This window comes from Equus przewalskii, chromosome 21 (assembly GCF_037783145.1).
Source record: "Equus przewalskii isolate Varuska chromosome 21, EquPr2, whole genome shotgun sequence".
NCBI classification, from domain to species: domain Eukaryota; kingdom Metazoa; phylum Chordata; class Mammalia; order Perissodactyla; family Equidae; genus Equus; species Equus przewalskii.
This window is the reverse complement of record NC_091851.1, coordinates 27,596,266-27,666,173: the sequence shown is the minus strand read 5'-3', so window position 1 is coordinate 27,666,173 and position 69,908 is coordinate 27,596,266. Positions and strand designations below refer to the sequence as shown.

At 58.4% G+C, this 69,908-nt stretch overlaps 1 protein-coding gene across 6 annotated transcripts; it reads right to left on the bottom strand.

Annotated features, from left to right (window-relative positions):
* Positions 1-17,710: 17,710 nt before the first annotated feature.
* On the bottom strand, positions 17,711-67,492 carry SRC (SRC proto-oncogene, non-receptor tyrosine kinase). Of its 6 annotated transcripts, none has more exons than XM_070589174.1 (16): positions 67,116-67,457; positions 48,555-48,623; positions 37,204-37,370; positions 35,945-36,196; positions 34,730-34,829; positions 33,776-33,793; positions 28,534-28,566; positions 27,575-27,673; positions 27,299-27,402; positions 25,983-26,132; positions 24,448-24,603; positions 22,357-22,536; positions 21,388-21,464; positions 20,489-20,642; positions 20,208-20,339; positions 17,711-19,940 (listed from the first exon to the last, which is right to left on the bottom strand). In XM_070589174.1, the coding sequence occupies exons 4-16, from the start codon at positions 36,186-36,188 to the stop codon at positions 19,732-19,734; spliced, it is 1,656 nt and encodes a 551-aa protein (XP_070445275.1). In that variant the 5' UTR covers positions 36,189-36,196; positions 37,204-37,370; positions 48,555-48,623; positions 67,116-67,457; the 3' UTR covers positions 17,711-19,731. The 6 variants fall into 6 exon arrangements, with proteins under 6 accessions (XP_070445275.1, XP_070445276.1, XP_070445277.1 ...); XM_070589175.1 differs by lacking the exon at positions 67,116-67,457 and adding an exon at positions 57,331-57,506; XM_070589176.1 differs by lacking the exon at positions 28,534-28,566.
* Between the last annotated feature and the right edge of the window lie 2,416 nt (positions 67,493-69,908).

Here is a 69,908-nt window from a genome sequence, read left to right as displayed (position 1 = left end):
TGTCCAGCCCCGGTCTCCAGTCGGGCTCCGGGACGGAGGGTCCTTTTCCCACCCACTCCCCAACTTCTGTCTTCTCTTTCTCATGTGCCTTCTCTGAGCTGAACTCCATTTCCCTCCCGTCCTGCTGGGTCTGGTGTGTGCATGCTCCCGTGTGTGTTCACGTGTTTGTCCGTATGTCCATTGGTCTTCCTGCCTCGGTCAGGTCTGCTCTCCAAGTCACTCTGAGTCACTCCTTCAAATAGCAGGCAGGGAACACCTACTACGCACCAGGAGAGGAGTTGGGGACACTGTGGTGGAAGTGGGAGCCCCGGTAACTGAGGAGGGGGACGACCACAGTGCAGCTGGAGCCAGTGCTCACCGAGCTCTGCCCACGGCCGGGCCCTCCTCTGAGCCCTCCACCGTCCTTCAGTCTCTCCACCACCAGGAGAGAGGGTCTGCTGTAGCCATCTCAGAGACGAGGAAGCTGAGGCTCCGGGGCCGGGGCCCAGGGAGAAGCAGTGACACTGGAGGGGCAGTCCAACGTGCCTGGCTCCAAAATCCACACTCTGAGCCCCTCCCCGATGCCCCCCTCCCTGGAAAGGACAGCTGGGGTCGGGGTTTAAGCTGGGAACCTCAGGAAGAGGGTGAGACCCTCGTAGCCATCCCCTCCCCTGCTCACTGTCCCCACCCCCAGGACCCTGGGCCTGTCAGGTCCCAGCATGGCCCCCTCTGAGCCTCAAAGTCAACTGCAGGCCAGTGGAGGGGACCTAAGAAAGGCCAGGCCTGCACCAAGGCTGGGCCAGGGCGAGGTGGGGGACCTCAGGGAGATGCTCCAGGTGCAAAATGGGCAGGAAGCCGTGAAAGCTGGAGAGTGGGTGTGGGCAGCCAGGAATCCAGCAGATGCCCTGCTGGGTGCCAGGAGCCATGGGGGCCGTGGGCAGGGGACCGTGAGGGCCAGAGAAGACCCCAGATGGAGCCTGGGAAGCAGGACTGGAGGAGGGAGCTGGGCAGAGCCCATCCTGGGAGTCACAGAAACGTTAGCTGCTGTGCACACATGTGTGCACACACCTCGGCCCAGCACAGGGCCTGGGGCCGGGAAGGAAGCTGTGTGTGGAAGGAGGGAGAGAAGAGGGTGGGGGGGCAGGAGCCGATGAGAGATGCTTATAGAGTGAAGTGAGATGTGATGCAGCCAGAGGAGACAGGAGGGCGACACCGTGGCATCCGAGCTCATGAGCATGTGCTGAGTGCTGAGGCACAGTGCTAGGCCATCACATTTGAGCCTCTAAATTCTTATCCCCATTCTGCAGACGAGGACACTTAGGTTCCGAGGAGTGTCACTCGCCCGAGGACCATAGTAAGATGTGAACAGGTGTCAGCGTGCAAGCCCAGAGGCTCGGCTCCTGCGTGACAGTGAGAGGAGAGCCCCAGAGGCGGCAGGGGGAGCCCAGCAGTAAGACGCAGGGGGACCTGGAGAGGGATAGCTGAGGTCTCCAAGCGGGAGGCGATGTCCCACTTCCCAGGCCCCTGCAGGGTAAAGGCAGAGGGAGGCCTCTCCGTGCCCAGGCCCCGCCTGTGCCACCCTCCCACAGCGAAACCTTCCAGAAACTGTCCAGGTTCCTGCTTCCACTCGCTGGTGGGAGCTGTGCCTTCCACCTGCATTATCCACTGCCCGCCCCAGCTCCCCTCCATTCTTAAGGAACCCAAGAACAAAGGGACAGGGGCAGAAAAAGGATCAGAGGGACACAGGCAGCACCCAGTGCAGGGAGAGACAGAGCGAGGGAGGGGATTCCCCCCGTTTCTTTCTGCTCCGTTTCTCTGCCCAACTTCCTCTCTCTCTCACCACACACTCACACACACACACACACACACACACACACACACACACACACACACACGAGTCTGATAAAGCCCCAGAGAAAAAAGGAGAAGACAGACAGACCTTCCGGGACAGAGACACTCAGACCACTCAGAAGGATAGACAAGGACACCCGAGTGGGGACCCCAAGTGCTTTGGAAGGAAGAACAAGTGGGAACAGAGTGAAGAAAGACGCCCACAGAGAGAAAGGTTCACAGACACCGGGGGGACTGCGAAAAGACCCCGAAGACCAACAGTGGCCCTTTCTCTCTGGGGTGGGGGTTACAGGGGATCTTTATCTTATATTCTTCTGCACGTTCTTTCTGGTATTTTCTACATTTTCTGCAGTGAACACATATTACCTCTGAAACCAAAGGAAAACAATAAATGTCATTTCTAAAAGAAAGAAAACATCCACAGAGGGGGAACAAAGCCTGCCAGAGCCGCAGAGAAGCAGCGAGAGGGGGAGGCAAGCGAGAATGTGCATGTGCTCACACACACTCACACTCACACACAAGCTCACACACCGACATGCTCACACCCACACACACAAGCTCACACACTCACATGCTCACACACTCGCATACATCTATACACTTAACACTTACTCCCACACACGGACACACACATAATCCCATTCCTTAGGCACACAGCATGAGCAGCCAGAGTGAAATTCCAGAAATCTCCGAGGAAGGAAGGGAGCGGAGAAGAGGAGAAAGGAGAGGTAGGCAGGGAAGACTGGAGGCGGACGGACAGACACGCACTCACACGGATCCAGCACAGGGCATGACTCAGCGAGGATGCTGACAATGGGCTTCTAACGCCCTCATTATTCTACGGTGCTTGTGGTTATAACTTTAATGGGCTTTTCTTATTTCAAAGGTAATAATGCAATTTGTGTTCCTGGCAGACAATTTAGAAAAAATGATGTTCTATTTTTTGAATGAGCAGAAGAACTTATGAATGGGAGTGACCCACGGAGACAGAGGCAGAGGAAACTGTGAGGGAACCACAGTGAGGAAGCGAGGGAGGCGAGACTGCGTGGAGGGACATGCTCACAGACACACACACACACACACACACACACACACACACACACACGGCAGGGCGAAGAGCGGGATGGCAATTCAAACAGGCTGCAGAGAGAGGGAGGTGACAAGCAGACAGACAGGCAGATGAATGTCCAGGGAGCCAGACACACGGACACATACCCCAGCATGCACCCCCAGGAGCTCACACAGGTTGGGAGCAAAATTCAGTGAGACCTGAATGACAGGAGGGGGTGCACTCTGCCACAGACACACACACTCCCCAGTCGGGCATCTTCAGAATGGGTTTTATGAATGACTGAAAGAGAACGCGGGTGGGAACCACAGCGGGAGAACAGAACCCATGCAGACAGGGATGGGAGCCCAGAGACAGAGGGACCGGCTGAGAGAGACAGAGAGAGGGGCTCAGATAGACCAGAGACGGCAACAGAGAGCAGCAGAGCACCCGAGAGGAACAGAGAGTGCGAGACAGAGAGAAGGGGCAGAAGAGGGTGTGTGAGGGACGGGCATGTGCACGTGTGCTCGCCCTCCAAACAAACCACACTCACACAGGGAGAACAAACTCCTGAGGGAGCCTCAGGGAGCACTTATTGATCACCTACTGTGTACAGACTCCTAGGGTTAGGTTGGGGCTCCAGCCTCAATCTTGAGCAGCAAGCGACCCAGAGGCCGGGGCAGGGGAGGGTCCCAGAGCCTAAGAGCTCAAAGCAGGCCCTGGGGGAAAAGAGGAGTTTGCCAAACAGATGGGAAAGAGGGTATGGGGCGAAGGGGGCTTGCTCACCAGGCAGAGAGCAAAGCTTGCGCACAGGACGAAGGCCTGGAGGAGCGGAAGTGCATGGCAGGAGAGGGAGAGGCAGAGAGACAAAGAGAGAAGAGCAGGAGGCCGAAGGAGCTGGCAGGGCCCGGGCGAGGCCGGAAGACCCGGCGAGGCCGGAAGACCCGCGAACTTGCTTTGTTCTTCTCACGACGGGAAGGTGACACGTTTTTAGGTCTGGGGTGGTTGTTTCTGATCCCTGATGGGAGCAGAAGCAGGGAGACCCCAGAGGAAGCCACCGGACTCCTTCCAAGGAGGGGTGGGGTGGCCCGACCAGGGAGGGCGAGGGGCGGGTGGGCTGGGAGCTGCTTAGAGGACAGCATCTTGCCGCTGGTTCACTATGGACACGGGAGGGGAGAGGGCTGGGCTGACCGGGGCAACGAGGGTGAAGACCGGTGACCCCAACTGGGACCAGGTCTCAGGAGGAGAGGGTGAGTTCAGATTTGTGGCGTCCGCCAGATACAGGGGTGTGAGTTTCCCTCAGGAGAGGGTGAGGTCACCACTGGGGGTACCAGTGGGAAGACAAGACCCCCAGACAGTGCCCCCCTGGGATCCCCGGCAGGCTAGGGGCAGGCAGAGGGAGCAGGGGACCAAGTCGTGGAGACACGCTCACAGACACACACAGAGACACACTCACACACAGACACACCAGAGGCCAGGAGGAAGGGGAGAAGACAGAGCCCAAGAGAGGAGGAGGGAGGGAGACACAGAGTCAGACACGGTCACATCTGGAAAGATCGAGGAGAAGGAGAGGCAGGTCAAGAAACGGAGGGAGAGGGAGAGAGTGGTGGGAGCAGAGAGACAGAGACGGTCATGGCTAGAGGAGGAGAGACCCAGAGAGTCCCACCGAGAGAGGGGCTGCGGGGGCAAGAGTGGAGACGGAGAGCCCACGAGAGGGAAGGGAAGTGGGGAGCAGTGAGCACGGGGTGGGGGCACACCCCACTCCTCTCCCTCCCCTCCCTCTGTAAGCCAGGGCAGATTTCGTTTATGCCTTGGAGACAGACAGAGAAGGGGATAGAAGGAGGGGGAAGAGGCGCAGAGTCACACACACACACGCGCGCGCGCACACACACACGCACACACACACGCACACAGCCCAGCGCAAGGGAGAGATGCAGGGTGCTGACTGCGTATAGGGATGAACGCCAGTGACTCAGAGAGAGGGAGCCACGCACGGGGGTTCTCTCTCTCACTCTGGGTGTGTGAGTGTGTGCATGTGTGTGTGTGACACACTCGAAGAATGACAATGACCCCAGGACTAGAGCAGAGAGAAAGCAAAGAGTACAGCATGGTGGGACAGTCAGATGGACAGACAGACCGACCAGGAGCAGGAAGAGAGTGCGTGCAGCACAGTGAGACACAGACACACACGGCAAAGCATCTGATGCTCACAAGGAGCACATGGTCATCTGATGCTCCAGAGAAGAGGGTGTGACAGACAACCAGAGGGACAAAAGCTACCCTCCCACAGGGTGAGAGAAACCGGGCACGAGGCTCTCAGAGGAGGGGCCAGCCACACGGCCGCTTCTCTGTTGTCCCTCCTTCGTCACCCACAAGTGCCTCTGCACACCTGTCCCGGTGGCAGGTGGCAGGTGGCAGGGGTGGGGAGGCACCATCCTGGGTTCAGGTGATCCAGAGCCTGGACGACAAACAGATGCCACCAGCACACAGTGGGGCAGGAGCTATTCCAGAAGCCCCTTCCTTCCAGAAGCCACAGGAGGAAGACACTGACTCTGCCTGGGGGGGAGGACGGGTGGGTAAGTCAGGGAAGGTGACCTGGACCCGGATGCCAGCACTGAGGTGGGTCAGGAAGGGGAACTTCAGGCGGGGGGGGGAGAGCACCAGGGGAGGGGTCCAGGCGCCCGGCGTGCGGGGGGATGGAGGACAGACAAAGCTTGAGGGGCGATGGGGCCGAGGTCCAGACTTGCCCCGGGCGGGGGGAAGCCGGGGAGGGGCTGCAGCAGGAAGGACAGACGTGGTCATACGTGTGTTTGAGAAGGAGCTGGTGTCTGGAGAGGGTGATCGGGGGGAAGCAGGGATGGCCGACCGGCCAGCTGGCAAAGGGGGATGGCAGCGAGATGGAAGGGGCGGCCGAGGTGGGCAGCCCAGGAGGGAGGGAGAGACGCAGCTTTGGGAGTCAAGTGTATGCAGCCGGCCCAGGGCGGCCCAGATCACCCCGGGAACGGGGGGCCAGAGAAGGGAGAGTCCAGCTGTCCCAAAACAAGAGGCCTTTTGAGACTCAAAAGGAGGCCTGGTGGACAGACAAAGTGTGGTCCACCCACGCAGTGGAATACTACTCAGCCGTGACAAGGAATGACGTCCTGACATGTGCAACAACGTGGATGAACCTGGGAAACATTACGCTAAGTGGACAAAGCCAATCTCAAAAGGTCACTTATCCTACGACTCCGTCTAGATGAGATATCCGGAATAGATCAACCCACAGAGACACAAAGCAGATGGGTGGCTGCCAGGGACCAGAAGGGGCAAGGGAGACGGGCAAGAATCACTTCATGGGTTCGGGATTTTATTTTGGGGTGATAAAAAAAGTTGGGGAACTAGATAGAGGTTGCACAACATTGTGAATGTACTAAATGCCGCTAAACTGTTCACTTTCAAATGGCTAATTTCATGTTATATGAATTTCACCTCAATGAAAGAAATGTTTTTAATTACATTTAAAAAGCAGGAGTTCACCAAGCGGCACGTGTGGAAAGGGGCGTGTGGTGGGGGGTCCAGCACGTGCAGGCGATGGGGGAGGCGTGTGGCTGCGGGGGGAGGGGCTTGGAAGCAAGAGGAGAGGCTGGAGGGGTGGGCTTGCACACTTCTGGGAGGTGGGAGCCTCGGGGAGCTGTGAGCCGCGCTGCCTAGCAGAGCCGTCGCTGGTCGCTGTGCGGAGAATGGGTCCGTAAGGTAAGCCCCGACACAGGCGACCAGGAGGAGGCGGGGAGCTGAGCCCCTGGTGGGTGGAGGGGAGCCAGTTAGCCAGGGCTGGGTGGATGGGGAAGGCCAGCATGAAACCGGGGGACTGGCTGGGCAAGAAGGGGCACTTCCCTGCATCCTGGGCAGGCAGTGCCGAGAACGAGATTGTTGAGTCCGTCAACAGACACAGATGAGGGCCTCCTGAGTGCCGGGCAGCGTCTGAGGAGCTGGAGACACAGCCCTGCACAGACTGACTCTGCCTGCACCACCCCCAGGGCCTACAGTGCAGTGGCAGAGATCAATAAATCAATAAATCAATATATAAGATGCCAGCCAGGAGTGATAAGTGCTCTGAAGGCAAATTCAGCAGGGTAGGGGTAAGGAGATCAACGGAGGAGGCTGTTTTAGACTAAGTGGTCAGGAAGGCCTCTCTGAATAGGAGACTTTGGAGCAGAGACCTGAAGCGAGTGAGCAAGCTCACAGATCTCAGGAAAGAGCACTCCAGGCAGAGGGGACAGCAGGTGCAAAGGCCCTGAGGTGGGAGCAGCGTGTCACATTTCAGGAAGGGCAAGGGCAGGGGGGCTGGAGCAGAGGGAGTGGTGGGAGGGGGCTGGAGGTGAGGAGGGGCAGCAGAACTGGAGCCAAAGGGTGCTTTAGATTTGCTTCTACCGTGGATGCTCCTGGAGGGAGATGGACGCTAATGAGGCCAGGGGGACGGAAGGCAAAGAGGAGGCATGCAAGTCCTCAGCCCCACCCTGCCCGGCCCTGCCACTCTGCGGGCTCTGCTGATCAAAGACTGAGAAACCCCAAAAGTTCCCCCAACAAACTGGCTCAGCAGCACAAAGGCACCAGGAGGGGCGAGAGCGAGGAGCCTCTGACAGACGCAGGCCTGACGCAGGAAGGCAGGAGAAGAAGGCTTGAGAAAGCCTCCGAGGGAGCGCGGGAGGGGCCGGGGCAGAGCGGAGCGGTGAGGTGAGACCCCTGCGCTGCCAGGGGCTCCTGGATGATGAGCCTGGCCCACGCGGGGCGGCTCGGCTGGGACACAAGGTGTGACGCACGTCGCCTGCTCGCGGGCTCGCAAGGCTGACAGGCGCAGGCAGTGACAGTGACACGCTGGCCCCAACAGAGCCCCCAGAGAGGGCATGCAGAGAAGGAAGAGGAGGGGGAGGGAGAGAGGTGAGCTGGAGAGCCAGGTGGCAGTCTGATCTGTGGCCAGTGGACAAACAGGGGCCTGTGACACCTCTAGAGAGAGAAGGACACACAGACAAAATCACCCAGACAGACCCCTGACTCAGGAGACACGGTGGTCCTCATGACACGTGGAGATCCATCCGGGGAGACCCTCCTGAGACACATGGACAGACATCCCCATACACTCATCACTGCACACAGACGGAACTGACACCCCCCCCACACACACACACACACAAGACAGGGACAGACAGACACCTATAGACAGACAGCTGCCACACAGCAAGATGCATCCAGAGACCAGCAGACGCTCCCATCTCACCAGAACAGATAGTTGAAGACCCAGGTCAGGACACACAGCCCATCAGATAAACACGCAAACACGTGGGCACAAAGAGAAACACGCACACACACACAAATAGACACTAGGATGTCCGGGCAGTCAAATGCACACACACATGCACACACGCAGATACACAGAGAGGCAGGAAGACCAGATACTCACACATGTTGGTACACAGAAACAGTCAGACAGACCTCCAACTGCCTGACATGGATGGAGATACACAGACCCTCACTCTGAGGCCGACTGAAACACACACACTGATGCAGGAGAGACGGGCGGGACACCCAGGAGGGCAAGAAGGAAAGAAAGGAGGTCGGTAGAAGTGAGAAGGTGAAGATGAGGAAGAGTATGTGAGGCCATGTGTCCACACCAGCGCACCGGGCTTAGGGTCTCCTCTCCACACCCGGGTGCCAGGCCACGGATATGCTTGTGTTCCTAAGGCCTGCCCCACAGGGGGTGCTTGGTCACTGTTTGTTGACTGAATGCATGACCACATTTGCCTGATGTTGGAGTATCACTCTGGGAGGCCAAGGGCAGACTGGAGGACTGCAACAAGTGACATGCGACAGGGAAGCCAGTGAGGGGAGTGGAGCATGGCCAAGGAGGGGAGGCAAGGCTTAAGCCAAGGCAAGGCGCTGGGATGGAGAGGAAGGGACAGGTCAGGCCCATTGTGGGGACCACACAGATAGGATGTACAAGGAGAGTAAGGGGGAGCAAGGATGAGCCTGGGGGTCTGAGCCAGGTGCTGAGTGGGCAGTGGTGCCCGTGTAACATCCAGGAGCAGGTACACAGGGAGATCCGCAGAGTAGGGTGGGCCACAAGAGGGGAGAGGAGAGGGCTGAGTGGGAGAGGTCTCTGGGCTCAGGTGGGAAGGAGCAGAGAGAAAGACACAGCACAGGAGCCATCGGGGAGCAGCGAGAGAGTCAGGGATGGGTGTCACAGAGCCTCCGGGAACGGACACATCACAGTCAGACCCTGGGTTTGTTGAAAGAGGGGAGAGGCCACGGTGGAAACCATTCCGGGGGACAGGAACGAAATGCAGGCAGACAGGGAGCAAGAGGGAGGTGTGGATGTGGTGCGTGTGGTGTGGGATGGTGGGGGGAGGGCTGGGGGCCTGGAGGAGGGGGTTCTGCAGTGGGAGGGATGGACCCTGGTGTGTGGATGGTCTGGGGCTCAGCTCAAGGTCCCAGCTAGAGACCCTGATGGCAGTGGGTTGTCTGTGGAGCAAGGAGAGTTCTCAAAGTGGGATGGAAGGAGCAGGGCCAGGAGGAGGACAAGGCTAGAGCCACAGCAGCCGAGCTGGACCGACCAGCAGACCAGCACAGGCACAGCGACCCCCCTCGGAGACAGCAGGGGAGAAAGGAGAAGAGGGAGAGCCAGAGAGAGAGGGAGAAAGAGAGCCAGGCTCACCTGGAAAAATCTAGATGGAGCCCCCAGGAGCGGGAGAGAGAGGCAGAGGTGGGGGAAGCAGGGAGCGAGGGGGAGGCGGTGGGCGAGCGGGACACACACGCACACACTCCTGCAGTGACGCACGGAATGGAAGCGGAGTTCAATAATGACTTGGAGATGGAGCCGAGGGAGCGGGAGAGAAGAGAAGAGAGCGGGAGTCGGGAGGGAGGGAGAGGCAGGCACACACAGCCGCCTTCGGAGGTGCTCAATAATTGTTGATGGAACGAGGGAACAAAGACAAGGCACTTCCAGAGGGGGAAGCAACGACTGAGGAAGTGCCCAGACAGACAGACAGACAGACAGAATGCACACGTAGACACAGTGAGAAAATGCCCTGATGAAGCTTTGGATCTAAAACCACGACAGTGAATAGTAATAGAGTCAGTGGAGCAGTTCCCTCGGAGGGTAGGAGCGGCCCCACCGAGAAGGAGGCTGCTGGGGGCTGGGACGTCTGCTCCTTGCTCCGGGAGGCAGGATCCACAGGTGTAGACACACGTAAAATTCATCACGGTTTTTCACTTAAGATTTGTGCATTTTACGGTATGTAAGTTACACCTGGATTTTTTTTAAGAGAGAAAGAGGATAAGAGAGGGAAGGAAAGATGAATACATCAGACAGGGAGAGAGGAATGAGGACACACACACACGCGTGCACACGCGACACCCAGGTAAGAACAAATCCTGGCAAAGTCTGATGGAAAAGGAAATTAAAAGGTAATGCAACCAAGAGAGAAAGACTGACGCCGAGACCCCTCACATGGAAAGGGTCCCCGGGGAGGACCACAGAGGGGTCCACAGGGCAGGAAGGAAGTCACCAGCAATGGCCCCTTGAGCTAGAGGCACCAAAGGGTGGGGGCTCCTGGGGCAGGTGTCCACCACCAGCAGTGGAATGGCCCGGCCAGGGTGACCTGTCAGGGTGGGGCTGAAGCAGGCAGAGTGAGGAGAAGGGGGCAGGGAAGGTGCTGAGTCTGGGGTCGGCCTTGAGGGGTGCAGGGGCCAGCAGGTGGGGAGGGGCTCAGGTCTGGAGCTCACAACAGAGGAACAGGGGGAGACAAGGGCCCCACCTGGGCGCCGAGAGGGCTGGCAAGGTGCGTGGAGGACGACAGTTAGGAAAAGGGTCCAGGAATAACTCTCGGACAGACAGACAGATAGATGGATGGGTGGAAGGACAAACAGATCACCATATGCTCGTCGGCAGAGCAAAAGTAAATGCTGGACAGAGCCCTGGAGATGGATGTGGAAGGGGAAAAAGAGCCGTTGGGGGAAGTGGGGAGAGACAGACAGCAGTGTGTCTGGAAAAATCAAGATGGAGCCGGAGAGAGGAGGGGGAGCAGAAAGCAAGGGGGCGAGGGGAGATCTGTCACACACACACGCACATGCACACACACTCACAGGAGGTGTTCAACATGTGTTGATCAGAAAAAACAAAAGGAAATTAGCTCCAGAGTGGGAGCAGAGGACTAGGGAAAGAGGCAGAGATGACACCATGCCAGCTGGTCACACACACAGCTTCTCTCTGTGAATGCCCCACGCACAGAGCCAGGGCGGGCCTCCACAGCGCCTTAGGGACCGGGAGGCACCGTCGCACACACACTCACACCCCAGCACACAGGAGGGACTCGAGGGGTGTTGACTGAATGGAGGGACGAATGCTAGTGACTCAGAATGAATGCAACAGCGGAGAGCTGTCCCTGTCTGTCTCTCTGTGTCACGCACACACACACACACACACTGCCGGGCAGCTGTTCCCGGATGCGTGTTCCAGGAAGAGCTGAGGGAGTGAAGGATGGCAAGGACCCCTGCGGTGGAACAAGGCAGGCGGCAGCTGTCCACACTGGAAATCCGACAAGCCCAAGAGCCCGAGAGGGTGGGGGCCTGGGGACAGACGAGGGGACAGACAAGGGGGCAGATCCCCCTCGGCCACAGACTCACAGACACACACATGACAGGCCCTCCGAGTGTCGGGGGTGAGAAAATGAACACGGGGGGACATGTTGTGGAACACAGACACACATGTGCACGGACGCACACACACGCATGATGCTGGGTAACACACAGAGCTAAACCAAACCGAGAGGCAGGGGCACAGAGGGACAAGAACACAGCACAAAGAGAAAGACGGAGACACAGACGAGACAAGCAGGACAGAAACAGAGAGGAAGGGGGAAGCCAGCGTGGGGCAAGATGACAGACACACTCGAGAGGGATGGAGGAGTCTAAGCCCAGCCCCGAGAGTGGGCCTGAGACAGGGTTTGGAGAGAAAACCAAGAAGGAGACGACCGCAGGAGGACCAGGAGAGGGACAGGGCAGCCGAGCAGGAGCAGGCGGGCGGCTGTGCTGACAGATGGACAGACAGACGCCTGCGGGGACCCAGCACAGCTCTGGCGGGACGCAGGCAACAGCCGGGGAGCCAGCACGGAGCACGCGCCACACCCACCACACACACACGCCACACACGCCCCACCACACACAACATACACACCACATCACACACAACACACACACGCCACACGTCATATACACCACACACACACGCCACACACACACACAACACCACACACGCAACACATGTACCACACACATATCACACACAACACACATGCCCCCACACTACACCACACATGCCACACGCACACCACACTTGTACCTGCGTGCGCTCACACACAGACAGCTAGGCTGAGCTCGGAGAGAAGGGGAGCAGCACGGCCGCCCTCTCCTCCCCTCCCCACCCTCTCTGGTCGCTGGTCCATGTGTCTGTCTGTCTCCCTCTCGCTCTCACGCAGTCACAGCCCCCAGAGCATGTGGGGACCCCATGACAGCCCCCGGCTCTGCCCAGCCCCCGCCTCCTGGCCTCAGCCCAATGGACCTCAGCCTGGAGGGCACCCCACCTCGTTCCTCCCTCCCCCCTCAAGGGCCTAGGGACCCCAACCCTCCATTCAGGCCCACCTCCGCCCCTGAGCCCCGGGCCTCCCTGCACCAGTTCTGCTCAGCTGTCCTTCCAGACAGCACGTGCCGCACCCAGGGCCGCTCCCCGCAGACGTCCCCACCCCTGCACCCAGCACCCAACCAGGGTGGGGCATACAGTAGTGCTCAGTGAAAACCTGTCGAAGAAGCGAATGAATGAACCAGCGAGTGATGAGTGAATGAATGCTCACACGCCTGAGTGAGAACAGCATCAGAGAGCAGCAGGATGAGTATGGAAGGAAAGCAGAGCACAAAAACGGACGGGGGGTTGGGGGCAGGGAGAGACCTGGAGGGGGACAGGGACACCGGGAGGACTCCCGATGGAGGCACAGCAGGCAGTGGGTGAGGTGAGTGAAGCACACACGCGCATGCACATACACACACACACACGGGGGCCCCACGACAGTGAGCTTTTTATGAAGGGCCGAGGGAGCAACAGGCAACCCCCCAGCCCACGGCAAGTGGGACTGCAGGGGGCGGAGCCCACGCTGGAAACTCAGTGAGCCTGTGGATTTGGGGGCAGGAGGACCATGGGATGGCAAGCCAGACCCCTGCTCCCTGGCGGACACACAGACACCAGGGCCACGCGTGTTTGTTGGGGGAATGAATGAATGAACGGTGGGCCCCAGAGAAAGGGACAGATCTGCTAGGGGGAGAGTGATGGACGGAGAGACAAAGAGAGATACAGACTCGGGCAGGGTTGGGGAAGCACATGTCTTCTCGCTTTGCTGCACTCATGCAGAAGTCAGGGGGAAACCACAGGGCAGAACGGAGGAGAAGAAAGACACAGAGAGGGTAGAAGGTGCAGAAGACACACAGCGTGCCAGGGACAGCATTCGCCCAGGCCCGGCACAGAGGAGGCGCTCAGTAAGTCTACAGCCCACAGTACTTGGGAGGGCCCAAAATAATGTTTTAATTTCTGATCTTACAAGATCAGAAGAAAAACGGACTTGTGGCTCAAAAAATGTTTTAATATATAATATTAATATATTCGACTTCATATCAATGTTGTCAGAAAACAGAATTTTTAATATTTTTTATGGAGGAAGGGGCCCATGAAGGCAAAGCTGACTAGGGATCACAAACGTCACAATGGGGCCCTGGTTGGGTGTCCGGACTCGGACTGGGTGATGGGAAGCCAAGGTTAGGACAGACCCTACTGCAGAAAGTACCAGAGCCAGGGAAACCGAGGGAGGGGGCAATCAGGAGGCCTTCCCAGAGGAGGCAGGATTTCCAGGCTGAAGGAAAGGAAGACGTATGAGGCAGAAGGAGCGGTATGGGCAGTCAGTCAGGGAATCAGGGTGCCATGGCGGCTGGAAAGGCCTGGAATGGCAGGTGAGGGCGATGGGCTTCCTCTGCCAGAGACACAGGATTCTGGCAGGGCCAGAGGTGGGCAGAGGGGATGAATGGCCATGGCAGAGTGGGAGAGCGATGGCTGAGCCTCCCAGGGCGCTGGGCCAGGGCCGGAGGCCAAGCGTGGGGCCTCTGCAGAGGGGGCACTGGACAGCAGGCCAGCTGAGTTTGGGGGTAAGGGTGAGGTGTCCAGGGGACAGTCGCCAGGGAGACCACCCAGGAGGGAGGCCTTGAGGCAGAGGCTGAGAGAGCATGAGGCTGGGGCTGGGGGCAGGATGGGGCGGAGAAAACCACCCCATAGGCCAGGCTCAGAACCCCGGGCAAGGGGAGGGGGCGCGGCGAGAGGCTCCTGCGCAGACACACGCGTCCGCGGATGCCGGCACACGGAGAGGGCGGCAAGAAACGGAAGAAAAGGGAAAGAAGGAGGGTATTTAATGAAACTGCAGTGGGGGGCGGAGGGAGGTCGAGAAAGACAGACAGACCCACCGGCACAGAGATCCAGCCATGGACACAGATACCCCACCCCACCCTGGAGACGGGAGAGCGAGAGCCGGATGGACAGACGGTCAGAGCTCCGTCCCCCGGCCCCTTCCTCCCACCTCCCAACCCCCCCATTCTGCCCCTTTCCCTGGCTGTTCCATCTCTGTCTCTGTGTCTCTGTCGGTCTCTTTTTTTCTCTCTGCAGACTACAGCTTTTTGGAGCCCCCAAGGGAAAAATGGAAAAAGAAGATAGAGATGAGAAAAAATGCAGACGACAGACTGTGTGTGTGTGTGTGTGTGTGTGTGTGTGTGTGTGTGTGTCCAGCACAAGTTCTGGTCAGAATTGAATGAGGGAGGGAGGGAGAGGAGCAGAGGGTGGATGCGGACGCGGCAGCGCAGGGCTGCAGCCTGGGGCAGGGACACGCACGTTCCCCACACACAACACACGTGCACACGCTACACACACTGGGGTGCAACAGCGGAAGGGAAGTCAATGAAGCTGTGGAGAAAGGGAGGCAGGAAGGGGGCTGAGAAAGATAGAGAGACCAGGCACAGACGGCCTGACACAGAGGCACACACGAGCGGGTGAACTCACACAGCCACGCGACCCCAGGGCAGGGCTGGGCCCAGGGTGAATCTCCAATGAGTTCTACATACGACTGTATGAACGAATGAAAGGCCCGCAGCCCAGAGAGCCAAGAAACGTGGGCCAGGGCATGGAGAAACACACAGAGAGACACTCTCGGAGAGAGAAAGGAGACACCGAGGCCGATGGGCAGAGAACAGGTGACAGGCCCCGATGGACACACATGCCCCACCCTCTCTAGGCAGGAGGAACAGGGTGGGCGGCACAAATTATGGGGAGTTTTTTGAGGTTTGCTGTATCTTTCCAACTCTTCTGTAAGGAATATTTATTTATTTATATTTATAGATATAAAAAATAAGAAAACATCTTATTTTTCTCAAAAAACAGGTGTGTAGAATAAGAGGAAAACCACTGAAACCAGGAAGGGAAGGTGGAAGGGACATGGGAGTCCTAGGGTCTCCAGTCCCCGAAATGGGCTGGCAACTGGACAGGGCTGCAGAAGGAACAGGCAGAGAGGCCGGGGATGGTGGTCCTGGCAGAGGGGCCATCTCTCCCTCTCCACTCTGTCTATCTCGTGAGGAGTCAAGCAGAAGCAACTGAACAGAGGCCCAGAGTGAAGGATCAAAAGCAGAGAAGGAGCTGGAGACAAGAGGTGCGAGAGACAGAGCAAGCTTTCCCGCCTCCCTTCTCTGACCAAACATCGCCCACGTGGGCCAGATCGGGGCACAGCAGTGAGAACTTCCCCAGCCCCTCAAGCTCTTGTTCCAGTGGATGAGCTGCGTGAACCCCCACGACAAGTTCCAGGGGGTTAGGGAAATCTCCCAGAGGTGGACTGTGGCCTCTGAGATGTGTTTTGAAGGATGAACAGGAGTTTGCCAGGCTGCAGAGAAGGAAGAAAGGGCACTCCCAGCTGTGGAAACAGCCTGGGCAAAGGCACGGAGGTGAGAGAGGGCCTGGGGAAGAGACAAGCATGGAGGGATTGATAAGGAAGGAAACCTGAGGGACAGACACACACACACACACAGACTAGAGAAAAAAAGAGAGACGGCAGCGAGGCACAGAGAAAAAGAGAAACTAGCAATACTGAGAAACAGAGACAGAAAATGAGAAGCACACAGAGAAAGACCAAGAAGTGGGAGGAAGGGGGGTGGAGGGGTTAAGGAAGGGAACAGAAAGAAACAGAAAATTGTCCAGACAGAGCCAGGGGCCAGACAGCAGAGAAAGCTGGAGAGGAACAGACAAGAGAGAAAACCACAGTCAGACAAAGAAAGAGAGACAGAGACGGAGAGACACACGAAGAGATGGGCTGAGAGGTGCATAGAAAGGGGGCCCAGAGCCACGCGGGCCAGCGCCTTGTCCCCACCAGGGCTGGGGTGCGTCCCAGCCCGCTCGCTGGTATCCCTGCGCCCCGGGCACACGTGGGGCCTGCCGGGAGTGGCCAGTGCCATGTGTGCCCTCTGAGCCGACACAGACATACACTGCCCCACACACATTCACAGAACACAGCTACACACAGCCGTGTGCCCGCGCCCCGGAGCCTGCAGCTTCAGGCACAAACTACCTGGATTTGTGGCCACGCAACGCACACAAATCCATGCACACATGGCCAGAAAAAAAGACCCACTCGCTTGCTTCAGACCCCAACACGTACACCCCTCACACACACACACACCCTGAGCCCACAGGCTAGTACATTACCTGGACACATGTGTATATGGACACGGCCGGGGTGAACACATGCCCAGCCTTCCACTCACGCCCCACGTGAACACAGGTTCACACATCTGGGCACACAACTCCAGGAGCCTAGACTCACGGACCACCAGGACATGTGTCCGCACACCAACAGAGACACGCATGAGCAAACAGGTCCCACACACCCACATGACCACAAAGGCACACACATCCTAGGCACACGCTTCCACAAGCACACAGAAGGTGTGCACGAACTCACACCCATATGCCTATCACTGCTCCCAAGACACATGCACACCCACCGGCTCTCCAGGAGTCCACTCTGACCTGGGCACCATGGGATTCGGCATGTGAAAATAATACTGAATAGCAAAATGTCCCGATTTTGACATTCGTTTTTAATTAAACACTTTATTACAGCCAGAGGTGACTGGCCTAGGTGTGTGATCTGACGTAAAATAAATGTGTTCATGTAGACTGTTGCAAATGAACTTCCCAGGTCGTGTCCCTCGGTGGCAGAGAAGGGAGGAGAGGAAGGGTCTTTGGATTTTTCTCCAGAACGCCCAGGACTTCGGTTGACCCAGCTCCACCCCCCCGCCAACCCCCCTGCCCAGCACCCCTGGGAGACACACAGATAGCAGGCACGCAGCCACAATCTGCCGTGAGCACATCCACAACTCCACACAGGCCTGCCAGCCCCACCCCGCCCCCAGAGTGTCCACGGCCACCAGATGTCCACCCAGGGCATCTGCGTCCTGAGCCGCTCACCCCCCGGGGAGTCCTGGTGCATCTCAGACACAAGCAAGGTTTCTGCCGGACGAGCTCACCCTGTGAACACAGGTGTAGATGTGCACACACAGCCACATTCCAGAGAGCCCGTCTCCAATCCGATTATGTCACCTCCTGGCCCGAAGCCTTCCGGCCACCAGTGCTGCCCCACAGGCCCCTCTGACCAGAGCCTGGCTTCTCACCGCCCCCCTTCGTGCTCTCAGGCACACGGCAGAGACTCAATAAACCAGCGGCCAAACTCCGAGGTCTGCTTGTGTTTAATCAGACAATATGCAAAGTATTTACAACCAATTCTGGATCCCCCCTCCCTCCCGAGCCTGGGCCATGGAATGCGGGACCCCCAGGCCCTGCCCAGAGCCGGGGGTCCCCTAGGCCTCTGCATAGTCATCTGAAATCTACAAAACACTGTTTTAAAAAAAAGGACAGTATCAGGACACCTTATACAAAGGGCCTTGGGCAGCTGGAAGGGGATATGAGAGCACGCTGGGGTGAGCGAGCCCAGATTCGACTGGGACGGACTGAAGACTTGGGTCATAAACACGCATGAAAGGAAAAGTGGAAATGTCATGGGCAGGCACCGCGTGGCCTCCTTCCCCGCTGGCAGGGCCTGGCTGGCTCGAGAACCCCTGGCAGCGGGGATGTTATTGCTATGATGGGGGACTGTGGTGAAATGTACAACGTGTCTGGGGGACAGAGCAGGGGGCATTTTTACATGTTAAATATGGACACACATGGAGGAACACACACGTGCACACACACACACACAGGGGCCCTTGGCAAGATGCCCACAAACTGTCAGCCGCTCCTTTTAAGACGGGCACACTGAGGCCCAGGGAGAAGCCACCACATACCCGAAGGCTGAACAGCAGAACCAGGGCCGGAATACAGTCTCCCGACGCCCAGGGCTGGGCTCAGCACGCGATGGCAGGCCACAGGGTCTGGACAGGAGCGGAGCCGCTGCAGAGGCCATGGCCTCATATGGAGGCAGATACTGCAGCCCAGAGAGGAAGCAGGGGCCGCCCGAGGTCACACAGCCAGTCCTGGTGCACGGCAGTGGACACGCTCACCCTCTGTCACCCTAGCCTAGGCACTCCTTGCCCTACTCATGAGTTAAAGGGTGCCAACTTGGGGAAGGAGCAGGGGCCAGGCGCTGAAAGGACACAAGACAAACTGGGGGAAGGGGGACCTGGGTTCCTTCCTGAGGCCAGAGCTAGGGTCTCCAACCACTTGGATCTTCTACTTTTGCTTGATTGCCTCCAGAGCCTGGGAGCTCACTCCCTTTCATGGCAGGCTAGCTCTAAAGGTCAAAAACCACACGCGTCCTGACTGCAGCCTGCCTCCTGACCCCTGCACCTTCACCCCTCATCCTGGCTCAGCCCACACGCGCCTCCACTCTCCCCTGACGACAGCCCCGTCTAGTGGGCAGTGGCCACATGACGCCGTCTGCTGTCTCTGATCCACCCTCAGGCCCCTTGTCCCTTGGGCTGCCCTAGTCTGTCCACGATGCCTCCAAGGACAATCTTGTTGGTTCCTGAGGAAGACAGAGGGAGCACCGGGTTCCAATCTCACTTCAACCCTGAACTGCTCTGTGGCCTTGAGCAAGTCACAGCCCCTCTCTGGACTCAGTTTCCCCGTAGGTCATAGGGGGACAAGGAATTGATGATCTCTAAGGGTCCCTCAGATCTAAGAAGGGCAGGGTTTGACGGGGGTGCCCACCCCACCCACCATCATCAAGTGAAGCCTGGCCTCAGGCTACCCAGCCCGGGAGCCACGGCAGAGGGGTCTGGACCCAGCAGCCTCCACCAAAAGGTGTTTCAGAAACGGACGGCAAGGGGCAGGATGGCCAGCAGGCCAGGGGCCCATCACTCCTCTTTGGAAAGGCTCTTCGGCCAGCTCTGGAGACAGCCCTGGGGTGGAAGAGGGAAGGAGCCGATGCGCGGAGCAGGGTGAGGCTGGAAAAAGGGCGCCCTAGCCCAGCCCTTTGTCCTAATTTCTCCTGCCGAGACGCACGGGGCTCCAGGAGGGCACAGGGAGGAGCCTGTGGGTGGAGCGGCAGCCGGCACGAAGTCACTGTGCCAGCCTCCAACACAGCCCTTGGGACCGCCCCAGGCCCAGGCCCTTCCACGCCACACAGGGGGGAGGGGCCTCGTCCCTGGCAACTCAGCCCCTCAGAGAGGAGCAACGGTGGGCAGGCAGAGGAAGGCAAGACCCCGGCCAGGGGCCGCCCGGCCCAGAGCAGTCTGGCCCTGCAGCCGGCTCCCTATAGGTTCTCCCCGGGCTGGTACTGGGGCTCAGTGGATGTGAAGTAGTCCTCCAAGAAGGCCTGCAGGTACTCGAAGGTGGGCCGCTCCTCCGGCTCCTTCCGCCAGCACTGGCACATGAGGTCGTGCAGGGACTCGGGACACTCGGGCGGGCAGGGCATGCGGTAGCCCCGCTCCACTTGGTCCAGGACCTCTCTGTTGACCATCCCTGCGGGCAGAGGGAGGATGAGGAGGCGGGCTCGGGGGAGCGCAGCGGCGGGGAGGAAGTGGATGGGGACCACAAAGGGTTTCCTGCCTAGGACACAGTGGGTATGACCTTGGGTAAGTCCCCTCCCCAAGGCTGGGAGCCCCGACCAGAGAGAGCATAAGATCAGATGCTGGGTAAACTGAGGCCCAGGAGGGGGTGTGGTTTTCCCAAGGTGACCAGGGCGGAGGGGTTCCAAGACCAAAGATAGGCTGCGGGAAGCCCTCTCACCAGGGTAGGGCACCCGTCCCTTTGTCGTGAGCTCTGTCAGCAGGATCCCAAAGGACCACACATCCGACTTGATGGTGAAGCGGCCGTAGAGGGCAGCTTCTGGAGCCGTCCACTTGATGGGGAATTTGGCACCTGCAGGAGTGACGAAGGTCAGGGAAGCCTCAGCAGCATGTCACAACTGCACCATTCTCTCCCCCACCTGACAGATGAGGAAACTGAGGCTCAGGGAAGGGGTGTGACTTCCTCGACAGGCCGTACCACCTCGCCTGGGCCCTGCCCACCTTGCCGGGCCGTGTACTCGTTGTCCTCGATGAGCCGAGCCAGCCCGAAGTCGGCCACCTTGCACACGAGGTTCTCTCCGACCAGGATGTTGGCAGCACGGAGGTCCCGGTGCACGTAGTTCATTCGCTCCACGTACGCCATGCCGGAGGCGATCTACGGGCAGAATCCCAGGAGCCTGGCTCAGGGGCCACCTCACGCCCTTCCCAGGTCACAGGGTACGTGCCCAGGGATGGAGGCATCCCCAGGGTGGAGGCCCAACCAAACGCCCTGCCCTCCCCATTTCATCAGGCAAGTGACATCAGTTTACAATAAACGCTGTTGGCATAAAAAGCAGGGCCAGTGCCCAGCAGGAGGCGGATGCAGGGCAAAGGGGAGGCACAAGACAAGATGCAGCCAGGGAAGTGGGGTGACCAGGAAAAAGAGGCCCCAGATGCCCCACAGACAGAGGAGTGCCAGGTCCCGCCTGCTGTCCTGAGTCCCCTCTCTGAGCCTCAGTTTTCTAGTCCCTCAAATGGGAATAATGGCCATCCCTACCTTCCCTGATTGTGATAAGGATTAAATTAAAAAATGGTTTTTGAGCATCACCTACAGCAAGCAAGCACTGATACATGTTTGCTGAATGACTGAATGACCTTCACAGAGAAGAAAACTGAGGCCTGAGGTCGGGCCCACAGTCAGTCAGTGATTCCTGATGCCCAGGTAAGGGCTCTCTCCTCTGCCCAGAACTACCAGTCACAGCACCTGTCAGTGGTCTCAGTAATACATGTGGCGAGATCAGCGAGTGTGGGGGCAATCAAGGCTAGCTTCCTGGAGGGGGCACTCGAGGCCAGAACTGGCTGAGCCAAGTGGGTCTGGGTGCTCAAGGGCCAAGGGTGGGAGGCGGGAGGGGCTGACTCACCTGAGCAGCCATGTCCACCAGCTGAGGCAGCCGCAGGTACTTGCCCGTCTCCCCCTTGAGAAAGTCCAGCAAACTCCCTGGGCAGAGAGAAAGCAGCTGTGGCCCCGGCCCTGGCCTCCCCACGCCAGGACGCCATGACTCCCAGATCCTGTCCGCCTGGGCTGGCCCGGCTTTAACAGGCACAGCAGATTTCACATAAACGCATCTTGGAATAAAGTCGCTGAGCATTTGTCATTCCAAAGGCGAGCGGGATGGGAAAGAACCAGACGCCCACCTCCAGGTGAACAAACTGTGGTCCATCCACACAGGGGAATACTACTCAGCAGTGAAAAAGGAATGAGCTATCGATACAGCAACACCAAGGAGAACCTCGGAGGTAAGGGTTACATACACAAAGTTCTAGAACAAACAAATCACGGTGGCAGGCAGCACCTCAGCAGCTGCAGGGGTTGGGGACTGGAGGGCACTGTCTGCAAAGTGGAACGAGGGAGCTTTCGGGGGTCATGGAGATCTCCTAGCTCTTAATTGTGGTAAGAGATACACAGAGTACCCACTTGTAAAAACTCACTGAACTGGATACTTAAAATGGGTGTATTTTATCAGAGGTAAATTACACATCCCAAAAGTGGAATTTAGAAAAATAATTAATTTAAAAATTAAGTAAAGGTCAAGCCAGGGACTTGACTCAGATGTGGCTGAGCTCAGAGGGTTGGGGGAGTTCTCCTCCCAGCCCCAGAGTGGCCAACGGCCCAGCAAATTGGGGGAGACAAGACGCCTTGTGGGAAACCGTTGAAAGCAAAATGAAACGAGAAAGGCACCCTTGGGTCTAACTTCCCAGGGACATGAGAAGCTGGTTCCATTCTATTCCATTTCAGAGACGGATATTCTAGATCTGGCGGGAAGGGAAGCCGCCCCCCGCCCTGCCACGAGCGCCTGACCCGGAGCGTCCGTGGCGCGGCCCGGCCTCACCCTTGCTCATGTACTCCGTGACGATATAGATGGGCTCCTCCGACACCACCGCGTACAGCTGCACCAGCTTCTCGTGCCGCAGCTTCTTCATGACCTGGGCCTCCTGCAGGAAGGCCTCTGGGGACATCGTGCCCGGCTTGAGGGTTTTGATGGCCACCCTGGTGGTGCCGTTCCAGGTCCCTGTGTGGGGAGGGGCACAGGCTGCCTCAGGGGAGGCCCCCCATGCCCATCCCACAGGGACCCGGGATCTGCCCGCCCGGCCACCACTTCCAGCTCTGGCCTCCCCGGCCGTGTGACAAGCCCAGCCAAGGCCAAGGCCCTTTCTGAGCCTCAGCATCCCCATCTGTAAAATGGGCACAATGACAGGACGCTCCTCACAGGGCTGTTCCCAGGACTCAATGAGTCTCGGACACATGCTCAGGAAACAGTGGCTGTCCTTAGGACTGTGATCATTAGCAATGTCCCAAACAGCAGCATGTTCGCCTGAGGTGGGAGACCATGCTTCTAACTCAGCCGCTCCCTCCTGGATGATCATGTCCCTTCTGGGCAGCTCGTCAAAGGTGCACAGGGTCAGCAGATGAACGGAGTCCGGAAGAGGCAGAATGAGGCCACGAGAACAAGAGGCCAGCGGAGCCGCACTCCCCAAAGTCAGGCCTCACGCTAACAGGAGGGCGCGGGGGTCAGACCGCGGGTGCGGCTCGCCTCCGCCTCGGCCTCCACCCGCAGAGGCCGTGGGTGGGTCAGCTCCCCACTCTGAGCCCCAGTTCTCTCAGCTGGAAAACAGAGATGCTGTAGTGTCTACCTGGCGGGCTGTTTGGGGGTTAAAGGAGATTTTAGCCACCGGGCCCAGCCTGCTGTGAGGGCTCAGCGAATAAAAGCTGCCGCTGTCATTTTATCATCATCTGGGTTTTCATCGTGAGGCCTTGGGGGGAGCCGTGTTCCAGCCCCGTGAGTTTACTCCGAGTTCTTGTCCCAGCTGGGCCTGAAGCTCCTGTGACAAGTGGCCTCGGCCCATCCCCCTCCCAGTCCCTGGGCCTCAGCTGGGGGCTGCAGCGCAGGCTGTCTCTGGCCCTCCTAGCACCTGGCACCTGGGAGTCCACCCGGAGCACCCAGGAAGGAGTGAGGACCTCCCCCATGGACACGCCCACACACCCGAGCCAGGAGTGAGTTTTGCAGCCACCAGAGCGGCCAATGCCGTGGATTTACCCAGGTTTTGCTCACGTTCTCATGGTGTGTCTGTGCCTGGGAGCTGGCTTCTCATCCCTCTCCTCAGCCCCAAGCCAGCACGTCCCTTTCCTGACGTGGCCTGACCTCCGGACTCCAGGCCTCTGCCCCTGCAGTGCCCTCCACCCAGGAACCCTCCCCACTCTCCTCCGTCGTCTCCTCCCGATGGAAGGAAAGTAGAAACAGTGAGGCCGCATGAAGACTGCCTTCACTCGGTGAAACGAGTGAAGAGGCCTTGAAAAAGCACCCCCATCGCCCGCTGAAGCCACAGGCTGACGGCTGTCACCCCACCTCCCTGATTCCTCTGTGGCAGCAGAAGCCTGTCAGCAGACGGTGCCTGGGCTTGTCGGGGCTGCCTGCTGTCCATTTCTCCCGGGTTAACAGGCCTGGACCCGCCAGACCCGGCGCCTCCTACACTCCCCCTGAGAGCTCAGGCTTCTCCTGCCGTGGCCAGGAGCCAACGTGTACACACACCTGGGTCAGTATTCTCTCTCAACTCCACGGGGGCCCTATTATCATCAGCCCCATTTTATATTTGGGAAGATCGAGGCTCAGAGTGAAGCCCCTGGCCCAGACCACACGGCCAGTTGGTGGGGAGCGGCGATGCCCAGTCCCAGGGAGCTCTTGGTAAACAGGTACCATGCTCTGCAGGGCATGGGGGGCCACACCTCAGCCTGGTGCCAGCCACCCCTGGGGAGCTCCGCGTTTAAAACAGCTCCCACTGTTCAGCAGAGGTGACGAGCAGGGGACCGATGGGGGTTTGAGCTGCCACATGGGATGGACATCAGCCTGGTTCTCAGGTGGGGTCACCAAAGTCCCGCCAGAGGGACCGTGGTCTCCTCTGAGGGGGCGGGAGCAAGGCCTTACCCATCCACACCTCTCCGAAGCAGCCCTGGCCCAGCTTGACCTCCAGCCGCAGCGACTCCCGGGGGATCTCCCAGGCGTCCTTGGCCAGGCCCTGAGTCTGTGGCTTGGACGTGGGGCACACGGTGGTGAGGCGGTGACACAGGCCGTCAGCGTGTTCTGAAGACAGAGACGGGGGGTGGAGGACAAGCAGGGCATCCGCCCTGGGGCCTCCCTATCCCACGGGGGTACGTGTGTGTGGGTGGGTGGGTGTGTAGACCCACACATTGTATGCACACAGCCTTAGGAGACAAACAGGATGCCCTCGAGGCCAGGCGTTCACACCTCTGTGTGCACACCCTCACCTCCACACAGGCCCACACTGCCTCATGCATCTGCTCCCTGAGTCATTCATTCATCACCCTTGAAGGGCTGGCCACCCAGACAGGTGCCAGGGACCCAGTGGGGGACAAGTTCAGTGGAACCCTGCCCTCAGGAAACTCACAGCTGGTGGGGAGCCCAGCCTCCCTTAATCACCTCCCAGGACCACGAGTGTGACGGAGGAGGGCTGTGCATACAATAGCAGGTGGGAGGCATGGAGTCCTGGAAGGCTTCCCACAGGAAGTGGTACCCAGGCTTGGATCTGGCTGACTAGGGAACAGCCCTCCAGGGAGGGGCACACAGCCTCATGCATGTGCAAAGGCCCTGAGAGAGGAACAAGCCACAGGGGTGGAGGAACTCAAAGGAGGCCAGGGGGGCTACAGGAGAGTGAATGGGAGAAGGGGGCCCAGGTAAGGCAGGGAGGCCAGAAGAATTAGACACCCAAGGCCTTGGAGGCCACATGGGGGTCTTTATCCTAAGATTCCAAGGTCTCCCTGGAGGGTTTTGATCTGGGGGAACAGGGCTCAGAACGGACCCTACAGTGGTCGCCAAGGGGACAGAGAGGGTGCCAGATCCTAGAGGGAGTTGGGAGGCCCCGCTGACAGAGGAGGAGGAGGAGTGGGTGGGGAGGAGCATGCGGACACACGGCCGGTGACACTTCGGTCCACTGGGCAGCCCCGGACATCTGGACAGATTGCCACACGATCGCACACGTGTGAGCGCCCTGCCCTGCGGCACGAGCCCCGAGCCCCTACTCCCTCTGCCTGCTGCTCCCTCTCCCTCGCTCTGCGCTCTGTGCTGCAATGGATCTAGCCGCCCCCTCCTCTTCTCCGAGGAACCGGTTCAGACCGGTCCTAGGGCTGCAGAGACAGACGACATCAGCCTATGCCCCCTCCCTTCCCTGCTCGCTCCTCCAGGCAGCCCCCTCCTGGCCAGCCAGCTGCAGAGGAGGAGAGAGGAGGGAGGAAAGGAGAGGAAAAAGTGGGGGGGAGCAGGAGCAGCATGTCGTCAGGATAACAGAAGCCCCAGCCCCTGTTGGCCCTGAAGCCGCCTCCCCAAGGTCTGCAGCTGAGGGTGAGCCCCTCACGCCCCCTCAGAGGGCCCAGCCCCAGGCCCACGGCAGCCCGCTCTGCCCTGCAGCCAGCAGTGCCCCGCCTCGCCCGCCGCGCCGCGCTCACTGGAGTAGTAGGCCACCAGCTGCTGCAGGCTGTTGAACTGGGTGCGGGAGGTGATGTAGAAGCCGCCGCTGTCCAGCTTGCGGATCTTGTAATGCTTCACGTTGAGGCCCTTGGCGTTGTCAAAGTCGGACACGGAGAGGCAGTAGGCGCCTGCAGGGCAGCCAGAGAGAAGCGTGACCACCATGCCCCTCACCCCCCCGCCACGTAGTTCTGTGCCCGCCCAACTCAGCAGGGAGGGAGGCCAGGCCGCGGCCCCCACAGCCAGGTCTGGCCCACCCTGTCTCTGAGCACCCGGCTCAAGGCAGCCACTGGGGCAGGGCCAAGCGAGCAAAGGGGCACCTGATAGAAAGCCTCGCCGTGGACCCTTGGCCCCAGCAAGAGCACCAACGCGTGAGTGTGTATCCCAACTGTGTGACCTAGACAAGTTGCTTGCCCTCTCTGGGCCTCAGTTTCCTCCTCTGCACAATGGGGCTACTCTCAGGGCTGCTGGGAAGATTCAATGAGACCACATATAAGAGGGCCTGGCACACAGTAGGTGCTCAATTAATGAGACCCAGAGAGGGAAAGCAGATAGCCTCAGGTCATTCAGCAAGTCAGGCACAGAGCTGGACTTGAACCCACACCTGGGTCTCCAAAGCCCACAGTGGGCAACCAGGACTTACTGCCAATGGCCCAGGCCATAAGCATGTAGAAGCCACAGGCCTGAGCCAGAGCCAAGCTGACCACGTGTGCACACATGCAGGCACGCGCTCATTCAGGCCCCCAGGTGCGAAGACAAACCCGTAGTAATTCACTCCCACGCAGCAACACACAGACCATCCCACTCCCACGTGCACATGTGCTGGACCCACACGCGGCGCACGGCCACACGGCCACTCATCAACGCACATGCATGACATGGATGCTCTGCTCTCCCATCTCCCGCTGAGCCCCAGGCCCACGGGCAGCAGCCCAGCTTCGTTGCCATGGTGATGGGGCACCTGCAACCCACTTGCAGAGGGACTGGAGAGACGGGGCGGTCTGCGTTCCCCGGCCGAGGAGAGGGACAAGTGCCAGGACCATGGGTGAACCCCATTCCTCACCTGAGGAACCTGAGGCCACAGTGGCTAAGCGTCATCTTTGGCTGCACCTCTGGCCACCCCAGATAACTCAGTGTTCCTCAAATGCACCTCCTTGCCTTTGATCCTGCCGTTTTCTCCACCTGGAAGGCTCTTCCCACCCCACTCCATATACCAAACTCCTACACGTTCTACAACACCCAGCTCCAACCACCCACAAAAGACCCAGTTCCCACTGGCCAGCAGGAGCATTCATACCTTTTGTGGTCTCGCTTTCTCGCACTAGGAAGGTCCCTCTCGGGTTCTCCACGTTGAGCAGTAACCGCTCTGACTCCCGTCTGGTGATCTTGCCAAAGTACCACCTGGGGCAGGAGGGCGGAGGGCGGTGTTGGCGGCCCAGGGTCCCGCCCACCCACAGCACCTCTCCCTGGGACGTGGCTGGGGCCCCGGGCAGCCAGACCACCCACTCCAGCCCAGGCGGGATGATCTGAACCGGCAGGGGCAGCGAGCAGGCAGACGCCAGTCAATACTCACTCCTCGGCCTGGATGGAGTCGGAGGGCGCCACATAGTTGCTGGGTATGTAGCCCGTCTGTCCCGTGCTGAGCGAGTGGGCGAGCCACCAGTCTCCCTCTCTGAGCAGGGGGAGAGGAAGGGAGCAAAGGAGAAGGGAGCCGTCAGTGGTGCCTGGTGCCTGCCGTCTTCACGGGTGCTGTGCTGGGGGCCCTCGAGGCCAAGGGAGGCGCAGGGAGCAGTGGGACCAGCTTGAGTTCTCGCAGCCTGCCAGGCCGAGCTTCCTCTCCCCGGCCCCCAGAAGCCTCTTGGCCAAAGCTGACTCAGACAGGCTTTGTCCAGGACTGACCTGGGTCAGCCTAAGGCCCGAACCCACAGGGGCAGAGTCCTGGGACAGGAAGTGACCCAGGCCCCTTCAGATAGACCACGCCATCTCAAGATGCCAACAGCTGCCTTGAGAGTGAGGGAGGAAGCTCCCTGTCTCTGGGAGCAAGCAAGTTGTAAAAGGAGAGAAGATTCCTGCCTGATTTGGATGTCAAATCAGACCTTCAAAGCCTCCCCAAGCCCTGAGATTTGGAAGCCTGGCCCTGGGCACTGGCAAGACCTGGGTGGAGGCGGGGGTGGCCCCTTTGGAGCTTGGTGATAATCCAGGCGCCGACCTTGCAAACCAGGGCAATGCCCGCCTTTGTCACAAATCACAGGTCACACCTAAAGGGCTCCTTGGCTGAAAATTCAGGCCTCCTCCTGCAGCCTACCCATCTACAGGGGAAACTGAGGCCAGAGGGGGCTGGGACTTGCCCAGAGTCACACAGAGTCATGTCAGAGGATGGCTGAGGGGGCAGAGCCCCCGTGCCCAGGGCACTTCAACACCTACTGCCCCGAGAGGAGGAGGAGGAAGAGGAGGAGATGGGACAGGGGCAGGAGGAGCCCCCCACACGGTCGGGTCCCCTGGGCCTGGGTGGGCGTGGGGAGGGGCAAGTACCTTTGCAGCCATCTGAATGTGAACCAGGTCTGGCTGGAGCGGGGGTCCAGAGACACAGAGGAGGGAGGAGAGAGCGAGAGCCCGACAGGAAAGAAGAGGCAGAGAGGGGGGTGGTGAGAGAGAGAGGCAGAGAGAGCGAGGCGGGGAGAGCCAGGCCGTGCTGGGGCCGGGGACCAGGCAGGGCAGCCACAGGGGCCTCACATCCAAAGCAACCATAGGGGATGGGGAGAGGGACCCTGGGAAGGAGGGAGGGAGGCCCACGGAACGACTGCCTGGGAAATCGGTCCAGCCCCTCCCACCCCACTGTGCAGATGGGAAGACAGAGGCTCGTTCAAGGTCACGCAGCCAGGCCCAGGCTCCCGGCCCCCAGAGAAGCAGGGTGGGCTCCCCGCCTCCCGGTCGCCAGGGCTCAGGGAGAGAAAGGCCCTTGTCCACGGTCACACAGCCTGCACTGGAACCCAGATCCCGGGCTCCTGTTCTTCTGAGTGGCCCCTCACCCATATTCTTCAGCCCACTTTGAAGATGGAAAAGTTGAGGCCAGGAGAGAGTGGGGCTGGAGGAGCTCTCCAAGGACCGGTCAGAGTACAGGCGAGCACCCAGACCCGGGGGCTCAGCCGGGTGGGCCCGGGGCCCTTCCGGATGGAGTGAGGCGAAGGGAGCAAGATGGGCCGTGTGGCTGACTGGGCCTTGCGATGGCTGCACGCACGCTGGACAGGGGCCCAGCTGACCCAGTTCACACGGGGGCTCTGCGGGAGAGGGAGGGCCCTGGAGTAAGGGGGCAAGGCCCACCGCAAGGAGAGAAGCCCTGGGTTGCCCAGGACCTCCATCTGCCTTGCTGTTGTGCATCTAGCTGGAGATGTCCACACTTATCTGTCCCATTTCACCCTCAAGGCCACCTCGCAAAGAACACAGGCAGGCCTCAGCCCCTAGATAAAGAAACTGTGGCTCAGAGATGTCTAGGGACCAGCCCAAGGACACACAGCACCCAGGCTGGGGTAACCCAGCACTTTCTTTGTAGAGTTGGGGAAACTGAGGCACAGAGAGAGGCAGACTTGCCCAAGCTACAAAGCAATGACTCAGGTCACAGGGACCAACTGAGAACTTCCAGTCCAAAGCTTTCATTTCACCAGTGAGGAAAATAAGGCACAGAGAAGGGCAGTGATTTGCCCAAAGCCACACAGAGAATCAATGGCAGAGCAAGAGTGAAAACAGGGCCTCTGAGTGCCCACAGCCAGATGCAGCAGGCCTCCTGCACCCCCGCAGCCTGCCCAGGGCACTGAGAGGCCCAGAGATCCTCGGGGAAGATGGAGGAGGAGGCAGGAGAGCTGGGGTCGGGGGCTGGATTGAGGTCTAAGTCAGAGGCTAGCAAATGAGGCAGAATGACAAAGCCAGAGTCTGCAGGCTGGCCGGCCGCTGGGAAGCCCCCAGCCGCATGCGCACGCTCCGAGCGCAGAGCGCAGGGCCAGCAGGAGCAGGGCTGGAGGCCAGCCACACAGCACCCCCGAGGCAAGGGGGCTGGGCTCTGCGACACCACCCGACATAGGCCAGCAGGGGCGCCAGCTCCGCCAGCAGCCCGTGTGAGTCTGGTCTGGGGGTTCGACTTCACAGGGAGGAGGGGTGCCACCATCTCACTAAAGGGTCCGAGGCCCAGCCTGGCCCAGCCTCGCCTGGCCCCAGCTCCAGAGACCCTGAGAGCCTGAGCGCCAGAGTCAGACCGCCCTGGGCGCCATCCCAGCTCACCACGTGCAGGTGCATGACCGGGGCGCTGCCTCAGTTTCCTCATTTGTAGGATGGGGAGACTCATGCCTCCCTCGGAGGATGTGAAACACCAGCACGGGCCTGGCGCACAGTAGGTGCTCATGTGCATGAGCTGTTAGTATCTTGATTTGGCTAAAAAAAGAAAAACAATTAAATCTGTATCTCTAGGGTGCCCCTCCCCACTCTCCAAAATGTTCATAAAAGCCAAAGCAGCTCAGTCTCCAATAAGGATTTGCTGTGTGACCTTGGGCAAGGACCCTACCCTCTCTGAGTCTTAGTTTCCTCATCTATAAGAAGGAGATAACATTCACAGACTCTCCCTTGCAGGCAGTGTGTAAACCAGTCAGCATCAAGCTGGCATCGGGTAAGCTAATTACTGTGATTAGCATCTGAGCCTCAGTTTGCCCACCTGTGAAATGGAGCCATCAGGCCCCATTTTCCCACGTCAATGGTCTGGGAGGCTCACACCTGCCTCGGATGGCTGAGCTGGCTCTGCCAAGGACAGGGACTTCACCCTCATGAGGCATTCCACAGCTTCCCAGATCAGTCCAGTGCGGCAGGGACACCAGCCCGAGCCCAGTGTCGGAAGGAACAGACGCATTAAGCTACCTGGTTCAGCAGATTTACTGCATCTGGCACCTTCCCTCAGGCCTGGTCCCCATCAGTTGGGCAGGAAGAAGGGCAGGAAGGGAATCACACACATTCCTGCCCGACCCCCGCCTGCCCCCGTGCGGCCAGAGGAGAAAGCACTGGACCAGGAGTCCCCGAGCTACGAGTTTCCATCCCAGCTCCTTTCACCAGCTGTGCGACCTTAGGCTACTGACTGCACCTCTCTGAGCCCCACAAGCCTCTTTTCAGAGCCTAATCCTTGCGCCAGCCAAGCTGGGATGTGGATGGTGGTGTGGCAGCTTCGGCACCTGGCAAGCCAGGCCAGATGGGGGAAGATTTCACTCACTGGGGCTGCTGGGACGAGTCAGAGGAGCATGCTGGGGATGGCAGGCGGGGGGGACAGCGGGCACAGCCCAGGCGGTCAGTCTGAGCCCTGAGGCCTAGGCACATGGCGGTGGGGGGAAGGCAGGCGGAGGGAGGCCAGGGCGGGCCAGGTGAGGAGGGCGGGGAGTGGGACTGGAGCCCCCAGGGCAAGGGGGCAGAGATCAGCCCTGCCTCTGGAGAGCTTCCCCAGAGAAGCTACTGGAATCCGGGCGGGAGGGCGGGGCAGTTCAGGAAGCAGCCCAGAGTCAGACCCAGAGGTTTCCGGCTCCTGGAGACTCCAGCGCCAGGGCAGGCGGCTCAGGGCAGTCGGACGTCCCAGCCCAGTAGCTTCCTCGGACCCAGGACCTCGCAGCCCCCAGGATTCTAGGACCCACGGCCATCTGGCATGAAGCTCCGGGGAGCAGGGTCTCCAGGGCGGCCACTGTGAGGGCCCCAACCCAGCGGAACCCCGACGAGAGACGGGCTCATCCTTAAACTCCCCAGCTCCCCGGACCCCCGGCCCAGCCCCAGGCTAGACTCAGAAAGTCCCTCCCTCCTATGGGGGGTAAACAACAACGGGCCCTGAGCAATGCAGGTGGGCCCTGGGCGAGGTGTGAGACCTGAGCATCTCAAATTTAGGGGGCCTCCCTGCCAGTAAGCGTCCCCATCTCTCTGTCCCTCCTCTAAGGCCAGCCCCCAACCCCACCACCACTGACGCCTCAGGCAAAGGAGCAGCTGAGGTTGCGATGTGGGGAGGGCTCCCATCCACCCCCTCCACTCAGGGGCCTCCTGCCACCCAAGGGTTTCCGGGACGGGACTCCATCCCCTGCTGCCCTCGGGCAGCCCCAGGCCTGGCCAGACACGCCCTGCCCAGCCTGGAAGGCGGGAAGAAGGAAGGGAAGGAGCCGGACAAGAGAGGGAATGAGGGCTGCCCTCCGACTGGGTAAACGGGGCAGAATCGATGTTTCCTCCCGCCAGGCCTTTGCTCCAGCTGGAACCCCAGCCAGAGACGCCCTTCCCACCGTGGCTGGTGGACATTCCCCACACCTCCAGCCTCCAGCCCCCTGCACCCTCCCCTCCTCCTGGCTCCTGTGCACTCCGCTGAACCCCTCCCACAAGGGCCCTGGGTCTGGGCCTGCCTGCTCTTCCCAGCTCTGCCACCCCTAGCTGTGTGACCTCGAGGAAGTCATTTCACCTCTCTGGGCCTCAGTTTCCTCACCTGTAAAATGGAGCAAGTGAGCGTTTGCATTTCCCGAGGCTGTGGGGATGCCCCTCGCAGCTCTCAGCACAGACCGGGCGCACACAGAGCACCGCAAACGGTGGCTGTCATTACTGTTCACGCACCGCGTGCACCAGCGCCAGCTGGGCATCCCTCCCCCACCCCCCGCCGTGCTGAGCAACAGGGGATATGGGCACCCAGAAACGTGGCAGACCCGAGAGGTGCCCTCAGGGGGCTCCCAGTTTGGGGGAGGCAGATGCCAACAGCTGGAACCTTAAGAGAACCAGAGGGGCACTGGGACTGGACACACGGGGCGGAAAGTTGGGAAAGCCCCTCCCTCAGGGAGAGCAGCTTAAGGGAGGGAGAGAGCCGCTGCCCAAGCTCCAATGCTGGCGTTGCTACTTGGTAGCTGTGTGACCTTGGGCAAGGGCCTTCACATCTCTGAGCCTCAGTTTCTTCATTTGCAAAATGGAGATAGCTCCTCCCCCATTACCACAGCCCTGGCCGGATTGCAGCTCAGTAAATACAAGGAAACTCTTTTTCCTTTTGCCTCACAAAGAAGGCAGTCCTGAGCCGGATCTTGAGGGATGAATAGGAGTCTGCCAGGCAGAGATGGGAGAAAGGGCGTTTCAGGCAGAGGGAACAGCATGCATGAGGGCAGTGCGGCATGAGCAAGCAAGACACCCTCAGAGAAGGTGGAGATGTCCCAACTCCCCAGCCAGGCCTCCAAGGACACTCAGGGATCAAGTCTACTCTCCCCTCTAGAATCTTCCTGCCCTTCCAAGCCGCCCAGCTGTGAGAGATTGCCTTCCCCCACCTCCACCTGCACGTGACTTTACTGTTCCTCCTTCAGGGACCTGCTGGAACCTTCTGGTCCCTGTGGTCACCACCGGAGGGAGGCACACAGCAGAGGCCACGCCTGAGCTGACCCTGGCCCCACTCGGCTCCAGGAGGGCAGGGACAAGGTCACCTCCCCCCAGGCCTCGGCAGGCCCAGCCCCGGACCGTGCATGCAGCTGGCACTCAGTGTGGTCTGAGGGGTCAGGACAGGGAGGGGAGGGGTGGGGAGGCGGTGACGGAGAGTGAAAGGGGCAATGGGAGGACCCTCCCCATTCTCGGCCTGGGGTTATGTCGGGACTAGGGTGGGGGACACAAGCTGGGGAAGCTGGAGGGGTGCAGCCGAGGGAGCCAGTGAGCACAGACAGGGATGCGGCCGTGAGAGCACATGCAGACAGCAGCCCACCCCCACCAGCCAAGTGCCCCCCAGCCCGCCGCCCATGAAGTGTGTACACACCTGACATCCACCTTCCTCCTAAGGGCCAGCGAGAGAGAAGCAGAGAGAGGGAGAAGCTGAGAGGGCTGGAGGGAGCAAGCAGGGCCAGGACTGGGGGAGAGGGTCCCTGAGGCCAGGGTCGGGGGACAGCAACTGCCACCCAAGGAGGAACACGCAGGAGCAGAGCCCTGCCCCGCCCTGTCAGAGCTCCTGCCAGAACGAACCCCAGCCCACGCCCAGGACAGGCAGTGTACCCCAACCCCGCTGCACCCCTGGCAGGGAGAGAAGAGGAGGGGAGAGGGGGGTAAGGACCCCACTCCACGGCTGGAGCCCCACCCACCCTCACAGCCTCACTCCCCCTGCTCCTCTGTCCACAGGGGCCCAGAGCCTGGCAGGCCCCCCACCCCAGGCCAGCTTCCCTCTACGATGCCCCACTGCAAGGCTGGAGTCCCTGGAGGTGAACCAGACGTCCAGCAGGGCGCCCTGCCCTCCACACCCTCTCCCGCCCTCTCGTCCCCATGCCCCATCCTGCCCCCTGTCACGCACGGTGCCCAATGTGGGTCCCCCACCCCAGGGTGGGCTCCTCTCCCTACAGCTGGAGACTCTGGCTGAACTGACTGCCCCAGGTCACTAAGGAGGGCACCTCTCTGGGCAGGGCCTCCAGCTTCAGGTCCTGCTTTTGGGAGCCCTGGGTCCTGGGCCCAGTCCTGCCCTGACCATGTGCCCCTTTCCGGGGTCTGGGGCACTGTGCTCTGTTGACCTGTCACTGAACCCAGACCCCTGCCCACGAGCCCCCCCAGAGCCCGCCCGCCACGTCCTCCCACAGGCCCCAGGACAGTCCCCTGGCCCTCGGCCGGCCTCGCCGCTCAGCTCCGCCTGCTGCCCATCGCGCTGCCCCCTGGCTCTGGGACGCTCAGAAGTGGCTCCGGGACCAGGGGACAGGGTCCCCAGGGGGGAGGGGGAAGGGGCACTCACGTGTTGTTGACAATCTGGAGCCGCTCCCCCTTCTTGAAGGAGAGGTCAGTCTCTGTGCGCGACTCATAGTCATAGAGAGCCACAAAGGTGGTCACTCCGCCTGCAGAGAGGGGCGGGGCGTGTCAGACAGCCATGGCCAAGGATGGGTGGACGGGGGCCCAGTACCACGGGCGGAGGGGCGGTTGGTCCACCCACACATCCCCCAAGATCCCCTCCCTGCCCTTGGCTCCTTCCTCTAACACCCTCATGGTTGACACACCTTGCCTTGTGTCTCTCCCCACGGGGGTCCTGTCTCTTTACACACTGCTGTGTCCCCAGCACCAGAAGAGGCCTGGCACACAGGAGGGGCACCATAAATATTCCTGAACAAACGAGTAGGGGTGTTTGCGGCTCTGTCTGTCTCGCTTGGGTGCGTGTCAGCGTGTCTCTGTGTGTCCGTGTGTTCTCACTGCACGTATGTGCATCTGTGCGTCTGTGAGTCTGTGGGTGTCTGTGCTGGCATCTCTCATGAGCATGGGCTGTGTCCTGGGTGTGTCTGTGAAGGGCTACATGTGTGCGTCTTCACCTGGGAGGGTGAGGTTATCTGCGCATGTGTGTGTGTGTCTGTGCCTAGGGGTGTGCAACCACGTGTCCCTGAGTGTGTCTATGTGCGAGGTGTCTCTGAGCGTCTGTGATGGTGTCTCCAGCACAGCACGTGTCCTGTGTGCGTGCCTCTGAATGAGGTGCTGACTGTGTGTGTGGCCCCGTGTGAGCGCGTGTGCGTGTGCGTGTGCGTGTGTGAGGGCCTGAGGCCTGCGTCTGCGGGACCGCATCTGCAGCTCAGCATCCCTCGCCTGGGGCCGCCGTACCCCGAGGCGCCAGCAGAGGGCGCAGGGGCGCACCTCGGCCCGGGCCGCCCGCCCGCCGGGCCGACCCCGCTCCGCGCAGCCCCGAGCAGCCCCGGGCTCTCTGGGCCTCAGTTTCCCCCTACAGTCCCACATCTCTAGACCCCTCTATACTGCGTACCTCACTCACCCCAAAGGCAATGAATGGAGCGCGCCACCTCTTCCAGTTAGGACTAAAGCCCCGCCCCGCCCACAGCCCCCGGGGCGCTCCCCGCCGTCCCCAAGGCCGGGGAGCCCAGAGACGCTTCCCGTTAGACGGAGAGAGCAATAGCAGCCCAGAGAGGGCGGCCGCCGCCCCGGGACACACAGCGCCCCGCGCGCGCACACTGACCGGCCAGCGGCCCGGCCCGCTGCGGGGACGTGACCGTGTCCGAGGAGTTGAAGCCCCCGAAGAGCTTGGGCTCGGCGGCCGCGGGGGCGAAGGGCGCGGGGGCGCCGCGGTGGCCGTCCGCCGAGGCCGGCTTGCTGGGGGTCTGCGCGGCGGGGAAGGCGCCGGGCCCGTGCGCGCTCTCGGCCGGCTCCAGGCTGCGGCGCCGCTGGCTGGCGTCCTTGGGCTTGCTTTTGTTGCTGCCCATGGTCCCGGCTGCGGACGAGAGGACCCGGGCTGAGGGCGCGACCCTGCGCGCCCTAGACAGCCTCCACCCCCACCCGTCCTACAGACGGGGAAACTGAGGCCCAAAGAGGGGCATGAGCCTCTGTGGGTGAGTTAGCCTTTCAGAGCCTCAGTTTCTTCATCTGGAAAATGGGAATGATGACGGCGCCCGTAAAGGGCTGCCTTCGTACAGGGCGAGGCGCAGCAGAAACGCCTCATAATCAGAAGCCCCAACTTCCTCCACTGCCCTGAGTCACTGTTTCTGACCCTCGCGGGCAGGGATAGTATCTGAGTCATGTGTCTGTCTCAGGCACACAGCACACAGGAGAGGGTTCCCTGAGGGTTTGTTGAGTGACACATGACTGACTGAAATTGTCTAACAGCCGAGGAAAGGTGCAAAAAGCTGCAACCAAGGCAGGGATACAGCAGGAGGCTGGAAGAAGGAGAGATGACTGGGAGCTCACCCCAGCCACAGGGCCTTTGCACATGCTGTTCCCGCTGCCTGAACGCTCTTCCCTGACCACTTCTCCCCGGGGAATTCATGCCTCTTTCAGTTCCCCAAATCCTTTCACTGGTTTGTCCCCCGCCCCCGACATTTGTGCCTCTCCTTGATAACACGTGGCCCAGTTGTTATTTTTGTGAGTGTGATTATGCAGTTATTGTATAATCACGGGCTTTTGTCTGTCCAGCTCACTGCTGTGCTCCCAGTACCTCGTGCAGGGCGTGGCACACAGTAGGTACTCAATAAACAGCTGAATCAGTGAGTGAGTGAATGGGTGATTATTCAAGAATTAAGAGATTTCTGAGCCAGAAGTCTGGGAGGTCTAGACATCAGGGAACAGAGAAAACTGAGTTGGAAACTCCCCAGCGGTGCCCGTGCCACGCCCCCCGCCTGCCCCCGACTTCCCCATCGTCAGGGCCTGGCCAGGGTCTCCCCACGCATCATGGCCAGCCCTCCCAGCTCCCTCCTCTCCGAGCCCTGAGGGCCGGCAGCTCACCTGGTGGGAGGCAGGGCTGTCCCAGAGGGCCTGGGAAGCAGCCTGCGGTCTCCGCACAGACACCAGGTGTGGAGTCAGGGGTCTTGGTCTAGAGGCCCTGCTCCACCTCGCCCCACTGTGTGACCCTAGGCAAGTCACTTCCCCTCTCTGGGCCTCAGCATCGTCATCTGCAAAGCAGGGATAAAGCAGACTTCTCAGGGCTGTTGTGAAGACACCACTTTCTTAGAAAAAGAAACCCCCACAGCCATGACTCTCAGGTCACAATTTCTAAGGCTCAGACTCTGGCAAGCCCGATGCTAAGAGCTTCCCAGACTTGAAATAAAGAAATAAATATCAACCCTCCCAAAGCACTTTGTGAGCAAGAGCAAGGCCTGAAATGGCACACGGTTAAGGGTGGGCTCTGAAGCCAGACTCCCCAGGCTCTGATTCCAGCCCTGCCCCTAATCAGCTGTGTGACCTCAGGCAAGAGACCTAACCTCTCTGTGCCCCACTTCTCCATCTGGAAATGATGGCGTCATTGTGATAACTGCTGGAGGCAAGGTCGAGTGCCGGAACATAGCAGGTCACTCTGCCCCATCACTCATTACTGATATTGCGATTCTGGACACACCAGCAGGGTGGGCTCAGATTACCCTCCAGGAGAGGCAGCAGACCCTGGAATCCATCTAGAACCTTCTCTGGGCATCCGCGGATGGGGCAAAGTCCCCTGACTGGCTGGGGCCTCAGGCGAGACTGTTTGCCCTAAGCAAGCCCAGCGCTGTGACCCCCCCTCCCACTTGAACCGTGAACCTCAGCCAGTCCCTGTCCCCTCCGGGCTGCCCGGCTGCACAATGGGGGCGTGGCCTGCATGCTCCCTGGGGACCAACCAGCTCAAAGAATGTGGGGCTGGGGAGGCCCTGGGGAGACCTGCTCAATAGCCCAAAGGGTCACCAGGGCATCCCGAGGGACAGGCCACCGGGCCTGGCAACAGGGAAGGCCGGTTTCTACGGCAACCTGATCCACCGGGGTCCTGGTGCCATCAGCACTCACACAGCCAGCGTCCCGGGGGACCTCCTGACCCAGCTCCCCGCAGCCCCAGGCTTGACGGAGGCCCCACCCCAACCCCGCCCTCCCACTCGCTGCCTGCTTCAGCATTCACGGCACCAGCCCACCACAGGCCCTCTGCTCGTCACTACCGGGGGACACAGAGATGAACGGGCCAGGTCCCGCCTCAGAGGGCACATGCTCTGACAGGGAATTGTTTGTGGGACTTTGAAAGGAAAGAAAAATGATAAAAATACATGTTTTAAATGTTTTAAATGAAGAACTTTCTAGGAGCCCAAACTTTCTTTAGAATGAACTAAATAGTGAAGAGTAAGCACCCTGTCACTGGAGGTAATCAAGGACAGGAGAAAAGGTTCGTGGCTGATGTGCCGTGGAGGGAGAGGGAGGGCCTGGCCCGAACCTTGCAGGCCCTTCTGGCACCCAGACGGTGCATGCGCCCTCTGGGGCGGGGGGAGGAAAAGCACAGCTCCTGGCCCCCACGCTCTTACGCTAGCAGGGAGACCACTCCCCCTGGGGCTCTCAGAAAAAGCATGAGAGCCTCAAGACCAGGCTACGGGGGCCCGGGGCCTCTGGCTGCAATGTTGGCTGGTCTGTGGAATTTAGGGGTTTGCTGCCCTTTTTTGGTCCTTGTGGTTGATTCTGATTCTACAAGGCACACGTGTCTGTGGAGAGGCAGGGGGTGGAAGAGCTGGAGCACTGGGGCGGATGACCTGTGTTTGAATCCCTCAGTACGGGACCCCGTGCCTCAGTTTCCTCCTCTGTCAGCTGAGGATAACAACAGTACCCAGGTCGTAGGGCTCTGGGAGGATCAGCGAGGGGAGAGCGCGGGACGTGCTCAGGACCAGTCCGGCCTCCGGAAGACAAGCACCTGGGCGAGGCGGTGCCTCTCCTTCCCCGTCCCCTGAACAGAGGGCTGTGACCTGGGAGCCACCTGGGGCCCCTGACCAGGAGCTCCCTGCAGGCAGGACCGGGTCGGATCACTGCATATCCCTCGGGACAGGACAGGCCTGGCACTTACCGGCTGCTCTGGACATGTTTGCAGAATAGACGAAAGACTCAGTGAGCACAGACGTGTGGTTCGCACCCTGCTTTCTTCCTCCCATATCACACTGCAGAGACCGAGTATCGTTCTGCCCTATTCAAACACTCCTAGAGCCCGGACCTTGTACTGGGCTCTGCTCTAAGCACTTCGCAAATATTGACTCATGGAATCCCCATGATAGTCTAGGCAGTGAACACTAATTGTGTTTCTATTTTACTGATGAGGGGTTGAGGACCTTGCCTGAGGTCACACAGCAAGGGTGAGAATGAAAACAAGTGGGGACCGGCAACCACCTTGGGCAGGCAGGAATCAGAGGCTGCTCAGGGGGTCCAGGGGAGGAACTCATGGGCCCCACCTCCCGCCCTTGGAGCCTCTCTCTCACACGGAACAGCCAGATGCCCTTGGCAGATGGGGCGTGAGTGGGTAAGGCAGCCTGCCCCGCTCCTGGAGAAAGCCCAAGACTTCAGGCTTCAACAAAGCAGAGGGTGCTGGAGGCAGGACCGGCACATTCAGGGTGGGGTCCAGTCCCTGCAGGGCTGCAGGCGTGCTGTGTGGCCTCGGGAGAGGTGCCCTCCCAGACCCGGGTCCCCTTTCTGGAGCTGGGACTCTGCCTCCGGGCCTGAACGCCAAGTCACCATGAGTCGCCCATTGGAGGAGTGCCAACCCCCCACATCTTTTCCGCCACTTGCACACTCTGAGGCAGAGATAGACCCTCGGGGTCTGAGGGGAAGTGATGGGGGCTCCGTCCTGGGGCTGCCTGGCTTCCCAGAGGAAGGGGGCCCCGACCACAGGCTCCCGACCGCAGGCTCCAGACAGAGGCCTGCGCTGCGGCCGCCCCTGCACCTCCCCGCCTGTGCCCCGCACTGCATGCCCAGCAGGTGCCAAACCCACCTGGCATCTCCCCTGAACTGCCCGGCCTCGTGTCACTCAGGAGTGGGTCCCCCCTAGCCCCGATCTTCCCCAAACGCATCCCTCCCCCCATCCCCATTCCCTCCGCAGGCCCCTGTCGTCCTGGCCCAGCAGGGGTGGCCCCTCCATGCACCCTCCTCCAGCAGAGGCACCTCTGTAAACCCCGCAGACACTGGGGCCTCCTCTGCTGCACACACCCCACCGACAAGCGGAGGCGAGCTCAGCGCTCATCAGACGGGCTGCACCATCAGCAGCCGTCCGCTCGTCCAGCGGACAGAAGGGGACTCCGTGAGGCCTGAGAAGATGCTCGCGGCACGCTGTTACATAAAAAGAGGAAGATGGCAGCGCAGAACGTCCTCTGGGCCACTCAGGGCCTCAGTTTCCTCGTCTGGAAAATGGGGTAATAATGCTACCGACGTCAGGGGGTTGGTGGGAGGGTTAAACATGGCAGGGTGTGCGAGGGACTGAGTGTGGTGCCCGGCCCGTAGCACACGCAAACTACAGTTATTTCTGCAAAGTAAACTAGTGTGTGTGTGCGCGCACACATGTGCTGCAGAGGTTTAGAGAAAGTTCTGGAAAGATTCCAAATTCTTCACAATGTTTCATCCCAAAGGTGTGGAAGGGAAGCCCTTTTTTACTTTATATACTGTATCACTTGACATTTAGAAATTACTTTGTCATGATTTTTTTTAATGAGACTTTTAAAAGAAACATGGAAGAGTTTCCCAGCATGCCCTCTGGATGAGGCCGGAAGCCCTCGTGGGGTCCACAGGGCGCTGCAGAGCTGGGGTGTCGCCCCCTCCCACGGCCCCCATACCGAGGCCACCAGACCCTCTGGCCTCCCGGCCTGTGCAGGGGCGGCACCCTCGCGGGGACTCGGATGCTCACGGCATCCAGAAGAGCCTGTTGTTCAGTCACAGCTCCTTCCTTCCCTGCTCTGAGGAACAGCACCTCCACCTCTCCTGAGGGTGGAGGGCAGGCCAGGAGCTCGGGAGCTGAGAGTGAGGACTCCACTCGGGCCTGGTTCAAATCCCGGCTCTACAGCCTGCCAGCTAAATCTCCTGGGGCAAGCCCCTTCACCTCTCAGTTCCCGTATCTTTAAAATGGGTCTAATAATGAGCCTAACATCTGAGAATTAAATGAGAGAGTCCATGTGCCAGGCACAGAAAAAACGCTCGATAAACAGCACACCAGGTCGGTTTGCTGTTGTTGTTATCATTGCAGGGGATGAGAGGAACAGGTGGCAGGGCCTTGAAGTGCACAGAGCTGAGCACTTTGCATGCGGTTGACACTCAATGGTCCAGACAGCACAGTGAAGTGGGGACTATAACTGCACTCACTTTACAGATGGGACCAAAGTTCAGAGAAGCCAGAACCTTGCCTGAGGCCACACAGCAAGGAGTGCAGCAGAGTCAGAAGCTCACAGTTCAGAAGAGGGCCGTCAGAATGCACCTCTGGCACCCCACCCGCTGTGCTGACACCCCCACCCCGCCCCAGGTGCCTCCACCATCTCCACCATCTCCGCCTCCCGGACACAGAGGCCACACAGGGGTCAGAGGCCAACTAATAAAATCACCATCCATATCTCTGGACCCTCCAGGGAAGAAACAGCATCACAGAGGCACCAAAATATAGGCCTGGGGCCAGAAGGCTGGGTTCAGATGCCTGCTTGCCACTTCCGAGCCATGGCACCTCAGGGGACCTCAGTCTATCCCTGTCAAAAACGGGAATCAGTGCAACTGTCCTTGTGTAGCTGGGCTCGTGCGGGAAACAGGAGATGACGCCTATAATGTGCCTGGCACACAGGGAGGCCTGGAGGGACGCCTGGTGGAGCTGATGAGAACCCAGCCCCATAAACGCCACCTCACAGGAAAGAGGCCAGAAAGGGCAGGGCGCATCCACTAGTTACCCTTGCTCTGAGATACTCGCCAATGCAATGAGCTAAGAAAAAGAAGCAGAAGGGATAAAACGGAATTAGACAAGAGAAGACGGGCATCATTACTTGCAGATGTGATCAGTGCAGATCTGGGAAATCCAAGAGAATCTGCTGCAAAACTATTAAACAGAAAGCAAATTAAGTAAAGTGGAAAGGAATTAACAGTTAAAATCCAAAAATCAACGATGTATCTAGATAGCAACAGGAATCAGAAAATCAAAGAAAGCTTAACATTAGAAAAATACCAATTCTTCCTAAATTAATCTAATAATTGACTGGGATCCTAATAAAAAGCCCAACAGGTGTGACGTCAGCATCACAGCGGAAAACCTGAGGAAGTAGGACACGAAGGGGAGGAATCTGAAAGTAAACGGAGCCTTTAGATAAGTTTTAACACAGAGCCGCTGCCAGAGAGAAGATCAAAGGCTGGGGGGGAGAGGCTAGAGGCCTTTCCAGGCCAGCCGAAACCTGTTCCGAGCAGGACCGTGCCCCCTCCCTGCGCCACTGGAGCTCTATTAACAACAAAACTAACAATAAGGTATTTCTCTCCTGATACAGTAGCGCAAACAATGTTACATTTATTGTAACTGATAACTGTTAGATTGACAAATAAACAAGGTGTCTAAATTTATGTCTTTAATTCTGCCCTAAATTTTACATCATCCATTTATAAAAGATTTATTTTAATCCTGTTTTATATCTAGGCTTATATATTTCAATTAAAAAATATTTTTAAAAAACAAACAAAAAAAAACGAGTTTTTTTTTTTTTTTTTTAACTGGGCAAGTCACATTTAAAGTTTATAAGTAAAAGTAAATTTACACAATGGGGCTGGCCCCGTGGCCGAGTGGTTAAGTTCGTGCGCTCCGCTGCAGGCAGCCCAGTGTTTCGTTGGTTCGAATCCTGGGTGCGGACATGGCACTGCTCATCGAACCACGCTGAGGCAGCGTCCCACATGCCAAAACTAGAAGAACCCACAATGAGAAATATACAACTATGTACTGGGGGGCTTTGGGGAGAAAAAGGAAAAAACAAAATCTTTAAAAAAAAAAAAAAGTAAATTTACACAAGTAGCCAGGAAAATTCTACAAAGAAGAATAATGAGGGGAAATAGCTCAACTAGATAGTAAGAATTACTAGAAAGTCACAGCACTTAAAACTGTGTTGTACTGGGGCCGGCCTGGTGGCACAGCGGTTAAGTTCACACGTTCTGCTTCTTGGTGACCCGGGGTTCACTGCTTCAGATCCCGGGTGCGGACAGGGCACCACTTGGCAAACGCCATGCTGTGGCAGGCGTCCCACGTATAAAGTAGAGGAAGAGGGGCATGGATGTTAGCTCAGGGCCAGACTTCCTCAGCAAAAAGAGGAGGATTGGCAGCAGTTAGCTCAGGGGTAATCTTCCTCAAAAAAAAAAAAAAAATCTGTGTGGTACCAGCACAAAAATAGACAAATCAATGGTACAGAATAGAGGGTTCAAAAATTGTCCCCAAATATATGGGAATTTTCTATATAATGAAAATGGCGTTTCAGATGAGTGAAGAAAAGGTAGACTATTTATAAGATCGAGTTGGGATGAATGCTCCGCCATCAGGAAACAAAGCTGGATCTCAAAGTCAATCCATATTCCGATAAATTCCAGATCAATCAGATTTAAACCACACAAAAATAAAACAATCAAGATCTAAAAAGGGGAGGGGAGAATAAATTCTCTAATCGCAGAGTGAGAAAAGTATTTCTAAACATGGCACAGAACCTAAAAATCATTCTTAAAATGATAAACCAACCTACATAAAAATCTGAAGTGTCCGCATGGCTCAACAAACATGACAAACAAATTCAAAGGGCAAACAAACTAGGAAAAATATTTGTAACGCATATGATAGACAAGGGTTTTTTTTTCCCTTAATATATAGAATGAGCTCTCACAAAAGAAAAATAACCCCAGATAGTTTACAGCAAACCAAATGGCTCTTGAACGCATGACAAGATGCTCAGCCTCGCTTGTAAGATGAATGCAGATTAAAACTACACACGCTACCAACCACAGCAGAACACACGGTCTTCACAAGTGCACATGGAGCATCTTCCAGGACAGACCGTACGCTAAGCCACAAAACAAGCCTCAATAAATGTAAAAGGAGTGAAATTATACGAAGTATGTTTCTGACCAAAAAGGAATGAATTCAGAAATCAATAACAGAAAGAAATTTAGGAAATCACAAATATGTGAAAATTAATAACTCCTCTAAAACCAAGGAGTCAAGGAAGAAATCACCAAAAAAACGTAGAAAATACTTTGAGATGAATGAAAACGAGGAGACAACGTACCAAAATGTATGGGGCACAGTGAAGTAGAACTTGAAGGGGAAAGTGTAGCTCTCAGTGCCTATATTTAAAAAGAAGATGTCAACAACCTAGCCTTGCACCTTAAGACATTAGCAAGAGAAGAGAAAACTAACTCTAAAGCACATAACAGGAAAGGAATCAAGATTAGAGCAGAAATTAGGGAAATAGAAAATAAAAAACAATAGAGAAAAGTCAACAAAACCAAAAGCTGGCTCCTTGAAAAGATCAACAAAATTGACCAACCTTTAGCTAGACTGAACAAGAAAAAAGCGAGAAGACTCAAATTACTAAAATCAGGAATTAAAAAGAAAACAATACTACAAACCTTACAGAAACAAAGAATATTATAAGGGATGCTGTGAACAGTGCGAGGCCAACAAATTAGATAACTTGGATGAAATGGACAAATTCCAAAACAAACACAAACTACTGAAACTAGGAAGAAATAGAAAATCTGAATAAAGCTGAAACAAGTAAAGAGATTGAAGTAGTAATTTTAAAACTTCTCACAAAGAAAAACCCAGGCCTAGATGGCTTCACTGGTGAATTCTACTGAACATTTAAAGAAGAATCAAGAACAATCCTTCATTGGGAAACTCTTCGCAACTCGTTCTATGAAGCCAATATTACCCTAACACCAGAACCAACGACACCATAAGAAAACTACAGACCGCTATCTGTTATGAACATAAGATGTAAAAATCTTCAACAGAATGCTAGCCAACTGGATCCAGCAACATATAAAAAGAATTTCACATCATGACCAAGTGAGATTTATGCCAAGAATACAAGGTTGGCTTAACCTCCGAAAGTCAACTAATGTAATACACCATACCAAGAGAGCAAAGGACAAAAACCATGTAATAATCTCAATAGATGCAGAAGAAGTATTTGACAAAATCCAACACCCTTTCATGATAAAAAAGAAAACACTCAACAAAACAGGAATAGAAGGGAATTTCCTCAGCCTCATAAAGGGCATCTATGAAAAACCCATAGTAACATCATATTTAATGGTGCAAGACTGAACACTTTCCTCCTAAGAACAGGAACAAGCCAAAGATGCAACACTCACCCCTTCTAATCAACATTGTACTGGAGGTTCCAGCCTGGGAAATACAGGAAGAAGATAAAACAAATGGCATCCAGATTGGAAATGAAGGAGTAAAACTCTCTATTTGCAGATGACATGATCCTTGGCAAAAGCCATGCTGTGGCAGGCGTCCCACGTATAAAGTAGAGGAAGATGGGCATGGATGTTAGCTCAGGGCCAGTCTTCCTCAGCAAAAAGAGGAGGATTGGCAGCAGTTAGCTCAGGGCTAATCTTCCTCATAAAAAAAAAAAAAGAATATGATTAACAAAAGAAATGCAAAAATTACACTCTGAAAACCACAAAAGTTGTTGAAAGAAATAAAAGATTTAAATAAATGGAAAGACATCCCATGTTCATGGACCGGAAGACTGAAAACTGCTAAGATGGCAATACTCCCCAAACTGATCTACAGATTTAACACAATCCCTATCAAAATCCCAGCTAGCTTCTTTGCAAAAACTGACAAACTGACCCTAAAATTCATATGAAAAGTCAAGGGGCCCAGAGTAGCCAAAACCATCTTGAAAAAGAAAACAAAGTTTGAAGGTGCACACTTCTCAATTTCAAAACTTGCTGCAACGCTCTGGTAATCAAGACAGTGTGGTCCTGGTATGAGGACAGACTTGTAAATCAGTGGGACAGAACTGAGAGTCCATAAATAAACCCACACCTTTATGAACAACTGATTTTTGACAAGGGTGCCAATACAATTCAACGGAGAAAGAACAGCCTTTTCAACAAACGGTGCGGGGACAACTGGATACAGACATACAAAAGAAGGAAACTAGAAGCCTTCCTAAACCCCACACAAAAATTAACTCAAAATGGATCACAAGCCTAAATATACAAGGAAAACCAAGAAATTATTTTAAGAAAATCTAGGCACAAATTTTGCAAGCTTGGATCACAACGTTTCTTAGATATGACACCTAGAGCACAAGCAACAAAAGAGAAAATGGAGTAACTGAACTTCATCAAAATGAAAAACTTTTGTGCTCCAAAAGACACCATCAAGACAGTAAAAAGAATCCACAGAATGGGAGAAAATATTTGCAAACCATATATCTGATAAGGGACTTCTATCTGGAACAGATAATGAACTCTTACAACCCAACAACAAAAAGACAATCAACCCAATTAAAAGATGGGCAAAGGGTTTGAATAGATATTTCTCCAAAGAAGATACAGAAACGGCCAATAACTGCATGAAAAGATGCTCAACATCATTAGTCATCAGGGAAATGCAAATCAAAACCACAATGAGAAACCACTTCACGCCCATTAGGAGGGCTGTAATTAAAAAGACAGATAACAACAAGTTGCTGGCAAGGATGTAGAGAAACTGCAAACTTCATACATTGCCAGTGGGAATGTAAAATGGTATAGCTGGTCTGGAAAAGGATTGGGCACTTTCTCAGAAGGTTAAACATAGTTACCATCTGATCCAGTTCTGCTCCTCGGTATCCACCCAAGAGATAAGAAGTATGTCCACACAAAGACTTATACATGAGGAGCCCGCCCCGTGGCCAAGTGGTTAAGTTCACATGCTCTGCTTCGGTGGCCCAGGGTTTCACTGGTTCAGATCCTGGGCGCGGACATGGCACCGCTCATCAGGCCACGCTGAGGCGGCGTCCGACATGCCACAACTAGAAGGACGCACAACAAAAAAACAATACAACTATATACTGGGGGGATTTGGGGAGAAAAAGCAGAAAAAAAAGATTGGCAACAGTTGTTAGCTCAGGTGCCAATCTTTAAAAAAACCCCAAAAAACTTATACATGAATGTTTATAGCAGCATTATTCATAATAGCCAAAAAGTGGAAACAACCACACATCCACCAATTAATGAATGGATAGATAAAATGTGGTACAGCCATATAATGGAATATTATTTGGCAAGAAAAAGGAGTGAAGGACTGACATGTCACAACATGGATGAAGCTTGAAGACATTATGCTAAGTGAAAGAAGCCAGATGCAAAAGACCACATACTGTGTGAGTCCATTTATAGGAAAGGCCCAGAACAGGCAAATCTGTAGAGACAGAAAGTAAGTTAGTTGCTGCCTGGGGCTGCGGGAGGGAGGTCCCAGGGCAAGTGGGAGTGACTAATGGGCATGCGGTTTCTTTTCGGGTAATGCAAATGCTCTAAAATCGACTGTGGGGATGGTTGCACAAGTCTGGGAATACACTAAACACTAAAAACCATTCAACTGTACATTTTAAGTGGGTGAATTATATGGTAGATGAATCGTATAGATAAATTTTTTCAAATTATATAGATAAATAAATTTTATATCTCAGTAAAGCTGTGATATTAAAAAAGAAAACTACACCAGAGGCCACTGTCCATCTCTCAGATTAGCAAAGATCTCAAAATTCTACAGCAACCTGTGCTGGTGAGAGTGGGGGGAACCAGAGGGTGTGGCATGTGGGTACGTCAGCCCAGCCTCCACCTTACAACCAAAATTACACCTGCATGTGCCCTCTGACCCTGCAATTTGGGGCTGATCCTAGAGGTATCCTCACACGTGAACAGTCAGCATATGAATGAGGCTATTCATCATAGAACTGTCTATTATAAGAGAAAGACTGGAAACAACCAAAGTATTCTTTGCTAATTAAATAAAGCTTGGTCTTTGTCCACACAGTGGAATACTACGCACCCATGAAAAAGAAAGGAGCAGCATAAAAGGGTCTCCAAGGGACTCTGTCAAGAGAAAGCAGCCAGGTGTAGACCAGGATGTACTACATGCTACCATTCACTTTTTTAAAAAATGTGTCAACATACACGCTTATATACGCCTGGATCTCCCTGGGAGGACACACCGAAACTTCTCCCAGGGGCTTCCTCTGGCAAGGGGACCTGGACGCAAGAGAGACTGACTTCTCCCTGTCCTCTTTTGCACCGTTTGAATTATTTTTCACTCTGTGTGTGTGTTAATGGTTTTCTTTCTCTTTTAAGAAAAACAGCCAGCTTACCTGGTTTCACCTCCTGGCTCGCTCTCTCATAGCTGGGCAAATCGCTTCCCTTCTCTGAGCGTCCGTGTTCTGCAAAGGGAAGGAAAATAAAATCTACCTCGCAAGGTTGTTGCGGAGGATTAAATAAGACAGCACACACCCAGGCTCCCCCTGTGCCTGGCTCCTGGTAAGTGCACGGTCCTTGTCGGGTATTAATGTGTCACTCTGTACACCAAGGCAGATGGAACAGGTGCCGCCAGAGAGCCTTGGACCCAGTGGTCCACGCACCAGCAGTCCCCTCCCACTGCGAGAGGCTGGGGAGGCTTCCTGGGAGAGGCGGCACCAGAGAAGGGCTTCAAGGACGAGAAGGAGTTCCACAAGTAGGGATGACCGGGGCCAGCGCTCCAGGCCAAGGGAGCCGTGCCAGTGAAGGCCTGGCAGTAGGGCAGCCCTGGGCATTCCCTTGATTGCCCTGCATTCGGCCCCTTCAACAAAGCGTCACTGAGCACCCACTGCGCACCAGGCACTGAGAGGGAGAAAGAGACAGAAGCCAAGGGGCTGACCAGCCAAGGCAGGAATTACAGAAAGGGTAGTGATGGAGACAACGAGAGACTGGGGCAGAGCCTCACCCAGGTCCAAGTGCTCACAGAGCAGACCAAGAAAAGGAGGCTCAGAGAGGGAGAGGGGGTGCCTAAGGTCACACAGCAGGGTCTCAACTTCTGAAAACAGCCTCTCTCGGCTCCACCCTCTCCTGGTCCCACAGGGGCCCTCCTGATGTGTGCTCATCAGAAGGTGGACAGAGATGCCATCTAAACTGGGGGCCCCACAAAGAGGAGGGACAGTTGGTTCTCAGGTGATAACAACAGCTAGTTGACAGGGAGAGAGACTCTGGTGTGCCAGGCATCATGCTAAAAAGTACACTACATGTGTGAGCCCAGGCGAACCCCCTGCAGCCCTATGTGGTCAGCCCCATAGATGAGAACAGTGAGGCACAGAGATGTCAAGTTGCTTGCCTGAGGTCACACAGCTCATAAGAGACAACATCAGCAGGCAGACTCGGACGGTCTGGGCTCTGCAGCCCCAGGCCCCAGGGCCCGTCCCCCAAGGGAGTCACCGGCTATATCAGCAAACACACCCCCTCTCAGAAGGGCCCAAGGTGGGAGCTGTTCTCAGCCAGTCCAGGAATGTCTCCTGATAACAGCGGCCCCACTGGGGACGGGCAGAGCGGGCGGTGGAGGTTGTGTGGGGCGGAGGAGGGAGGTGGCAGTGGGAGGGACGGGCCCAGTGGCAGCCAGCCACCCCGGCAGGCTCCCGCTCCAGCAGGCAGGCAGAGCACCGTGGCCGGGCGCCCCGCTGCGGCCCATGGGAGACTCCGGGCAAGTGACCAAAGTGTCCTTGGGGCCCGTGGAGACGCCAGTCAGCCCAGGCAGGCGCAGAGGCAAGCTCGCGAGCCTTCACGATGGCTGCTGACGCTCCTCTCTCTGCTGTCACTGTGCACCCCTGTTCTCACCCGGGACCTACAACACGGCGACCTTCGGCCGTCTCTTGGGGGAGGGGACGGGAGAGGCTCGGAGAAGCCAAGTCAGGTGCCCAGGCCCCCACCCAAGAGAGCGGCTGGGGGTCCTGGGGGTCCTGGCTCTCCCGACCCCGGGCCACGGCCAGCCCCTCTCCCCGCGGCCCCGGGCCCAGCCGCACTCTGGAGGGCGTCCTTCCACCAGGGACTCCGCCACCCCCGGCCAGGCCCGGGTCCATAAGGGGACGGAGGCCAGGGCAGGGCAAGCGGCCCGCCCGAGGCCCCGCAGCCGAAAAAGGATCAGGTGACCCCATGAGCCTCCAGGCTGGGTCCCCAGCTGACGCCCCGTCCCCACAGCAGCCCTGCGGGCAGCACCAGCACCAGCACCAGCACGCCGTTCCCAGAGGGCGAAGCTGAGGCCGCACCCTCCCCGCTTCCCCTCTGCCTCCCACGAGAAGGCAGCTCCCCACGGGCGGGCGGCAGGGGGCTGCCCGACTCCCCTTTTGCCTTCAGACTCCAAAGAATCAGCTGGGCACCTGGGTGCTTTTCCACGAGTGGTTTTGGAACAGAGAAGAGACTCGTGCTGCAGAGTCGGGACCGGAACAAAGATGGTGACATGCATGAGGACAGGAGAGACAGCCAAGGTTTACTTAGCACCTACTATGTGCCATTCTCATTAGCCCATTTCACAGATGAGGAAACTGAGGCCTGAACAGGTTAAATGATGGGACTAAGATCTCTTAGCTGAGTGGCAAGTCCCTCTCCCTCTGAGCTTCTCCCTAAAGGGGGGCTGTCCCCTGGGGCCGCCGGGAAGGCCCAAGGAAGGAGCTTGTGGCTGGGCTGTCCCTGGCAGTGTCCAGAGCCAACTCAGCCCCTCCTCAGAACTCAACTGCGCCAGCTGCTCCAGTGCAGGCCGGGGGGCGGAATGGGAGCATGCTGACGGGCTGTGGAGCCCCACACTTCCCCCCACGTCCCCCTACCTGAGGTTCACGCTACCCTTTCAATGCTCCCAACAAGCCCTGCAGTGAGCTGTGCCACACTCATTTCACACATGAGGACATGGGGGCTCCAGGACACTCCCCCAGCCAGGAAGTTGAGAGCCGGGATGCCAACCCAGATCCAAGAGATAACAAAGCCCGTCCTCTCCCCACTGCACCTGCAAGGAAGCATGGGGAGGGCAGCCCAGGAGGTGGACCCAGCACGTGCAAAGGCCCCGAGGCAGGAAGGTCAGATGTGCAGGGGGTTATCGAATGAGAGGTCTGGACTGCATGGGTTCCAGCTTAACTGGGTCACTGCTGGCCTTTGGCCCAGATGTGAGGAGGTTTGACAGAGGCCCTGAGAGGGATCTGTCCAACAATTTAGGTCAGAAAGGCCTGAAAAACTGAGAGGGAGGGCCATGAAGGTTTCCCTAGGCCCGTGAGCGTGCTGGGCGGGGTGGTGTCAGGTTACTGAGCCTTCATCCCACAGCCATCCTTTCAGAGCACAGTGATCGCCAGTTCCAGAGGGCTGGAAGGGCCAAAGGGGACACAAAACCATGGTGGGCTTCCCAGAGGAGGAGACATCTCAGCTGAGGTCCAAAGTCTGGGCAGTTTGAGAAGAGGGAAGGGAAGTGTGATCCAGAAAGAAGGGACAGCTGGGGCAAAGGCCCAGAGGTGGATCAGAGAAAGGCAAGGGAGCCAGGTCAGTTTAAGTCCTGCAGCCTCAGTTTCCCCAGCAGCAAATGGGGAGAAGACAGGCACACAGTGGGCGGCCTGGTCTTCCCCACGCCCACCTCCCACCATCGCCCTCCACCAAGGCCCGAGCCCAAGAGGGAGTCACTGGAAGGGGGCTGCTGGGTCCTCCTGCCCATGGGAGCACCTCGGGCCAGGGAGGTCGGCAGGGCTGGCAGTCTTCACTGACCCCCGACCCCGCTCCAGCTTCCACCCAGAGGCCAGGCCAGGCGGCTCACAGGCCAGGAGGCCACAGCCCCATCTCAGGGAGCCTTGTGAGCCATCCCTCTTCACAGGCGAGGAAGCTGAGGCTCAGAGAGGGGCTGCCCCACCCCAGGTCACACACCAAGGCGAAGGGCGGCCCCCAAATGAGGGTGTGGGTGCTGGGATCGAGGATGAGATTCCCGGGACACCCGGCCCAAGAACACTGGGCCGCGGAGGAGGCAGAAGAGCGGATGCTGGCCCCAAATGACCTACAGACCAGGCAGGCCTCAGGGACCCCGCCAGGTGCCACCTGGCCCCGCCTGCTGAGGGCTGGCCACCCCGGGGCTGAGTGGCAGGCCCTGTGTGACCTCAGGCAAGTCACACCCCCTCTCGGCCTCGGCGTCTGCACCTGCACAGTCCTGGCATGCCAAGGACTCCTCAGCAGACCCCTAGTACCAGGGGGTGGCCACGGGGACACTGAGGTGACACACTCTGCTCCCTCCAGCCTCTCCAAGGTCCTCTCTCCTGGGCCACTGGCTGCGCCCCCCACAGCTGATGGCTGGTGGGCCTTGGGGGGACAGCCGCCAGCCAGCCCCTGCCCACAGCGCCCGCTGCTTCCTGCCAGCAGCTCCGGCTGCCGCTCTGCTCCGGGAACACACAGTGCCACCTCCTCCTGCCCACGCCCGTGAGGTGACTCCCTCCCGGGACACAGTGGGCAGCTGTGCCCAGTGGCCTGGACCCCCCAGAAAGTCAGCCCTGAGCTTGACCCCTGCACCCCACTCTCGAAGCCCACAGGGCACCTCCCCTGGATGTGTGGCCTCGGGAAGGCCCAGCCCTGCCTTTCCTCCTCCACGAAACAGGAGAGGGCATCGGGGCCCGAGGGTGGGGACAGCGGTCAGCAAGATGGCCGCCCCTGCCACTGCTCACAGAATCAAGGCCCAGGGTGGAGGGGGGCCTGCTGCACACTGCCCTCTCCCCACCCCTTGACCCTCCCTTCAACTTGGAATTAGCCCCTAGCCTCCAGTCCCTTGCATGTGCTGTTCCCTCCCCTGAAGCTTTGCCACCCGCGTCCCCTGCCCCTGCGCCCCCGTGAACTCCAGCGTGCCCTTTGGGCCTGACCACAGGCGGTACCTGACCTTGCCTGTCCCCAGCTGTGAGAGGTACCCCTCTTTATCTGGGTCCACATAGCTCCCATCACATTGGGATCAAGAGCTGGACTGCCTGGGTTCAAAACCAAGCTCTGACCCTTCCTGGCTGTGTGGCCTCGGAAAAGTTACTCTGCTTCTCTGTGCCTCTGTTTCCTTACCTATAAAATAGGGATAAAAATAATAACCTACCTCCAAGGATTGTTGTGAGGATCAAATGAATCACATGTGTGCAATGCTTAGAACAGAGCCCAGACCATAGCAAATGTGCCAGATGTGCTGGCCATCAATCAGTAAGAGTAGCAGCTGTTATTTGTTGAGCACCTACTGTGTGCCAGGCCCTAGGCTCAGCGTCTTACCTGGGTCATCTCACAACAGCCTGGGAGGAGGGGCCATCGTGAGCCTCCCTTTACGGCAAAGAGAGGGAGGCCCAGACATCGGCTCCACCCCAAAATATACCTGAGGGAGGAGGGGACTGCTGATATTGAGGAATTATTGGTGGATCGTGTTTCTGTGGCTGTTTTCCCGACACAAGTCCTTATCTTTCGGAGATGCACCCTGAAAGATTTACACATAAAGTAGGATGTGCAGGATGTGCTCTCACATGGCCGGGATGGGGGTGACACGGACAGGTGGGGAGCGGGCAGGACAGGCCGCGTGTTGGTGGTGCTTTGGGCTCAGTCATGGGTTCATGGGGGTCACTATACCCACAGGCCTCCATAACGAAGAGTTTAAAAAGGAAGATTAAGTGAAATAATGCAAAATTAATGTGTGAACCCTTCCCCCTCCCACCAACGACCCCCAGCCTGGGCAAAGCATTACGGCTCCCTCCTCTCGCTGGTCCTCTGCCTCCACCCTCACCCCCTCGGTCTGTTCTCCCCACAGCAGCCACATGCACGGAACCCTCTGCCGGCCCCCACCTCACGCGGGGTCAAAGGTGACATTGGAATGGTCCAGGCCCTCCCTGTTCTGCCCCTCAGTCCTTCTGCCCTTCTCTCCCGCCACTCTCCCCCTCGCTCACTCTGTTCCCCTGGCCTCCCTGCTGTTCCTCCAACATGCCAACCTGCCCTTACGTTAGGGTCTTTGCGCTGGCCGTTCCCTCCACCTGGATTTCCTTCCCCAGAGGAGCAACGAGACTCCTCCCGTCCTTGGAGGCAAGCCTCTGGGGGAGGCCTTCCTGGGCCACCCTCTCTAACGGCAGCCCACCCTCCAGGGCCCAGCCAGCACCCAACCCGTCCCCTTGACATCTGAGCCGGGCCCTCATCACATTCTCGCAGACCCATGGGTGGCTTCCCTGTTTGTGGTGTTTGTGTCTCCCCGCTAGAACGTCAGCCCTGGAGGAGCAGGGACTCCATCTGGCCGGTGCTCTGCCGTATCTCCAGCCTCTAGAACATCGCCTGGCACGCAGCAGTGCTCAGTAAATATTTGCGGAGGGAGGGGCGGAGGGGTGGGCAGAGGGAGAGAAGGGGGAGGAAGGGAAGGATGGACAGAGGGAGGAACAGAGGGACAGATGAATGGGTCCCACCCAGGGCCCCACAAGAAGAAGAGGTACGGGCCTCAGTCCTGGGTCTGTCCAGCCCCATAGCCCATGCCCCAACCACTGTGCTCTCCTACCACCGCCTGGCACGTTCCACCCTGACTGACACAGGGCAGCGTGCGAGTCTGAAACAACTCAAGGACCCGAGCCCCACCCGGCGCGGGCTCAGGCACGGACCAGGTGCCAGGGATGCTTGCTGAGTGAGCAAGGAGTGAGCGAAGAGTGAGCCAGGGGCCATCCGGGGGCCAGGGCAGCCAGGACATGTCTGGTCCCGTGTTCATGGTGCGAAGAGGCTCGGGGCTGGCAGGCCTCAAACCAGCTCTGCCAGTGTGGCCGGGGCGGGGCGGGTGCTGCAGGCTCAGGCTGGCACCGGCAGAGAGGTGGGGACAGGACCTGCAGCCCGGGCGGGAGAGGGGCAAAGGCTACGCAAATGGACCACAGCGCCCCCACCAAGCCCAGCCCCTGCGGCTCTCGGGTTTCTTCCTGGGCAGGAAGGGGACCCCTTTCCAGACCCCAGGCCCCGACCTGCACTGTGGGGGCAGGACCCCTTCCCGCCAGGACCTGTCCACAGCCTGGAAGCCCAGAGGGACGGGCAAGGCCACCAGGTGGGTGGCGCTGGAGCAGGGCAAGCCAGCGGGTGACCTGGTGTAAACCTGCCTTGTCCCAAGCTGCTGCTCAGCCGTGCGCCAGTCCTGTGCCCTTCTGGACTCAGTTTCCCCAGGTGGAAAGTGGCACTGAGCATGCTTCAATCCAAGGTGCTGAGCGATCGAGAAGAGGCCAGTCAGAATGCGGCCCCGTCCCAAAGCCCAGCTCTGGGGACAAGTTCGAGTCCCAGCCCCCGGTCCCACCGCTGAGGTCACACTGGGCAGCCTCCGTTCAGGGCAGGAAGCAACCTCAGTTACACCCTGGGATCCTTAGCTGGAATTTGGGGGCGGGGTCCATATTCCCTAAATCCATAACCCCCGAGTCCTGAGAGGCCAAGCCCCACCCCCGCCCCATCGTGCAGCCCGGGCAGCGGGTGTCCTGCTCTGAGCCTCAGTTTCCTCCTCTGTAAAATGGGTGGCATCCTGCCAGTCTGGCCTGAGGTGTGCCATCGTTGAAGGCCGCAGGAACAGAGGACTTGGTCTGGCCCTCAGGACAAGGCAAAGAAGCCGGGGGCCTGTATACCTCCAGATGGACTGGGGGTGGGAAGGGAGCAGGAACCGGAAGCCCCCAGCGGTTTCTGGGGGGCACTCAGCCCCGCATCCCCAGCCGCCCGACGGAGGAAGGATGACTCCTTCCAGCCCCACCTACTCCAGTTCCGAGCCCTCTCAGTCCCCTCTCCAGACACGGCCTGAATCCACTTTCTTCCCTCCCACCATGGCCACCCCTCCTGCAGGCCCAGCCACCTCCTCCAGGCTGGCCGACTAGGGCAGAGAACCTTTCTGAACCCATCACCCCTGGTCAACAGCTCTCACAGCCGCTACACTTCAAGCCAAAGGACAAAGTCCTCACAGGGCCTCCAAGTGCCTACGATGGACTCTACAGCCCCACCCCCTTCACTCATTCTGCTCTGCCCACACTGGCCACCTCTCCGTTCCCTGAGAACCCAGTACAGCCCTGCCTCAGGGCCTTTGCCCTTGCTGTTCCCTCCACCAGAGCGTACTTCCCCTAGACATCTGCAGCCTCACTCGCTCCCTTCCTTCAGGGGCTTTACTCCAACGTCACCCGTTCAGAGAGGCCTTTCCCGTCCACGTGTTCAAATGGCAACACACCCAGCCAACTCTGCTCTCTGTCTGAGTCTCATCTCAAAAGCCCCCTGCTCACAGAGGGCCTCTCTGATCTCCCCCGGCCCAGGTGAGGACCTTCAACTTCTCTGAGCATGGACCACAGCTCTGATGACATAGCTCACTGTGTGAGTACATGTCTGATGAAGACAGGGGCCGCTTCTGTCTCACTCTCAGCTGAATGCTCTGCAGAGAGTGTCACATTCAAAACAGTTAAAAGGCAGCATGCTTGGGCATCCATCCGGTCAGAATGGACACTGGCCAACAGCACAGGGCCGAGCCTGGAGTGGGGACCTGGTAACTACTGAATGAGTTAACAAAGGGATGGATGGATGGATGGGCACACACAGTGGGCCTGGGACTTGCCAGGGATGCCCGGAGCCCAGAGAAGGTGGCCCAGAGAAGGGAAGGGTCCGCCAGAGCTCACCAGCCAGGCTCTGGCCTGAGCAGCTGCAGGCAGCCCAGCCTCTCTGCCTGCACAACCCGACTTTCATTCCCCATCCTCAGTCCAAGAAAGCTCCTTCCCCCGGGAGATCTGGGGACGGGGGAGTGGGCAGGCCGCCCTCTGGTCCCGGAACAGGGGGGCTCCCAGGCTCCATCTGTCCCACCACAAAGGAGCTTTGTCCTCAGCGCTGAGAGCCTGGGGCAGATCGGAAGCCGCCCCCCAGCCGCCCAGCAGGTCCCAGCACCCCCGGTCAGGCCAGGCCAACAGCTCCAAAGTCAGATCCCAGGGCTGGCGCAGTGTGGGGCACGGCCCCCTAAAATCTCATTAATCCTCCCTGGGAGTCCTGCGAGGGGGCTCTAGGGTGACCCCATTTTTGCAGATGGGGAAATAGGCTCAGAAGGCAAAGTTACTCAGCCAAGGTCTCCCAGCCAGCAAGGAACAAAGCGAGGATTGAAACCCAGGCCCAGCCGGCACTCACCCTGTCTGGAGAACAGACCCTCTGGGTTCAGGAGGGTGGAGGGGCCTTTCTGGAGGCCCGGGTGGGCAACCACGCCTGGTCCTTCCCCGAGGGTTCCCCAACAAGGGATGGAGGCTGGGCCTGAACCGGGAGCCCTCGGCCCACGCCCAGCCCATGCCCCAGGGCCTTCGGGATCCGCCGGCCAGGCCCCAACACGTCTCCACCACTTCCTGCCAGGCGGCGTCTGCAGGGAAAGGATGGATGGCAGGCAGACCAGGGGGCCATTCCCATCCATCCCAGCCCCGCTGTTTGCCTGGCCGGCGCCCCCCTTCTCTCCAGGCCCATCTGCTCTCAGCGCAGCTACCAGGGCCACCTCCTCAAAGGCACACTGCCAGGGGGCACCTACCCTGAGCCAGGCGCTACCCACAGTCCCGCCCCGCGGTCTCTCCTCACTGCCCGAGGACAGCACGGAGACTCCCTGAGCGGGCACTCGGGGTCCTCCACTCGGGGCACCAGCCACCTTTCAGGTCAAAATTCGACCGCCCTCCGAGCTCCAACAAGAGGAGCTGCTCACACGCATCTTCAGGCCCTTGCTCAAGGCCCACCTGCCCCCAAGAGAACTATTCCATCCTTCCAGGTATGTCACACACACCACTTCCTCCAGGAAGCGTTCCCTCACCCACGCCCTCCAAGGCCCCAGAACAGCTCCTCCCTTCTGTCCTTGGTCCCTCTCTGGAACCCCAGCCGCTGTGGGCTGCCTTCGCTCAGCAAGAGCAATCGAGCGCCTGAGCCAGGTCTGACCCTTCTCTTTGTCACACCTTCAGCAGGCCTGCCCTGCCCCCCGAGCCCCAGGTAAGAGGCTGAGCACCCTGATGAGGATTTGAGGCCTCCCCTAACCCACCTAGTCCATTCCCAACTACCTTGCACATGGCCTGCAGCCCCCACCTCCCCAGGCCACGCCCACACTCACCAGGCCACTTCCTGCCTCCAGATCTTTGCTCTGCTGTCCCTTCCTCCTGGCATGCCCTCGCCCTTCTTCCCTCGTGAGCACCTGTCACCCTTTAAGATTCAGGCCAGCTAGCCCCTCCTCTGGGAAGCTCTCTGGCACTGTAATGGGCTGCCACAGTACACATGGCACCCACCCCGTGGCAGGGCAATGACCAGGGTCTGTGTCTGGCTCCCCCAGGGTACAGGCTGCTCCCAGAGTGCATCTTTGGGGTCCCCAGCTCCCAGCACAAGGCCCAGACATCGCCAGCAGGAAATCAAGCGTCTAGCTGCCAACTCCCGGCCCAGAGAGGCCGGGGTGGAGGCCAGGAGCCCTCCCAGCGGCAGCACAGAGCCCTGCTCTGCCCGTGATGCCCACAGAGCTAAGGTACGGGTGGGGGGGTGCTCTCCGAAATGGCCAACTGGTAACCAAACCCACGTCGTTTCTAAAACTAGGGCACAGGAGAGAAACGGGAACAGCGGAATCGTCCCCAAATAGAACTGCGGCTCATCTGGTTCCAGGGCCTTCGGGAACACCTGCCGGGGGAGGGGGGCGGGTACAGGGGGCAGGTGGCTGCTCCCAAGGCTTCGAAAGGAAACTTCAAGTCTGGAGGGCAAAGCGGTCACCAGAACGGCACCCGGCGCTGACACCCTGCCCCTCCCGAGGGTCCGTCCCAACCCTGGAGGTGCAGGGTCCCCTTCCACTTACCCCACCCAGCTGTGGGGTGCTCCAAGCTACGAGCCTTTGCTCACGTGGGTCGTCTGCCTGCAATGCTCTTCCCTCTTCCTGTCGGTCAGAACCCTGCCCATCCTGTAACCGTGACCAGTGGCTGGACGCTTCCACAAGCCTGGCACGGGTGGGCATTCGTGGGGAGAGAGTTTATCAAGTCTTCCCAACAGCCCTATGAGGAAAAGACTCCTGCTCCCATCTCACAGATGAGGAAACTGAGGCTCAAATAGAGAAGCCATCTGCCCAGGGCACACAGCAAAGGAGGCAGGGGACCAGGCAATGTGGTGGGTCCTGGGTGCCAGCAGCCACAGGGCACCCAGAAGCCTGACAGAGTAGTGCACAACACCCCACCTGATCCTTGGAGCAAGCCCATGATGTGGATACTGCCACTAGGCCCATTTTTCAGATGGGGAAACTGAGGCACAGAAAGGTTAAACTGACTCACCAAAGTCACACAGCTGGGGGGCGACAGCAGCTGGAGACAGAGGAGAAGCACCCCGGGGGCCGGGACGGCTTCCCAGAGCAGTCTCTGGGCCTCACACTGCCCTGAAAAGAATGCTGGGAGGGGCTGGATGAGGGTCAGGGGTCAGACGGGAGGCAGAGAAGGGCCCAGCCTGGATGAGGTGGGTCAGCCTACGGTGTCCAGGAGGCTCTGGGTCCAAACCCACGCACTGGGTGGCCTTGGGCAAGTCCCTCTGCTTCTCTGAGCCTCGGTTTCGTCTTTGGTGAAGTGGAGCCAGAAGTGCCACCCCACAGGGAGGCTGTGACATCGGACACAACTGTTCACCTGGCACTGAGCAAGGACTCAAGCACGGGCTAGAGGAACGGATGACCACTGACGGGCTCCGAGGCTGGTCCACTGGGGCTCATCCTTCCTTCCAGATCTTGGTTGTCTCTGATTCTCCACTCAGAAAGGACAGGAAGGTGGGCATGAACTGCCTCCTCTCTGATTCCTAGAAGGAGCCCTCCCAGCTCTGCCAGCCTTCCCGGCTGTGTGGCCTCAGGCAAGTCACTTCACCTCTCTGAATCTCCAGATCTCCCTTTTGACAATAAGTCAAGGCTTTCAAGGGCCTCTGAGAGAGGGGCTCCTCCCTGGGGAGACTGGGGGCTCATGGGGGGAGGTTCAGTTCCACCTGCTCAGGCACTGAGAGCGTCTGGAACGACCCTGACTTGAGGCCTGTTTCCTTATCCACCACATGAAGATTATTGTGACGGTCTGTCTCCCTCCCAGCCCTGCCTGGGGATGCTCAGAGGCGATCGAAGAAAGTGCTTTGTAAACTGTAAAGTGCAGCGCCCTTGGGAGTAATGATTAACACTGTACTCCCTTAGAGGCAAAAGGAATCCTACGACTTGCCATCCAAGGCAGAATGTGTCAGAGCCATGAGGGAGGGCAGAAAAGGAACCACGGGGCTGCAGAGGAGGAAGGATGGACCCAGACTGCAGCAGAGAGGGTGGGCAGGAAAAGCCTTCTGGAGGCACCGGCATCTCAGCCACTCGAAGGGCACTGAGAGGGAGGGCCTGCTAGGCAGTGGGACCTGCAGAGGCAAAGGCACGGCGGCTGGACCACCCGGCACAGCAGGAAGACAGCCGACGATTCAGGAAGGCCAAGGGACCACCTGAGGCGAAGGGAAATGTGGGCGGTGACCAGGGTGGGCAGAGGGAAGAGCTCTGGCCCCGACCTACAGCACCTCCAGGAGCCCTGCTGCGGAGCCCGGGCCCACCCCTGCCTCTCTCTGAGCCTCGGCTGCCTGTCAAAAACCCGAAGGCAGTAACAGCTCCCGCGTCTCAGGCCAAGTGGGCAAAGAGGCCAAGAACCCAGCGCTCGGTCGGTGGCCACCCTTGGAGAGATGGACGCACTCAGCGAGGGGGCCTTGGACGCCAGGGATTAGGGCCCCGGGAGGCCGGGACAAGTCCGGTGGGCAAGGCTGAGGCGGGCGCTGGGCTCAGGGAGGCTGGACAGAGTTGGCGGCTTGCAATCGATCCGGCCACCAAACTCGTCTGTCTCTAGTTAACCTCGCCTTCAGCCCCGCCCCACGGGACACGCCTGCCACGGACACAGGTGTCCAGTCGCAGCCCCAGGGATTCCCAGACCAACTGGGCTGCAGAGGCTCAGAATTCCCGCCTCGTCAGGGAAGTCCCTTCCTCATCGCAGGCACTCAGAAATATTAAGCACCTACTGTGTGCAGGCCCCGCGCCAGAGCAGACACACAGTAGTTCATCAGAGCCTCACATGACCTTGTCAAAGCTGGTACTGGCACTGTCATCTCCATTTCACTAACGGGGAAACTGAGGCTCAGAGTAATCATTTTCCCACAATCACACACAGTAAACAAGTGGCAGAGCCAGGATCTGAACCCAGAACCAAGTGGCTCCAAAGGCCTTGCCGTTTCCACTCCCCGTATGCCATGACCATCCACTGAGCAGCCCTGACGTGCCCGTCCTAGGAGCTGGGGGTTCCCTGGAGGCTGCCTGTACTCCAGAGCCCAGGGGAGCTCCATCAGTCAGAGCTGGAAGCCCAGAGTCAGGTCCCCCAGCACCCCACCCACCACAAAGCTGGGGAACGACTTCAGCCAGGCCAGGGGCAAACTCAGTGGGAACCAGCTGCCACAAATCACAGAGCAGCCAGAAGGCTGGGCTCACACTTCACTGGGCTGTGTGATTGTGGCCCCAGCCCTTGACCTCTCTGAGCTTCAGTTTCCTCTTCTGTGTCATGGGAACAAAAGGTCTGCCCACCCCGTGACGGGGCAAGGGATGAAATGGGTCAGCTTGCTATGACCGGGCTGGGGAGGGCATAATGTGAGGACATCAACATCAGGCAGGGTAAAAGTCAAGGCCACAGATTGGGACCAAGCAGCCCAAGAGACGATAATCAGACCTTGACGGAGGAGGCCAAGTTTCCCCACCCCACTCCGACTTCCCTCCCCCAGCACTGGGAGTCTGCCTGCTCCGGCCTCGCAGCTCCGCGAGTCAGAGGGTTGGAAGGAACCATTCCCACGGTCTCTCAGCAGCTCCTCAGCCCCTCCGACCTCTCCATCCCCACACGGGCATCAGAGAGGACTCAGCCGGGCCGGCCCCAGAGAACTTCCCAGCGAGGATCCCGGTCACACAGCCTCCAGGAGGGAGGAGCCCTCACCATACAGAGGAGGAAACTGAGGATCAGAGAAGGAAGACGCTCAGCCAAGACCATGTAGCTTCTCCTCCCCTCTGGCTTCTCACTGTAGAATTCTCTGGGTAGTTCCAAGGGGAGGCGAGGGACTGGGGTCCAAGTTGGGGGGACGTCACTTGCTCAAGATCCCACAGCAAGGAGTGGGGAAATGGGGGTTCTGGCTCCCAGCTCGGGGATCTTCCCCGATCATCCACCCCTTGACTCCACTCCCCGGAGGCTGTACTGGGGGAAGGGGCAGGCTGGCTGGCTGGGGACAGCCCTGGATCAAAAGACAAGAGATGTGCATTTTTCTGCCAGCTTGGATAATACGTCCTGGGTCTTTCTGGCCTCAATTTCCCATCTGTGAAAAGAGAAGGTCAGAATACATGAGGAATGACGAACTCCCGGCACGTGTACAAGGCCCTCTAACCCTCTGTGCAGACATTACTAGTCTATCACAGCACTCTTTCCCATGAAGCCAAGACTGGGCCTCAGAACGTTCCTCCACACAGCAACCCAGGTCTGGGGAGCTTGAGCCCTGGGCCATCCCAAGAACGGGTAATGTCTGAGCCCCCATGAGGGAGGAGAAGGGAGAAAAACGTCACTTTTACTGAGCATCCAGTAGATCAAGCCACTGGAAGCCGTTGGCTGATTTAATCCCCACAGGGAGGTGTGCAGAGGCTGAAGTCCAGAGGGGCTAAGTGACCTGCCTTTGGACACACAGCTGGGAGCGGGGCCTTGAACACAGCGGAGGCATCTATCGGGTCACCTCCCCAGAAACAGGGACACAGAGCCAGCCAGCAGGTGAGGCCTACGGTACAGCCGCACCCCGTCCTCCCCTTGGCCCTACTAGGTGCACGCCCTATGCCCATTTTACAGCTTCAGAAACTGAGTCACAGGAAGGGGGTGTCAGCTGCCAGAGAAGGAAGGACTCGAGTCCACGTCTGGCTCCTCCCGACCCCTATTGATCGAGTTAATGTGGGCTAAACACTTTATTTCAGTCCTCTTGGGACATCCTGGGAGTCATGACTCATCTTGTCCCCCTTCACAGATGAGGAAACTGAGGCACCCCAGAGGAAGTGCTCCCCCAGGGGCTCAAGTGGAAACCAGAGCTATTTACCATGGAGATAAGGGGGAGGGAGCAGCGGAGGGGAAGTAAAGGGCTGTGGGAACCCAACGGAAGATAGAGGAGCGGGGCCACTTGCTGGACCAAGGCAGGAAATGAGGCTCTGGTCAACAGGCCCAGGGCAGGGGAGGCCCTTTGAAGTGGCTCCAAGGCGGGTAGGGACACGAGCCCTCCAGAGTCCTCCAGCCTCAGTTCACCTTGTCACTTGGCATCTGGGAGACCCTAGGCAAGCAGCTTCTCCCCTCTGGGTCTTAGTATTTACATCCAGAAAATGGACCAAGCTCACCTAAGGCAGGCTTTCAAAAGCTGGCCTAAGCTAGACCGACAGGGCTCTCTCCAGGGCAGCCTCCTTGCACAGAGAGGGCAGGGCAGGACTCAGATCACCCAGCACATAGACAGCTTTGCTGCCAACACCCTTTCCTAGGCTAGTTCTGGCCAGAGCAGCCCCTTCAGACTCAGTGAGATCACCCACTCAAAGCCTTTGCCACACAGCTGGCCACAGGGGACAAACCGACCTGCCTGGGTAGCACCACACAAGGCAGGTCCCACTTCCGGAGGACCTACTGGCCCCAGGCACTGGGCATACAGCCCTCCTTCGACCCTCACCTGATAGGGAGATATCGTCCCCATTCTCAAGACAAGGAAACTAAGTCTCAGAAAGATACAGTGAATGACCCAAAGACACACAAGTGGAGATGGTCAGAACTTGAACCCAGACCAGTCTGACTTGTGAGCCCTGACCACACTTTGGTCTCCAGCTGAGCCCTCCCGGCTCCCTAACTCGCTCCCAGCCTCCAGCCACCCTGCAGTGCACTTCCCCAACCCCTGGCTCTCACTCTCTCCTGCCTTCCTGCCAGTGAACTCCTATTCCACATTCAAAGCCCAGCCTTAAATGCCCTTCCTCTTGACACCTGATCTAGGCCCCCACAGAATACTTGGAGTCCAGCCCATAGATCGATTTCTGCCAGGTGCATTGGCCAGCTCTGTACCCCTGGCCTCCAGCATGGGGCTGTTCACACAGGGGACACCAATCAGCCCAGTGGGAAGACAAAGGCCAAACTCCTCCCCAAGGCCCAACTGGCCCCACATGGTCCAGCCCTGCTGCAAACACCCCTCACTTCACCTCTCATCCACTCCCCCTAAATCTCTGTGCTCCAGACTCACAGGCTTTCCCATTGTTCCTCCACAACAGCGCACACTCCTCACCTCAGGGCCTTTGCACATGCCCTTCCCGCTGCCTGGTAAGCCCTGCCCCTAGCTCCATGTCTGGCCAACTCCTACATGCTTCCTTCAGGATTCCGCTGCACCCCACGCCTCTCCCTCGGAGCCCTGATCACAGCTGCAATTACAGATTCATTTATTTGGCAACTAGTTTGCTACTTGGCTCACCCTCTAGACTCAAATTTCTGGAAGGCCAGGGACCTGTTCACAACTCCCCAGCAAGGCCCCACCCAGGCTGACCGCTCCCCACAACCCCAGAGGCTCTGGGAAGCGTGTGAGCAGAAAGGAAGAGCTGCTGCCCGCTCAGCACCACCTCCTGGAAGCCTCCGGATGCCTCCTCCAGCTCCCACTGCTCGCCCACCCCCACCCCGCTCGCCTGAATTCACAGCCCCTAGGACATAGCAGGTGCTCAAGACAGGGTCACACACGCTTGGATTTAGGCAGGTTTGGGGAAAGGGGATCAACTGAGGACCGAGGGGTCAGGGGACCTGTCGGCAGGTCACTGATCTTCTCCACCCTGGATCCTGGGGCTTGGGGAAGCCAGACAGCCCCGCCCCCCAGGTCACAATCAGGGAAGAAGCACAAGCAGAAACTGGCTGTGAGCCGGGGATAACTCATGCTCCAGGAAGAGGTTAGGGGAGAGGAGGAGAGAGCTGGGGGGCCTTCCTGGAAGAGGTGGGCCTTCAGCTAAACCTTGAAAAGCAAGAGCAGATAAGCAGCTCCTTATTTGGGAGCCCTTCCCGTAGGGACACCTTCAGGAGCCAAGGCTCAGGGGCCACACAGGAGGGCCTGGCAGGCAGTCAGCTGAGAGAGGTGACACACTGTAAATCACATCCCTGGGTGGAAAGACCACATCACCCCACCACCAATGGGCCTCGTGGCCCCTGCGACCACGCAGCAGCACAGTCCCCTCCGACACTGCTGTGCCTCTGGTCCCGTCCCGGGAAACCCCTGCTCCTCCATCACCCCTGGAAGGGTTCAAGGGCAGCCGAACGGGGCTCTCTGAGGTCTGGGTTCTCATTCCAGCTTCAAACTGTGTGGCCTCGGTCAAGCCACTTCACCTCTCTGTGCCTCAGTTTCTCCATCAGCAAATGGAGGATAAACAAGAGTCCCTACCTCACAGGAGGTGCTCAGGAGACATCAGCAGCTGTCACTCTCACTGGCCCGTTCTATACTCAACAAAACTAAGGCCAGAGGGAGCCGCAAGTTCCTGAGGCCACACAGCAGCCGGGCGGCAGGACTACACGGCACCTGTCTCTCCCAAGGGGTTACGTGGTGGCTTTTCAGGCACCGACCCATCCTCTTCTGGAGAGGAGCCCCACGAGGCCAGCAAGCTCAGCCCCACCCGTTGTGGGCAATTCATCCAGTGAAGCGCGCACTTATTGAGCACCCACTACATACCAAAGGCCTGCACGCAGACACACGGATTCTCCCCTGCGGGTCCCCTTTCCACACCCGCAGACTCAGAGGGGCAGCCCTTCGGTCCAGGCCGCCCAGGGAGAGGAGAAGCCGAGGTGTCCCGTCTCCCCAGCCAGGAGGCCGAGAAGATGGTCAGCAACAGGACCAGCTTGGCCCACTGAAACCAAGTCTGACCTCAGCTGCACTGTGGCAGGGCCTGGACTCACCCCAGGCGACGCAGGGACCACAGCCCCAACTGTGCAGAGTCCCTGAAGCTTGGAAAGCCTCACCCGGGGCCACACGCACATGGTCTGTCCACCCTCAAGTCCCCTGAAAACCCCAGAGACTGAAGTGATACCCCACAGGTGAGCACCTCCGGTTCACCCCATCTTTCCACCAGCCGGGTGATCCCAGCCAGGCCCACCTGCCACTGATGAGGACCTCCAGCTCTGAGAGAGCAGGCAGCTGTCTGAGGACACACAGCAGGGCAAGTGGTGGCCCTGTTGAGATTCGAACCCACCCCCAACCCCAGCCTAGGCAGGCAGACGGACCCGGTCTGGTGGCGAGGCCCAAAACTTTTGCCAACTTCTGAGCAGGCAGGCGGCTGGGCCTGCCCAGAAGCGAGGCTGGGGGCTAGGGGCAGCCGGGACCAGACACAGTGTGGCCCAGTCCTTTCCAGGCCAGCGGCACCAGGCCCTACTCGAAGCCCCACGAGGACACAGTGGTCGGTCCCGGTGCCCTAGCCGCGAGTTCCAGCCAGGGACCCCCAGGCCCACCCTGCCGCCCCCTCTCCACCCCCCATCCCGGGCGGGGGGCGCCAGGCCGGGCAGCCGCGGCCAGAGGCGGCGCCGACTGGCTCAGATTTCAGATTTGGCCTAGACCTGGCCGGGGGGCTCGGGCCCGGCTCGCTGCTTCTCAGGGGGCTCGTAGTGGGCGGGTGAGCCGGAGGGGGTCCCCGCGCGGGCAGGACCCCTGCGCCCCCCGCCCAGCCCCCTCCTCTCGCGGCATCACAACAAAAGGCCGCGCCGGCACGTCCCCGTGCGCCCGCCCTGCGCTCCGGGATCGCGGCTCGGCCCTGGGGTAGGGGTTGGAGGGGTGCACGGGGCCCCGCGGCCCGGCGATCCGACGCCAGGGTGGTCCCGGGCGGGGGCTCCCCGCCGCCGGCTGGGACTCGGGGCCGCAGAGGGGCGGGGGGCGCTCACCTGGGCCGGCGGGCGGGCGGGCACACCGGTAGCCAGACGCACGGGAGGGCGGCCCGCCGGACGGCCGGGGGTCCAGCGACGGCGGCCTGGCCGCTCCGGCTCCCAGGCCGGAATGGATTCCGGGCCGGGAGAGACAGATCGGGAGAGAAAGGGAGGAGGAGGAGGAGGAGGCGACGGCCCGGGGAGGGGAAGAGATGGGAGGGAGCGCGCGAGCCGGGAGGAGGGGCCCCGCAGGCCGCCGGGAGGAGGAAGAAGGAGGAAGCGCGCGGGGACGAATTCCCCGCCCGTGACCTGGGGGAGACCGGGGCGCGGGCCCCCCACACTCGAGCCAGGCGTCCAGGCGGGGCGCGCGTCGGGGGTGCGGAGGCTTGGGGCGCGGAAGCCCCGCCCCCCACCCGCCCCCTGAGAGCGCCCCACCCTGCGGGACCCCCATCCTCCCTCAAACCAAAACGCCCTCCCAGATTCCCCCCAACCCACCCACCCCGTTTACCCCAAAACCACCTCTCCTGCAATTATTAGTAATAATAATAATAATAACAGCAGCACTAATAGGGCGCTCACTCCTTGCCAGGCGCCATGCTAAGTGGCTCAGGTCGACTTTAAGATCTATTCCCAACTAGCAGCTGAGCTGGTGGGATGGTCGTCTCCATTTTACAGATTAGGAAACTGAGGCACAGAGAAGGAGGTGACCTACAAGAAACAAGCTTTGGACTGTGGGCTTGACCTGAGTTTCCCAAAGAGGGGACTGGGGCCGGAGGGGCAGTGGGGAGAAAAGCAACATTTATTTTAATGGATGTGTTCATTTTAATGTGCATAAAACAAAAACAAACGCAGGACTAAGGCAGCCCGTCAGAAGTCGTGGAGCTCTGGACATTCCTGCCTAGGAAGTGTTTGGTGGCAATGACACTTGCAAATGTGAATAAAGAGGCAAAGTAATCTGGACGCAGGGGGCAGGGCATACAGCAGAGAAAGGGGACACTGAGGAAATGCTGCTCTAGGGCCACACAGCCTCCCCCACCCCTGTCTGATGGCACCTCGCCCCACCACCTCCCGGCCCGGGCTCCAGGGCTGCCCTGTCGGGACGCGTCCCCTGCCCCTGTCTCTTCTCCCGTCCTCCTGTAGTTACAGCCCACAGGGGAAGGTGGGCCCGAATCCAGCTTCCTTCTCTGAACGTTTTCCCATTTCACAGATGGGAAACTGAGGCCCAGCCGGGTCAAATGGCACCAGGCCGGGCTTCTCCTCCTGAGAGGAGCTGGGATGGGAACCCTAGGACATGGGAGGCAAAGGCCTCGGGGTACAAAATAGTATCCAGGAGTCCAGGAATGAGCGAGGCCTCGAGCAGGACCGATCTGGTTCAAATCCAGGCTGGCTGCCCACGGCCGCGCCTTGTACCGGTCCATCGATTTCCCCAGCCCAGGCCCCTCGCCCGTGAAACAGTGAGCATGGCCAGAGAGGACTCCCGGGAAAGTTAAAACTGAGGAGTGTGAGGGTGGCTGAGGTTATGCTCAATGAGTGGTAGCTCTTACGGTTGGTAAACTGAGGCCAGAGGGAGAAGGGGCAGCTTGAAGCCCCACAGCAAGTCAGCAGCAGAGGCAGCGCCAGAAGCCAGCCTGGGCTGGGGAAACGGCCGTGCTTGTTTGCAAGGCTGGCTTAAAGATTAACCACAGCTTCCCAGGCTGGAGGAGCAGGCTTCTCAGTCGCCGTTCACTCCTCAGGCGGGTCTGGAGGCCTTTGCCTGCCGCCCTGGGCCGGGGTGGGCTGCGTGGCCAGGGTGTGCTGGAGGTGGCTCTCACCACTGGCAAGGGCGGACTGTGCCCATCTCCTCCCAACGCCACGGTCCATGATGTCACGCTTGGTAGCTTGATGGCTTGATATGAGCCACCGTGGGAGTATTTACACCTTGGAAACCAGCAAAGGCTACAAATCAAGGCTTTTTTTCCTCCCAGAGAGCTGGTTTTTAAATATTTGCCAGCACATCACTAGATTCATCCACAGAAGTTCAGCTGAAAGTTCTGGGCTACTCCTAGAGCTGGGATGACAGAAGGCTTAAAAGCATAGACTTTGGACTCCACAGTCCACAGAGATGGGTTCAAGTCCCATCTCTGCCACTTCCTGGATATGTGACCTTGAGCATGCCATTTCTCTGAGCCTCGGTATGCCAACCTGCAAAATGGGCTGAAGAGAACGCTTCCCTCAGAAGCCTCCCGTGAGGATGACATGAGGAGCTGTAAGCTCCCTGCGTGTGAGATCTCATTACTCACACCCTACATACTTGCTTGGAAGAGCAGGGACAATGGAGACAAGTTTTGGCTCTGCAAGGACAGAGGCAGCCTTCCACCTGGAGCCACCACTGGCTTCAAGGGCTTGGCTCGATGGCAGAGGTTTCAGTGGGCACGTGAGGAAGACGAGGCCGGCCCAGTGGTTGGGAGCATTTGTTATTTTCCACCAGCCCTCTGGGCCTTTGTTCAGACCGTAACCCCCCACATCTCTAGCTTCCCAACCCTCCGTGTCCGTGAAGGTCCTGAGTAAACACCACCTCCTCCAGGACACGCTCCCTAACAAAGCCCTGATGGGGGCACACCCCAAGTCCATTTGGAGTGTGTCTGTCCTCACCCTGAGGGCAGGGACTGTGGCCTGGCCTGTGCCCAGCACAAAGCAGACACTGCCCAGTTGGCTGGAGAGAACACACGGATTAGGGATCCACATACAAAGGCTCAAGTTCCAACTCTTCCATTCATTGACTATGTGACCCTGCCCGCTCTGAGCCTCAATTTACTCATCCATAAAGTGGGG

What these genes read in the sequence shown, in the direction of transcription:
- SRC (XM_070589174.1), bottom strand. Translation starts at nt 36,188, where the DNA reads ATGGGCAGCAACAAAAGCAAGCCCAAGGACGCCAGCCAGCGGCGCCGC. An exon ending in AGAAAGCGAGACCACAAAAG is followed by an intron (nt 26,133 to 27,298) that starts GTATGAATGCTC and finishes GCTGCCCTGCAG; the next exon opens with GCGCCTACTGCCTCTCCGTG. An exon ending in GCTGGTGGCCTACTACTCCA is followed by an intron (nt 24,604 to 25,982) that starts GTGAGCGCGGCG and finishes CTCTGTCTTCAG; the next exon opens with AACACGCTGACGGCCTGTGT.